The sequence below is a fragment of the Phodopus roborovskii genome, unplaced genomic scaffold (assembly GCF_943737965.1).
Source record: "Phodopus roborovskii unplaced genomic scaffold, PHOROB, whole genome shotgun sequence".
NCBI lineage: Eukaryota > Metazoa > Chordata > Mammalia > Rodentia > Cricetidae > Phodopus > Phodopus roborovskii.
This window is the reverse complement of record NW_026126436.1, coordinates 6,991,436-7,063,524: the sequence shown is the minus strand read 5'-3', so window position 1 is coordinate 7,063,524 and position 72,089 is coordinate 6,991,436.

Sequence of the window (72,089 nt, the reverse complement as noted above, 5' to 3'; positions counted from 1 at the left end):
TCTATATATCAGAATGTTTCTCAGATGGAGGAGTTTTCTGGTGAAGTCTTTAATGATCTTTTATGTATAGAATATTAACATCTTTAAGAAAGGGTGTTTTGGCTTCTTCCTTTTCTATTTGTGTCTCCTTTATTTCTGCCTCTCGTTTTATGGCTCTAGCTACAATTTCAAGCACTATATTTAACAGTGGTAGAGAGAATGGGAATCTTGATTTTCTCTGATTTGCATGATATTCACTGTGTCCTTGTGTATTACCTTTATTACATCAATATATGTCTTCTACAACCCTAGTGTTTCCAGGACTTTTATTATAATGGGATATTGGATTTTGTCAGTCCTTTTCTTTTTTTATATATATATTTATTTTATATAACCAAGTCCATTTAAATGAAAACAAACATTTATAGACAATATTTGGGAATTTGGGTGTCGTTCTTTCCAAACTACTTCCTGCTGGCAAGGGGCGCTGTCATGGGGGATTCTATGAAGATGCAGAAATCCTGGCTGTAGTCTGCAAGGCGGCTTTGTCCAGCTGTTTTGAATGTAGAATCACCTGGTACTCTGTTTCAGGTGGTCTGGCTTGATCAAACCACATTAGTCTGGAAGGAATCCACATCTTTTCATTTTCTGTGGAAACAAAAATAGAAATCCTTTTCCCCAGTAACTTGTCCTTGAACTTAAATTTTGGAGTCAAAGCATTTTTTTAATTTAATTTATTATCTTACATGTCGATCCCAGTTCCCTCTCCCTCCCTCCCTTCCTTGCTCTTTCCCTCCTTACCTCCCTTTTACCCTCTCTGCCCTCTCACCTGCACTCTAACCACCCTCCCCTCTCATCCCCCCACCCCTACTCCATATGTAGGGGAATGCCATCCAGTTGGGGTCATGTAGATCTTGTCAGTCCTTTTCTATAACAAGTGAGGTGATGATGAGAGCTCTGTCCTTGAGTCTATTTGAATAAATATGTATTATGTACACACAAACACACACACACATACACTTGTAGTGAAATATTCACTTTGTCCAAATCTGTGTCGCTGACCACGCCCATTGTGGGTGGAGCCAGCGGTGGAAGTGACCTGTGGAACTAGGTCTCAGGAGGATCCTGGGAGTGCTCTCTTGCTGACAGGACAGACAGGAGACAAGAGCATCCGGTGGAACCTGCTGGTGTTTACCTGTCTAGGTTGTAAGTTATTTCTCCCTGAATAAATATCTGTTCAGCCTATTTGTTTATCCTGATCCTTATTAATCCAGGATATCTGGTATCAGATATATGTATGTATGTATGTATGTATGTATGTATGTATGTATGTATGTATTTAACCCCCTTTCATTTCTGGGATAAAGCTTACTTGATCATGGTAAATGATCATTTTGATCTATTATCTATTCATCTATGATAATCTTGAATTTGATTTGAAACTAATAAGATGTTTTGTGTTTATGTTCATCATGAAGACTAGTTTATAATTCTTGTTATTGATAGCTCTTTATCCTAATGTCAGGGTAATGCTGACTTCATAAAAAGAACTTGGTTGTGTTCTTTCTTTTATGTTTTATGGAACATGTTTCTCATGTTCACATAGATAATCCTACACCAAAGAACAGGTGGATCTATTATATTAAAAAAGCAGACATTTAAAGGAATGTTGGAGAGGGTAATAAGAGGGACTTTAGAGATGAGAGTTTAAAATAGATTTGGTTAAAATATATTAAATGCATATATGCTGTTCTCAAATAAGAATGTAATTAAATATTAAAAATATTGCTGATATTAAATATGTGGCATTAGCTGCCATCTTCATAATCTATGGATGTTTTTGTTGAACACTTACTAATTAATGGACAGCACACATCCAGAAGGAGAGAAAGGGAAGCATTTATTATTTAATGGATTGTATTTTCACAGCAGTATATACAAAGTTTTCTAACTCACTCTCAATTTAAGTGTCATGGTTAAAATATGGTTTATTTATTGCTTCCTATAGACTCTGGTAAGCTATAGTGTAAGGATATACAGCCAAATTTATCTGAAATGTCTTGTAGTTCAAGTTCCTTAGTTCATAAATGAAAAAAATGAAATGTGAGACATATAGTAACATTTCTCAAATCAAAGAGAAATGGGCATTTTTGGGGTATTTTATTGGAGGGAATTAGATTGACCTGGGAAATATGTTTGAGTTGGTGAACTTGAACAAACACAGTCTTTCTAAAGGGCCTCAGGGGCTTGACTGTTTGACATCAGGCTTATGCACCATCCAGTGGCACTTTATGCATTACTTTCAGCAAACCTGATTACATTCTTGAAATGCATTCTATGTTTGAACCTTTCTGAAAAATAGATCTTGACTCTGGTATTTGGAAGTAATACAAATCTCATTTACTTTGGAACAGTGAAGTTGTAAGATGATGAACATGAACAATTCTTAATAGAGTTTTATAAACCCACCTTGCCTTTCTAAAAATAAAATTGTCCAAATGAAGTACAGATTATATAAACTTCACCTATTATAGATTGAGTTCTAGTTCTATGTTGTTTTTTTTTTTTTTTTTTTTTTTTAGTGAAGAGTAAGTATGTGATAGTGTTATCATTTCAATCATTACATACGTCTTCCCTTGATCTGAATGGGTTGGTTTGAGTACATTTTAGGCAATGTATGTAAAATGTAAAGTATACAAATAGTCCTTTGTACGTAAGTATATGTGACAAATGAAAGGCAGAAAGTGTCTTAATTATTGACACATTAGTGTATTCATGCCTCTTAAAAAATGCATCTCTGTTAGCCTGTCCATCAAGAAGCAGATCTTTCACTCTTTTTGGCTTATTTTGTTACAGAGAATGCTATTCTAAAGTGCACCATTTCTGACACAAGTTTCAAAATACCTGGCATGTTCTGTTCTTTTGAGTCCTGTATGCCCTAGTAAAGTATTCCTGAGCCATCTTAGAGAACATGCCCAAGGAGTCATATCCCAGCAGCTTAGTCTGTTCTCATCCATGAGATCTGGGAGTAAGCCAAATAAATCTTACTGATATAGATGAGATCAGGTCGTCTTCTCAGCTAGCTGTACAGTCTGCTTATGTTCCTGGGGAAAGAACACAAATATCATTTTCAACTATTCTATCTTAGTAAGGTTTGGTACATAAGAATAGCTGACTGACAGCATATATAACTAAATAAGATGACAAGGTGGTTATTATTGTCACTAGCATTTCTACATAAGTTATAAACTTTTTGAAAAATTACTATTATGTAATCTGACAATATATTTTCCTGGATAACATTATAATATGACTGTTTTCAAATTCAGAAAACCCATTGCCAGAACAAAAAAAAATCAATAGCTCAGGAAGTAACTAAAGGAATTCATGACATATAAATATAAAAATGAATGCACAAGACTTAAAGTAGTGGGTTTTTCCAGTAATTCAGTTAATCACCTAAATTGGGAGATTGTCCTCTCCCTGATAGACACATATGACCTGAGGCTGTTACATACTTTATACATCAACTTGGCTAATGATACTTGGAAACAGGAAAGTCCTATTTTTCCCTCCTAGTAGATTGTATATTTCATGTGCTTTAAAATATTTCCCTTAGCAGTCTCAGTAAAGACAACTAAAACTTTTATCATGACCTTGGGAACACATTGGAGGATACTGTAAGAGATGATTTTTAAAGTACTTTTCAATACTTTTGACACACAAAGCATTGTCTTCACTTCTTACTATGAATTTGTCAAATTGCTAGCACTGTGGGCCACTTGTTCCCAATTTGAACAACTCCTTAGACATGGAAATGATGCAGCACATTGTGCTCGTTCTACAGATTTGGTGTTTAAACAGTGTTTCCCTGAATGTATAGCACACTTAAGCTGTGGTGTTTATGTAGGAAGATATATCCTTGTCCAATTACTTTTTCCAACCCCGTTATTCATGTGGTGCTGCTTTAGATAAGAGCATGTTTCTTTGCTGCAATCTTCTTATTAAATTAACTTTATTTTCAAGAAGCTCTGAAGATGAAAGCACTCCAGATGTTAACTATCATTTAAATATTATATGAAGTGATTCTAGAGTGTTATATTGGTAGATGGTAAAGTGATAGGAGAAGGGAGAGAGACAGAGAGGAAGAGGGAGGGACTGAGGAATGGAGAGAGGGAAGGATAGAAAGAAGGATGAAGGGATGCAGGGATGGGCAAAGGCAGGGATGTATGGATGGAAGGGTGAAGAGAGGGAGAGATGCAAGAGGCAAATTTGGAGTGATGCAGGGATGCAAGAATGGAAGGATTCAGGAATGCAAATATGGAATGATGGGGGGATGCAGGAATGGAGGGATGCAGAGAGGAAGTAATGAAGGGATGAAGAGATAGAGTGGGAAAGGATGGGGAATTGTGGGAAGAGAAAGAGAAAGAAAGAAGGGGAAGACAGCCAGGTACTACATGGATGGAAGGCCGAGAATCAACTTAACAGTTTGGCAGCTGCTTTGGGTCAGATCACTAACATGTTTTTCTTCCTTCATCAGGGACTTAAAAACAGAAGCAACAACATTATATAATAAAAAAAAAATAGCCAATACCCAAAGATTAACAATATATCTTGGAAAATAAATGTTTGTTGACAGCCTGTTTTGTGTGTTCAGAACATCAGCTTACTAACAATCTGACATTTTGTAATCCTACTGTGTGTCTCTCCTTACTTAAGCAATGATTTAAACTCTGAGTCCTATGTCATACATAAGCCTAAGTCTACTCTCAACCTCATCCTCAACCTTACATTTGGAGAAACAGCAATAATGGAGTTGTAGTAGACAGTGATGCTATTAGCCTGTCAGGGTGGCCAGGAAAAGTCCATGCTGTCTCAGCAAGTAACCTCAGTTTTTCAAAGAAAGGATGTCCAGGGAGATTTAAGGGCATGCCTCATCATGTAGTTTTTCATACTGTCTGTTTTTCTTTCCTTTTCCTCCACTTAAGTTCAGAGGAGTATCTTTGGTAAAATATTCTCCTGGTTCTTCAAATTTCTTCAAATAAATTCTATTGTCCCTAGGTTGTGGAAACTTATGATAACCTTTCATTTTTTTTTCTATGGAAATAGAAAACTGATCTTTCTTGACATTGTGCTTCCTATTTTTATTATTTGCAAATTCACATACATTTTTTTCTTCATTCACTTTATTCCTCCTGTTATTATGGGTGTATTAATGGTTAGTTTTGCATTTTCCTTTGTTCTCATGTAAGGTTTTCTCCAACTTCTTTCATGTACCATTGCATCTACCCACCCTAAGTAGGTGTTACTTTCTGTTATTTTATATATGAATGGTTCTTGGCTGTATCTTTCCCTTGTTTGGATAACCTAGTGTTTTCAGAATATTCCTTTCTCTTACTTAATCTACTGTGAAGAAATTATTTTAACATGAATATGAAAATATGAATTTTATATTCTTAAGAATATGAAAATGTATAGACTGATGTTATTATTGACAAATAACACTTTAGTAACATCTATCAATGACTGGCTTGAAACTTGACAACAGAAGCTAAAATGATTTTGTTCAAGGACTGAAGGAAAAGATGGAGGAAGAACATACTGCAGGGGAAGATTTTATTTCTTCATTATTTTACTTGTTTAGTATACATATTACATAAACTAATAATCTTTTACTGACATATTTTCTACTCATTTGCCGAATTTGTCATAGGTAGATATCTACTCTGGTATGCCTTTCAGTTTGGAGAGAAAGAAAACTGGTAAGCTTGTGGTTTCTCATCTTCAGATTGTAGTCACATCTGTATACCTTTACACTTCTGGCCTACCATTTGTTGCAACTTTAAAATTTCTTTCCTTAATCCAGCACCTTAGACTGCTCGGCCACATTACCTTAACTTGCTCCTGTCAAAATGGCTAAAATACAAAACCCCGAGGATGGTTTATGCTGGAGAGGATGCTAGTGAGAGTACAAACTCATATAGCCACTTTGGAAATGGCAGTTCCTCAGGAAAATGGGGTCAGTCTACATCCAGATCTAGTAATTACACTATTACGCATATATCCAAAAGATGCAAATTCATACAATAAGGAGATCTGTTCAACTATGTTAATAGCAGCACTATTTGTAACAGCCAGAACTTGGAAGCATCCTAAATGTCCCTCTACTGAAAATTGGATGGAGAAAGAGTGGTGCATTTACACAGTTGAGTACTACTCAGAAGGGGAAAAAATGGAATTTTAAAATTTACAGGCAAATGGATAGAACTAGAAGAAACCATCCTGAGTGAGGTAACCCAGTCACAGAGAGACAAACACAAGCCTTTATCTAGCAGCTGTGCAAGCAGTAGACACCCACAGCTAAACACTGAGCCAAACTCCTAGAATCCAGTTGCAGAGAGGGAGGAGTGAGGAGTAAAGGAGTCAAGGCCAGGCAGGAGAAACCTGCAGAAACTGCTGACCTAAACAAGGGTGAGCTCGCGGACTCCAGTCTGATAGCTAGGAAACCAGCATAGGACCAACCCAGACCCCCTGAATGTGGGTGTTAGTTAGGAGGATTAGACAGTCTATGGGGCCTCTGGTAGTGGATCATTTTTTATCCCTAGTATACAAATGGAATTTGGGAGCCCATTCCACATAGAGGCATACTCTCTCAGCCTAGACACATGGGGGAGGGCCTGGGCCCTGATCAAAGTGATGTCCATGACAGACTTTGAAGACTTCCCATGGAGGCATCACCCTTCCAGGGGAGCAGAAAGGGGATGAGATGGGGAGGATGGGAGAGTGATGGAACTGGGATTGACATGTAAAACAAACTTATTTCAAATTTAAATACAAAAATATCAAACAAATTTCCTTCTCTAGTACTTACAGCACCCTAAGTCTGTGCTGGGATTGGTTGTTAATGCACCATGCACCTCTTGTATACATCCTGTCATCTCTGTACACTTTGCAAAAGAATTGTGAATCTACATATTCTTGGTAGCTATGTAGGCTGCTGTGTCTGAGTATACCCATAGATTTCATATGTTTTCTTTTCTAACTAATAGATTATTGGGAGAGAGATAACTGTGTATATTTTAAATTCAAAATCAGGTATGTAAATACTTTAGATTACCTAGAGACATGTAAATGGCATGGGCAATTTAAGTGCCATGACAGAAGAAATACTGTTAATGGCAAATGTACTTCATAGTGCTAATTCTCAACTACAAAGGAATTGTTCTCAATTTTCACTTTAACCGCATGAGATCAATATGTTGGTCCCATTTGAGAGATGAGCCTTTGAGAAGTCTTGTGAATTGTTCAAGGACACAGAGCCACTAACTAGTAGCAGAGTTGGTATTTGAATCACACCTTTCTAATTCCCAAACACTCTATCTTGGTGCTGCATGTATCATGCTTACGTTTAATGTAACCAGCATGCACTTTGCTCTGTGATTACTAGGTATTCTTTTCACTGATGCTGATGCTGCTTTTAAGAAGCCAACTCTACTCAGAATCACCACATAAAGGCCTCATAAAAAGTAGTCAAATGACTTGAACATTTTATAAGCAATACAAAACTTTTCTCTCTGAAAAATATTTTAAGCTATATTTTTTGTGTGTGTTAGCTTTCTTCGATTTCCTTCCTTGATGCTACTTTGTAGTCTTTGGTGTACTAATCAAAATCTGTCTGATACTTGTTCTAGTGGATCTACTCTACTTGTTTTCCTCTGGCAGTTATTTAGTAGAAAGTGCCCAGATATTTCCAAATACTCTCAGGAAACTCCAAACCCATTTAATCTAAAGGAACACTTTCTTTTATGAAGAAGGTATAAAATTGTAGAGATGTGTTATAGAAGCTTTCAGAAAGAAAGTGCATAACCACATAAGCAACTTGGGGAAGCGGGGCTCTTTAAATGTATGAAATTTGGTACTGGAGGGCAATTAAGAAAGAGTAAATGAGAAACTAATTGAACTTGCCTTATCTTTTGTCTGCTAAAGTAGGTTGAATTTTAGAATTATTAGTCCTGAGCTAATTGGTAACATACTGAAGCAAGGATACTGTATGTTAGAAATATGATAAGAAAGCATATATATGTTTTAAAATATATCATTGGAAAATTGCATTAGGTAATGGGCCCATAAATTAATAGATATATGTCTCTTATTTGTGATCATATTATTCCATAGGATTGCATAGAATTTAATGTAGGAGATGTTGCAAATCATTTGAATGTTTTCATTTGCTCTCGATCTTCATGTTTGTGGGGTGAAAGAGAGGAAAGAATATCTTTTCATTCATTAATTCTGAGATGGGTGAAAAAGTTTGCTCATGAGACTTTCCCCTTTCAGTAGCTTTTAAAATTCTTTATACTGCTTTTTACTTATCCACCTATTTTTTGATCATTTTGAATTTTTGTCTATTAAATTTTATAGAATATGTTTTTCAATTAGGTAGTTGAATTTCATTGCTTATTCTAACTATCATCTGATTGATATTCAAGTTTTGATTTTGAGAATAAACCATTTCAGAAATTCAAAAATGACATTGTAACAAGATGACTTGAAAATATAATGTGAGCTGTTGCCTAAGGCCCCCTTTATTCTATATTTCAGAATATTGTTTATTGTAATTTATTCCAGAAATATACCTCCAAAATTTGAAACAGTGAGAGCATATATAAATGTTCAGAAATAAATGTTCACAGTGGGAAAGAACTGAGCATTATACATAGCTCAAAGCAGTCTCAATGGGTTTCCCAGTTAAGTGAGAATAAAAGTGTTTTCTTAGGAATCAAGCCTACCTGGGAGTCTTGTTTTGCTCATAGGCTATCAATAAATTAAATCATGCTATGACAAATAGATATGCTATAGAGTATCACAGACTCATTGAAAGGAGACCTATGTGGGAATAATTTTAGGCTTAGAGTGTAAAGGAAATGCTTATCATGGCATTGTCAAGGAGGTAAAGATCAACAGATTTAGCAAGTTATCTGGCTCAAAGATTGGCACTTTCCTGTGTCTATTCACTCCCATTAGAATCTTATTCCTTTATTATGTCTAGAACTCTTGATAATTGCTTCTGATAGTTTGAATCACAGTGGGGATTAAATATGCCTTGTGATGTCAGGTATTTATCATTGCTCCTTCCTACAATATACAGTTATAAGGGCAGCAATTTCTTGAGCTCCCTTCATATTATCCTCTGGTCCATCTTTGTCGCAGTGAACTTCACTGATTTATCAAATTCACAAATGATGGATAGATATATAAATATTCAGTTTTCAGAACAAAAAAATATATGTATAGAGGTGGGCTGACAACAGAAAAATAATACAAACAGGAAGGAGACAAACAGAGGAGAAACAGTAGAAACCAGAGGGAGGTGTGAGGTGGCAAGACCTAATGAAAACTTGGAAATTACTTTTCTAAAGGTGCGGTTACAAGTTACTAAGCTTAGGAACAAAATTGGTTGTATGGTTTACCTTTGGAACATAAGCTCAGCTCAATAGCATCAAATTGACATTTGGAGTTTTGAACTGTTTTCAACATGGGGAATCTTACATACACATCACCATTCATATCGGGTGGTGATGAGATTACTTCTTTTCTTTTTTGCTCATTCATTTTTTGCTATAGATATTAAAAATGTTTTAAATTGTATTTTACATATGAACTGTGGTTGGTATATAACCTCTTTTCATACCCACATACAAAAGAGACTAAGTGCATATGAGACAACTTTAATTTGTGGAAGGGGAAGAAGAATTAGCATCACAAATCAGGGGAAAAAAAGAAAGAGCTAAAAATATAAATAATTATACAATACTAGTTTCATCACTAAAGGGAAAACCTAGGTTTTCTATGTCCCTGGAAATTATGTACTTTGGTGAGTTTCTTTAACAGTGCTTATATAAAATCAGATACAAGATGTCAGGTGGGACCAGACAAGGCAATGAGCTGAGGTTTGATTGTCTTTATAAAAACTCATATTTGCTTACCTACGTTATCTCTTGCTGTGGCAACTTGGGCAAAGTATATTTTATTTCTTTAAACTTTAATTTTCATCAAATGAGTTATAACATAATTGGATTTATAGTTGTAAGAGGATTGCTTTGCAACTAAATGCCATGGAATCAGTCATTCCTATTGTTGCTGTATTACTTTATGATCAAAATTATGTCTTTTCAAAAGACTAACTTACTAGTTAGTAACTCTTTGGAATTTATCCCAGTGAACTAAGAGTGCTTTTCACTAACCCTTATTTAATCTTGGCTGCCATGTTCATCAGCTGCTGACCATTTCTAATGGCTCTTCCATGTCCGGTGTGGCCCTCCTACAGCTGACTGCCCTGTGCTGAAAGTACTCTGCCTTTTTCTTGTTACTTAAAGAGTTTTGGAGATTGAAATTCCTAGTTGCCATTCAAGTGCAAGTTTTACCTTCAAGGAATGTGGTTATCGGATTATGTCCTTTCCTTACTGCTACTGGTTCTTGTCAGTCTGTCAGAGTGTATAAGAAAAATAATTATAATAAAAGTAAAAATGTTGCACTGGAGCTTGCAGGAATATCAGTTTCACTTATAGAATATCTGTCCCTTTAACTTGACATACGTCTGCATTTCCTAACAGTGTTCTTTGGCCACCGAAATTCTTAGAAAGGAATTGCTGCATTTTAACTTCTTTTCTTAATGTTAAGTTTCCTGCACAGAGTGTAACTAAACACCCATGAGTATAAATTTAAGGCCAGACATACAAATTAAACACAATTTGAATAATACACCCTTTATATATACTCATGTAGAGATACTGAAAAGTAGCTCAGTACTGTCAATCCTAGTCATGGAGTGAATGTGTGTATGTATGTTCAGGAATGGGGAATGTTATAGAGAGGATAAGCTGACAGAAAGGGGGAGGGAAAAGGCTCTCAAAGTGTGTCTTCTGTTTCTTGCCACCTTCACTCTTGGTCCCTTTGGGGTTTATTCTTGCAAAGGCCATTGTCTCAGACTATCAGAATGGCTCTGGTAGGAGGAGGAGGGGACAGTAAAAACGACAATAACAGAAGTGACATTTTAAAGGCAAGGTGCTATTCGATGAACTGTTTATCAGGCTACATTTTCTCTTCTGTAAAATAATAATCACCCCAGTTACCCATATGGACACTGTACATATTAAGTATGATAAAACATGAACATCCTGAAATTTCCCGGATATACACAATATTTTTCCCTCATAGAAACAATTTTCAGGTGGAACACATGCATATTGAGGACTGTGCACCAATCCTGGACCTTAGATGACTCCTCACAGTTCAGGGCTGCTGTCCGAGGCTTAGTTCCTTGTCTCTACACATGCCATAGGTACCTGTGGTGGTGGGGGTTTGCAAAAAGAAATAAATGGCATGTTAAATATGATACTGATAGAATATAAAAATAAACTTTTATTTAAGATTCTTCTTTCTGTATCCTCATATTTACTTTTTTAAAAGTTTCCCCAGTACTGGTGACATCAGGAACTTAGATATGAGTAGACCTTAACCATCTGAGATAGGTAGTAGCCTTAGAAATAACCTGGGACATTTGGGTGTCCCATGGACCTGTTTAATAAAGAACTCTATTATATGTAACCCAATCTCAACATTAGAAGTTTCATTGTGTGTTGAGAGAAGTACAGTACAATTGGGTCTCTTTCTTCCATGTTATTTGGTAAATTCATTTACATTGCTTTCATACATTTTAGGAAACTTCTACTATATTGTTTCCAAATTACCTCTGAAATAACCCCTAGTTTTAGCTGTCTCTCCTGTATTCTGTTGCTTACCCTGTCCTTCCCTCTTCTTCCATGTTTAACCATTCCATTCTAGTCTCCCCACCAACACACACACACTGTCCTTTCATAACTATTCTATTTCCCCCTACTACGGAGATCCTTTCCTCTACTCTTGTCCATTATTCTCTACTTAACCTCTGTAGTGATATGGATTGCTTATCAATGGCTTAACAGCTAACATCCTTATATATATGTATACATCCTATATTTTTCTTTCTGGGTCAGAGTTACCTCACTCAAGATGGTATTTTCAAGTTCCATCCATTTACCTGTGAATGTTATTATTTCATATATATCAATGTCTAATATTTCTTTTTGATCTACCAATCTTTCTCCATTCTTTGTTGATGGACATCTAGGTTGTTTCCCGTTTCTGACTTTTATACATAGCATGCTCAGCTTTTTAAATGGCATTGAAACTCATGCTCTTGTTCTGGTATAGCAAGTGCTCTTGCTCATGGATCCATTTCTGCAGCCCCATCTGCAAAGTGTCCGGTCATTAACATCCATACTATAAAGTGTGTTTTGAAGTGTAGTTATAATCTGCCACTCCACAGCCTTCCTTGGTCTTCACGTGCTCCTTTGTGACCAACATGTTTTGATTTCATCTAGTCACAGTCAGATACTATGCAACTTTTGTAGATTTTTAAGCTCATTCTTTTTAAAATTTATTTTTTTTTGTGAGTATAGATGTTGGTCTATGTATGGGTTGGCATAGATATGCGTTTACATCCCCCAGAAGCTAGGGAAGGGTTATCAGATGCTGTGGGGCGAGAGATAGCGATGGATGTTTCATATCTGACACAGGTGCAGGCAAGCAAACTTGGGTACCTTGAAATAGCAGTAAGTAAATCTAACTGTTAAGCCATGTCCTTAGCCCCCAAAATTTATTCATAATAAATAATAGATGGGGTTAGTTGCCTCAAAACATAAAAGATGTTCCATGTAACTGGACTTAAGATGATGTAGTTTTAAAAATTTAATTGAAGGACTGAATGGTCTTTTAAGAAATTGATTTGAACCTGGGAAACAGAAAGTAACAGGAATCACTATCTTTGAGTGATATATAAGTATATAACATGAAATGTTGAGAACAGGAAGACCCAGTTTATTTTACTCTGTTTGTTAGTTCAGGAGAAATTTAATTTGCCATTCTACAATATGGCTTTCATGAAGGAAACCATGTGGTATAAAACTTCTTCCTATTTATTATCTAGATGCCCTGAAGAGGATAAATGAGAAGTCCCAAGGTGGAAATGAAAACTATTCAATGTTATTTAAATGATGTAGAAATTCACAGAAAAACTGTGAAATCAGCCTATTTAATTTCAATGCTTGCACAAGACAAGGATAGTGTTATGAGTTGTTTTTTCCCCTGCTTGTTTGGTCCCACAGTCACACCAGCCCCAAATAACACACAGAGATGCTGTATTAGATATAGAGCTGTTGGCCAGTTACTAATTTCTTATTGGCTATATCTGTCTTAAATGTTAACCCATTTCTATTAATCTAAGTACTTCCACGTGGGCTTATCTTACTGGAGAGAGGGGCTGGTGTTCTCTCTCCCTTCTCCATCTTGAATCTCTTCCCTACTACTTCCTCTCTCCTCCTAGTCTCCTAGTCTCACCTATCTTGCTTTCCTATTCGCCCCAGTGCTTTATTCATTAGCCAATAAGAGAAACATATTTACAGAATGACATATCCCATCAGGATAGCGATTAGTTTCTCATATTTTATTGTAAGTATAATATTTCAAATGTGGTTTCCTTAAATGTTTGTTTATTTTGTGATAATGATATGGTATCAATTTGATGCTTTAGCCTTCATTTGATAAATCATTTATATATTCGTTTGCATGTTGGAAGTAGTCTTGTGGAGCTGCCTGCAATCCGAGCCAGCCTAGTGGCCCCAAGTCTGTACCTGAGTAGGGGAGTGTAGATGAAGGAAAGCCATTTGTCCCTGAATGGGGGAGTATGGATGAGGGAAAGGATAGCTATAGCCGATAAAGAAAAGACAGAGACACAGAATAAAAGTCAGGAGGGCAGATCAGTCAATACTGAAATGCCACGAGTTTATTTTTCACCACTCTTACATATCTTATCCAAAAGGGGGAACACAGTATCATGTATAGGGAACAAACCGACTTTTCTTCCTCACTTATTCTAAGGGTTCAGTAACCACACCTTAGCCCTAACTTCTTGTTCCCTATCCTTGAGAGTCAGGAGTAGGCTCACATCAGATTCAGGTCTGTTGTTATTTAGAATAAGATAGCCAAATATCCTATTGTAGCCACACCTTTGACCTTTAGGTCTTATGACTTGCTGAGAATAGTTTTCAACTCTCTGTCCATGCGTCTGCCAAGTTGGAGTGTTCCCATCTTTATGGCACCCGCATTTGCATTTCAAGATTCCTGGCACAATGTAATACACATGCAGAGACAGAACACAGTTTTGAAAGGTTAAAGGAAGTATTTACAAACATTTCAATGAAGCAAGAAAATGTACTAGAAATAGGTTACAAACTTATTACATTTTAAGATATTTTAATTTCCTTCATGTCCTAGATAGATAGTCTAATGAATTACACATGATAATTATATTTAATAGTTATTTTATGAATGTGTACTGAAACTTTCTTTTATATAGTCCAAAGATTTCCTTTGTGACTTTCATTTAAATCTCATTTTTTTCCATCAAGAAGTTAAATGTTATGTTAGAAATATGTATTTCAAATAGCTAATGTAGTGTAGTAGATTTAATCTCACAAGTGAATGTCTAATGGCAGATATCTGAGGTATTGCATGGGAAGACAAAGTAATAAGCTATTAACAACTATCAAAAAAGGATGGGATTTTATTTTTTCTGTATTCATATTTGATTTTCTTCTCCAATGACCCAAAAGAATAAAATTCCACAGAAACTAGAGCAATACAATATAAGGGAGTTTTTCTTGTAAAACAGTGGCATCGTAGTAAGATATAGACAAAGAAGAACATTTGCATTGAGGTCATTGCAATGCCTGATGCTATGCTCCCAGTTAGGAAGAAAGCATGTGTTCAGTTACTAATAAGTGAAACTGCAGTATACACAGTTGGAGAAGCCCTAAATTAATTATTGCTGCATTTAAAGTCAATTTTTCTTCACATTTTTCCAGATTATTGCTGTACACTCAATGAACCTTGGAATACTGAGCAGATGACAGTGTTCTAAGCTTGGTTAGGGGGTCTCCCTACCCATATGTTGCTTCTGTCTTTTAGGTGATGATATAGTGGTTGAATGCATATCATTGTGTATGTGAATGTTCATGTATGTGGGCATGCCTATGTAAGGCATGTTCTACCTTAAGTTACAGACTGATATTATGTATGTCACCAGTCAAACTCCTTTCCAAGTGTTTTGTTTTGTGTTTCCTATTTCCCCCAAATTTCCCACTTTTCCTTCCTTGGTTCTTCTGGTGTTCCTAACTTTTCTTTAATATTCTTTGTTTCTTTCAATAACACTTGATGAAATGAAGACATAATTATAACTGTAATAGTTGAAATATAATGATACTTTGTTCTCATTCCTTATCATTACAATTGTTTACTGGGGGTACATGATTTTTCTCCTATAGCCTGCTGATTGTTCTTTCTGCTTCAATCTCTCTCTCTCTCTCTCTCTCTATATATATATATATATATATATATATATATATGTGTGTGTGTGTGTGTGTGTGTGTGTGTGTGTGTGTGTATTTCAGTGATTATTAAATGTTTCACAAATATTTCCAAAATATCTTCTATGAAATTAAAAGCTACTTGATGCATCTCTATTTGTCTTAAAACAGAGCTGTAGTAATATCTTTATCTGACTAAATAATACTAACAAAAGAATGCAGTAATTTGAAATTACTTTGAGAATTGACTAGGTCCTGAATTGTAAGTAAGCTGAAAAGAATTTTCTTTGTGAATAATTAGATATTAATGAGATATCACTATGTGCCAAGATTCATTTTATAGCAAGTGAGTGGATTGAAATTATCATATCCCTTTCTATGGCTTTCACAATAAAAATATGTAACAATCAAATTTCTCTAATGACTATCATAATTCTGTCAAAATATATCAAGAATTTAATCTTAGGAGGTAGTTTATATTTAATTAGTTTGAACATAATCCATAGACAGGTTTCTTACTTTTGCTTTAGTCAACTATACACTGCTTTAATATTTGGCAAGAAAGCAATGGTGTCACTTTCCTTTTTTATAGTCTGTTCACTTTCAATAAAATACAAACTTTTAATTTTATGTTTTTATTGCACAAGAGCATATTTACATGCATTATAGGAGTTCAAGAAATATTTTAAGATTTTCACATATGTAACTCATAAAACTATAAATTGTTCATTATATGTAATTCTAGTATGTTCCTTTTATATCTGTAAGGTATATCATTTGCAAAGCAGTTTAAATGCCTTACTGTGAAAAATATTCTATAGTACTTTTGCTTTTCCTGCACATTAGTATACATGGGATATAATCCTTACAGAACACATTGTTCTAACATGTTATTTTAGCAATTGTTTATTATTAGTTAGCCATGATCTGAATTTGATCTATTATATTTTTGTGGTATATTTATTCTCAGGAAAGTTCTCTCTAAGGAGCACAAATATGGTCATAGGTTGACTTAGGCTTCTCTGGGCTGGGTGTATATCTTATTGAAAAATTGTTAACCTTCTGGGGGCACCATGAAAATTTCTGAGCAGGGCTTTATTCACAAACCCTGAAAATGAGAAGTAGCATGGATAACACATAATATGTGCTATATGGGAAAAAGATACCATTTTTTTTTTTGTTGAAAACGGCTAAAACAACATTATTAAAAGTTCCCATTTTAGACATATAAACAGATTATATTACTGAAACAGTTATCTCAGCTGCTACAGTAAGTGCTATACTTTAGGTCTGTCATGCAAACACTGCCATATCAAAATATGAAGTTAGACATATTAAAAAATCATATGTAATTTATTTTGTCTTTATCTATAATATATGTTTCCTTTTTACTTCCAAATACTTATGTACCATTGTGCTTTCACTGTGCACTTCATCTATTTTGTCTTACAATTGTTTTGATAAAATACTAAATATCCTGAAGAATATTCCTCTAGCTTCGAATATACCTATGTTCATTAGTCTATATCATAACTGTAATCATTATAAGGCAGTATTTTTCTAGGCATTCTGCTGTTACATGTTCTTCAGGGATTCTTGTATTCAAATAAATTTTTTTTTAAACTAGTTCCTATTATTATTTAAGTTAGAAAGTAAACTTCTATTTTGTATCTTTAGTAGTTGGAACATAAGTATAATGCATGATTCAGTAGATAAGAAGTAACTATGCATTTGATACTATGGGGCTAACATTTTATATAGAAAGGTAATCTACTCAGTTTACTAATCATATCTGTCAGTAAGAAAGTGTCATTTTTCTACCGTCTATGATTTGACTATTTCCTTCAAAATTCAAGTTGTAATTTAAAAGTTACATGAACAGTAATAAAAACTGGGTCATTTAGGTATCTGATTAGGCCATGTGGGCATGACCCTAATAATGGATTAATGCCATTTTATCAGGACTGGGCTTGTTATTTCAGGATTGAGGCTTTGTTGAGGGGAGAGAGAGCTCTCTTTCTAAGTGTGGCCATGACACAGGCTGATTCTTGGGCCCCCACTCTTTTATGGTGTGGCATGTACTCACTTGCCCTTCTATCATGCTGTGATGAAGCAAGACAGCTCTCACAGACACCTTCCCAGAAGGATTCCTCTGATGCTCTTGTATCAATTATTTTTCCACCTGTAGAGCCAGAACAGTACTACTAGTAAATATTTCTTAGAAAAAAAACTTAGAAAAAAAAAAAAGATCAGGTTTGAGCAAGTAGCAAGAGGCTATTAAGTCTAATGCATAAATAAAATCTGTTAAATTTACAAAGTTGTTTTCCGTGTATTAGTTTGGGTTTATCTGGCCTTTACTTTTTTTTCTTCTGTTTTTTGAGATCATAATATTGTTACATCATTTCCTCTTTCCTATTCTCCTTTCAGACTTTTCCTCTTTCAATGCTATGGCAACTTGTTTCCAATAATTGTTATAAAAGACATTATAAATATATATATATATATATATATATATATATATATATAAAACATATGTGTATGTCACCATCTTGCTCTATATAAGAGTAATCATATTATGTTTTCAGGGCTATTTGATAATGCTTATCCCTTAGAAAAACTATTTCTCCACTGAAGGCCTCATGGACTTTCTCCCTCCACTTTTGCATGTCTATCATTGTTGTCTTTATTCACCTTCTGTTTAGAAGTCATGTGGGTGAGACTTTATGTTTATATCTTCTGACATTCCTAGGAAAAACAGTCTCACAGAAAACTCCCTGTTCACCTGGGTATATGGCATGTTTGTTAGAACAGCTTTAACCTATTATTTCTTGTTGTTTTGTTTGCTTTTGTTTTCCAACTAGGAAGACAAGTTCTTGAAAATCAGTTGTTTTGTTTAACATGAAGTTGATAAGAGGCATGAGGTAGTTCAGTCAAGTTTGTATTTGATCATAGCCATTTCTTACACTCACTTGGCTTTCTGCTTTCATTTCACACCCTAGCAGTTCCCCAACTATTTCTCAATTAAAAGAAGATAGGTGTGAAAGTTGCATAGTAATGGAGTTGAGTGGTTTGGGGGAACTCATCAGTTAGCATGACACTTGCTGTATAAATAAGAGAATCCAAGACATGTGCTTGTCATTTCAGCACTGGGGATGTATTAACAGGTTGAGCTATCTGGCTTGCTAGCCATTCAGCATACAGTAAAAAAAAAAAATCATTATCCAGAGAGAGAGAGTGAAACCAATTCCTGAGAAACAGTACCAGTCATGGTTCTACAGCTTTCAAATATGTGCATATGCAACAATTTACAAAATGGTCTTACTACATTTGAATATTTTTCACTTTAAAGTTTAAATTCTTAATTTTCTACGTGTAAGAAATAAAGAAATCTAAAATACACATTTGAAGCAAATATTACTTACTTTTGAACAAATACAAACTATGTAGAAATGACTCGTTCTTACCATTTAAATATTAAGGAATAAGTCATAAAAGTCAAATATATTGTAACTTGACATCTGTGCAAACTGATGTTTCCAGTATGTGGGGTGTCATGTTGTCTGGCTTACATGATGATTTCTAGTTTTATCTATTTGCCTGTAAGTACAAGAAATGTGTTCTTTTTAAATATTGAACATATCTGTGTTATGTATATATCTTGTATTTAAACAATATCTTGTTATTTGTGTTCTATGTGTATGGGTATTTTGCCTATATGTATGCCTATGTACCATGTGTATACAGTGTCAATTGAGGCCAGAAGTGGTCACTTGCTTCAGGAATTAGAGTTATCAATGGTTGTTAGCCTCCATGGGAGCAGTTAGTGCTCTTAACTAATAATCTGTCCATCTGCTATACTGTATTTTCTAACCATTAATTCATTGGTGGGTACTAGGGTTGATTTCACTATTTGGCTATTGTAAACAAGCATTCTATTTCCTGGCTGTGATAACATGAGTGTCTATCTCTATAGTAAAATGATATTTGGGGGGGTGTTCACTCAGGAATGGGAGACCTCGATTAACGTAGTTCTATTTTAAAATTTCCAGGATCCTTTGTATTGGTATGTTAGAAAGAAAGAGAGAAAAAGTAAGGAACTTTTTGCCTAATGCCTCTTGCTCAAAGTTTGATGAAAGATTCTACTTTTAGCAAGTTATTTTGTGTGTGTGTGTGTGTGTGTGTGTGTGTGTGTGTGTGTGTGTGTGTGTGTGTGTTCAGGATGTTGACATCTTTATGAGTTTTGTTGTTTCATGGTTTTGTTGTTTGTAATCTCTCCTCCATAGTTACTCTTCTCATTTAAGTAATACTATCCATGTTTTTCCTGTTGTAAGAAATCATTTTAACATCACTCAACGTCCCACAGACAGCTAGTAAGACTTTAGTTTTATATTTCTGTCTTTCTTCTCTCTCTTTCTATATCTCCCTGCCTCTGTCTCTCCCTTCATTACATCTTCCTTGCCCCCACATTTCAAGTGGTGAAGTGACAATTCAGTGTTAGGATCATTATTATCTGAGGATCTGGGCTATTGACAATTTACCTGATTGAGATACACTTACATATGAAGGCAGAAGTTAGCTTCACTAGTAACATTCTATGTCCTAGAGGTATAAAATATGGTCTTTCCAGATCGGTATTATATTATGATCATTTGCTTTTATTCAGTGCATCCTTATGCAGGAGACACACTAACTTGTTCAAATGCAAATTTATAATCCCTTAGACTTTTATGATATATTATTGATTAACTAAATAAAAAAGAACTCCATTTTATATTTTTATAGAACATAAGCAGGTATGAGTTACAGTCTATTTTCTCATTTAATTTATTCCAATTAGAGATTTTAAAATTAGCTTTTCTGTGTGTTAAAATAATTATGAATTAAGAAGGTCTCTTTTGAAAAATCTTAAAAATAAAGGTACCTTTTTATCTGTGTGTCTGTCTCTAGTGGCCATGCTCATTGCCTTCGTGTATTCTTACCATTTTGTCTCTTTTGTGATGGATTCAAGGAGAATCCAGCATTATGAGGAAGTAAATGAATTCTGAGGTCTCTAATAAATTTAGAATTAATTTGTATGAATGAATTTTAAAAGTCTTAAGAAACTATCTGAAGTTACTTAAAGACTTTATCAGATATTTCAGTTATGTGTTCTTCAGACTAGTAAATATTTGTTACATTATAAATGTAATATATAATGTCAAAATATCCAATTATATATTATAGTTCTATGACATAAAATTTAGTTAATAGCCATGACACTCTTCATATGCCCTGTACTATTAAACATCTTCTTAGATTCTAGGATACTGTGTGTTAAATAATAGTCTGGGCAAACAAAGTCATAAAGTGAAATATCTATGCAGAGAAAGAATGACTTGAGATTGGGAGTACTCTTTGAACCAAGGGGTTGAGTTTATGTTTTGTATAGGTGGTATCAGCATCTTTTTCTCCCCTCTGCCTCCTGTCTTTATTTTTAATGGCCTAAGTATTCAAATAAAATGTTTTGGAATAACAGTAGCAAATCATTTTCTAAGATGCCACTTCTGAACTAAAGTGATAGGTGAAATAGTATCCATCTTTGTTGCTGCTTCCTTTTGCCTTTTCCAGACAGGGTTTCTCATAGCAAAGGAAGTAGTTGAGCTCCCTATGTAGTAGCCAAGACATGCCTCATCCTCCCAGTGTTGGGATTACAGGCATGTAACCATATCACCATTACAATTTATTTTTGGTAATCAGTCACATTCTGTAGCACAGGTTAGCCTGTAAGTCACTGTGCTATCAAACTTCCCTTAAACTTATATGCTGTTTCCTTAACTTTCAAAGAGCTAGGCCAATATGCATGAGACACCAAACACAGACAATTAACACTAGGAAAAGGATTTTTCTTACAGTGTTATAAAAGAAAAAAATTATTTATTCCGTGTTTACATTTGTTGGCCCCAAATTATTACTGTTATTTTAAAATCATCTAATTGTTTGTTTTGGTAATAAAGTTCACTAAGTATATGTATATAGTGTTAAACATATATAAAGATAAGTATGAACATATTGTATGTACACATATATTTTCAATTCATGAAGAATGATGATATAACTGGCATTGAATGGAGATAATATATAATTTTAAAGTAAAAATAATAGTCTGAAGAAAGCTCTTAGAAAGTCTAATTGAAGAGAAATCTGTTATTACCTGAATGGGCTGATTTTCCCAACTTCACTAACCCTGTCCATTGCTCATACCCTTAATATTTAAACTACACTATATCACAATCACTTACTCTTATGTTTTTGTAAATATTTAGACAGTAGGATAAAAGAATTGTCACATTTAACAATAGATTTTTTTGAATTGACATTTCTCCTCTAGTTTTTTGTCACTGTTAGTTATGAATCTTGAAAATCAGTCCCTCCTACAAAGTCCTATTAATGGAAAATCAATTAAAAATTATCTACCTAGGTTCATGATATACTATACAGTTATGGTGATGCTTCAAGATTCAGATTATGCCCATATTATTAAATTAGTCTCTGTATCATGTCTGCTGGATAATACCAATTCTGAATTCACAGTATTGATGGGCCTTTTAAATGAATCTACACTTGACTTCTAACTTTCTCTGTACTGCTGAATCTCTAGTATATTGAGCAGATACTCTCTTTAATGTTTAGAAAAGAATCAGGCATTTAATAAATGCTTAACAAATATATGTAAGCAATGAAATTAATTTTAAAAAATATATGATGATACCAATTATAGAACAATGTTCTCCTAGTAAGAAACATTACTAGCTTATTAGAAACATAATGGAAATTCAAAAATATTTCTTCAGAATTTCAAGCTATAAGATGACTATTTTTGTTTATTCCTTTTATTGAAAGTAGTTGGGTTTTTTCTCATATAATATATTTCAATCACTGTTCCTCTCCTCCAAGGTTCTCTTCCCCTCCTGCTCCCCTCACATTGGATCCACCCATTTTTGTATATCAGTGGAAAAACAACAGATTTCTAAGGGATAACAGTAAAATAAATAATACTGAGGTAAAAACCAAAGCTAACACATTGGAATAGGACAAAACAAACAAAAGACAAAGAGCCCAAGAAAAAGCACAAGAACATTATATAACTTGCGCACATATACACACAGACACACAAAAACACGTACACACACACATACATATAAATACACACATACACACACACACACACACACACACACACATATATATATATATATATATATATATGTATATTCACAGTACCACTTATCCACACTCTCAGGAATTGTATAAGAATTTTATAAGAAAAATAATCTGAAAGCCATAATATATACATTTAACAACTGTAGGGTAAAGAAAAAATGCATATATATACACCCACACACATACACACACACACACACACACACACACACACATATATATATATACATATATATATATATATATATATGCACACACACATAATGAAAACAGAAATTCATTGAAATTTTAAAGAACACAAAATCTCTGAAAACATTATGAGACAAGGAATGTCCAAAGATGTCATGTCTGTTTTGTGTCAGTTCCGTGCATTTTTTTAGTAGTATAACTCTGTAGGACAACTTGAAATTGGGTATGGTGATGCTTCCAGCTGTTCTGAAGTATTTACATCAAGGAATAGAGAGCTAACTGTCAGAGTTAGATGAAAAATGTAGTGTAAGGTGTAAGGTTTTTCCGTCTGCCTCCATCTGGTCTTGCCCCCCACGCCAGCCCCAAATAATACACAGAGACTCTGTATTTGATATTATGCTGTTGGCCAGGTACTACTTTCTTATCGGCTAGCTCTGTCTTAAGTATTAACCCATTTGTGCTAATCTATGTATTTCCATGTGGTCTTCTTACCCGGAGCCGGCTGCCAAGTACTGCTCCCTCCAGACTCTTCATTTTGACTCCTCCTTACTACTTCCTATTTCCCCCTTGTCTCTCCTATCTTCCTTTCCTATTGGCCAACAGTGCTTTATTATTACCCAGTATGAGAAACATATACAGAATGACATCTCCCATCATCATAGCTTGTAAATGTACTGAATACTTATAATCTTATTATAAGGTGAATTTGAAAACATTTGGGAAGTATATAAGAAATATCTGATATCAATGTTGGTTTTTAAGAAGATCATTGTCTTTTTCCATTATGCTTTTTTCTTTACTACCCAAAATGTAGCTTAGGTATGATATACATTTTACTAAGAGTCAGTTGGAAACATTTGTCTTCAAGATATTTTAATAGCTTACGACAGTTTAAGTAGTGACTCATGTGGTCAGAATTTCTCCTCCATGCAAAATGTAAAAAAAAAAAAAAGTACATAATGTTCCACTTCTTTGAGTATACTTTTCTCAAAAGAACAAATATTTTGTAATAGTCTTAGAATTGTTAGATCAGAAACATCAAATATTTTATTATTGCTGGTAGGCAATCTAATCCACAGTGTGATGATATTGTTGTTGAATACTGTTTATTAATCCATTTTGTTGTGTAGTTTCAGTAGATTATTTTCCCCTTGAACCACAGATTCATCTCTACACATTTTTATTTTATGTGTCAAAATGCTTTCACACCTGTTTGGATATGCAGCCTATGCTTACCTGGTGATAAAAAAGTTCAAATTGCTCATTGGATCCTCTGGTACTTCAGTTACAGAAACGTAGTTGAGAACTGCCAAATGGATGCCAAGAGGAGAAACCAAACCCAAAGCAATAGCAGATGTGCTCTTAACTCATGAACCACTTTTCCATCATGCTAAATTTTTATTCAACTGAGTACAAAACATGTGCATAATACTAGTTTTATAATTTTTTTGGTTGTTTTTAATGAATGTTCATCTTCTCACAAAATATCTGGTTTACCTTGTGTTGTATGTTATCATGCATTTCAAAGGATTGTGAAATTTGGCATTTTACTTAGGTTAGCATTCCATCCATTCACTCATTTATTAATTCTTATATTATACATTCATAGCAGCTTCATTGCTATTCCTTTAGCAAACATAATTTGTCCCTTTCCTGGTATATGAAGTTTAAAAAAAAGATTGTCCTTTCTCTGTTCTAACATGAATTCTTTATCTTACTTGATAATTTTCTCTCATAATAGTTTTATATTTACAAGGCCTTCTATTTGATATTCCCTTGTATTCCTTGTAAGATTTACATTATTGATAACCATTAATGCTATCAAAATTTCTTTTATGAGAAAGTAGAATGTTCTGCTTTAGGAAATGAATTGTGCAAGGTGAGGTTTTGCTATTATTCAAAACTGTTTACATGGTGTAAGTTCAAGAAAATAAACCTGTTGTAGTTTTAGCTATGAATACATAGTTGCTTGTTCCCATAGCCATGGTTGTTTTCAATTTTCACGATGCTTCCATATAAGGCAACAACTTAGATGCTTATTCAAGATTAGCAGAAATAAATTCACCTGGAAAATTGTTTGAATGTCAAAAATCCCAGCATTACTCATTGAGTGCCAAAAACCATGAGAGATGGCCCAGTAAATGCCATTCTTTCATCCTAACATCAGAAAGGTGCTGCTTAAAGAATAATCACTCATTCATATTTTATTTACATTCATTTAGATATCCTGAGATATCTACAACATATTAGTGATGCAGAAAAAAAGTAGCTTAAGGCTAAGGTGAGTGGCATTAGTTAGCAAGATTTTTCCTTGTATAACCTCTGAATTCATAATTCGTGTGTGCCCATTTGACATTTAGTATCAAGAAAAAAGAGTCTATTTACATCTATTCATGGCATACTTGGGTATGATGTTTTAAAAATTAAATATACTTCATTTCATATTATTTATCTCTGTAAGAGTGTTATAAAATGCTTGTTACCATTGTTATACTAGGCTCACATACAGGAGCTTTATCATTTTCTAAAATATTGTTGTCAAATAATATTATGTATGCTTTATGTGTGTTATCTTTACTTATATGATTTAATGATAACATTAATCCTGCTAACTTTAACTATGTAATCTCAATTAATTTACACAAATATTATGACATATAAACTAAAATCCTTGAATGACCAGCACACTAAATAGCAAAGAAATATGAAATTTGACATATCTATTTGGTAAAACCAGTATTCACACTTGAGTCCAGATTTCAAAACCTTCATTCTTAACTCGTTTTGCTTTAGTGCTATAGTGAAAATCATATTAGAACTAGTGTTGAGTTTATTTAAGTGTCTCTCAAGGCCAGGCTTTGGATGAGCCATATTTGCCTTATCTGGAATTATTTTTAAAATACGATTTGTTAGATTATCCTAGACTTCAGGAGAGGACATCGTAGTGAGGATGTCCAGCAAGCTATGTTTGAATCAACTTCTTTTGGAATGAAACTGCATTCCAAATTCATGTTTGTTATTCAATGAGAATTATGGACAAACCACTGAATGTTTGAATGAGAGGCTTTCAAAAAGGAGCTTCATAGTGTTTCTTGTATGTAAGATGATTGTGGAAATGCTGAGATAATACAGGAGTATGTTTTGTAATTAACAAAGTTCTCATATGGTACACCTGAAATTAATTTACTGTAGCAGACTTAAATTTCCTGGGATTTTCCAATAAGTATGTTTGCAATAGAATATTAATAAGTGGGAGAAATTTGTATGTTAGATTCTAAATCAACAACTCTTTTGATCAAAATTGATAAGTGTGTCATTAGTTGATGTCTGATGACTCCATGCTTTCATGTCTTAAAATAACAGCTCAAGTTGATAAGTGAGAAAGATTTACCCATAGTATATGCTGTGGAAATAAACTCAGTTAAAACTAGACAAAGGAGAAATGGCAAAGTACTTTCCTAGAGATTAGAAAAGATTAATAGACACATGCTTATTCAAGCTATTTTATTCTGGTTCTGTTCTTTCATCTTGTGTGTGTGGCTCATACAACCCCATCCTCCCTGTGAACCAGCACTGAAACTTGGGGCAGACACGAGGAAGTCCTGGACTGTTTAACATTTGTTTCAAGGAAAGTAGTTCTAGTAGAGATAGAATAGACCCATGTAATCTGAACTCTCAGAAAAATCAAAGGGTTTAAAGTTGAAGACTCCTTTCATAATCAGGGAAATTCTATTTGCAGCGTACAGTGTCCAAAGGAAGTGAATAGGGAATATAGACTAATCTCACCCTTGTATGTATGTGTGTTACAAATACACATATGTGCACTGTGCACACACATATATTCTTGAGTAAGAGTAACTAAATTATAACTTATTTGAAGACAGTGAATGATAATTGCTTATATTGCCTTTGACCTTAATTTAAAGTATATCATGCAATTTGAAGAAGAAATGGTATTTTAGATATAAGTTTTAATATTTAGATATAAAACATATTGTTATCTTAGATTTCTCTAAAAGAGAAATTGCACACATTATTCCCAGAAATACTTTATGCAGAAAAAGGAAAATGTGACCAAGTGAGTTATTTTTTATATTGAACTAAAAAGAAACATGGGAAGTTAATATCTGAAAAGCTATCCAAAAAGCCTGGGATTTTAAAATCTTTTACTATTGAAATGTTCCTTTCTGCAGAAACAAATAACTTTTTTATGTACTTTCAGTTTTAGCAGTCATCAGAAGAAATTTAATAGTGTACAAGCTATACTGGAATTTTAGATTTATTTATTGAAATTCCATTTATATGTGTAAATGAGATGTAATCATGTACCAAAGTACATTTGTCTGCTCTTTCATGACTAAGAATATGTAAGAAACCCAGCTACAAATGAAAACCATTTGTTTTATCTTCTTTTCTTGCCTAAAGCCACCAGTTGATTGACTGCTGGAATATGAAATTAGAGGTAACTAAAATACCAATATTGTTGAAACTACACCTATATGTAACTTGTCAGTTTTTACTGATGCACATAAATGCCACATATATTATCAGCTTCTTGGTGTATTGTGGAAAGCATGAACGGGCTTTTTTCCACTTTCCAATTTCTCTATGGCCTTAAAACCAGCATCTTAAGGGCCATGTTTCTGTTTTGTAATTAGCTTCAAAATAAGGCGTACACCCTGAGCTCTGCTGTGTTTGCTTCCTTGTGAACATTTCCTTACATGCATATTTAAAGAACATCATATGTGGAAGAACTTCTCAGATAGGACACAACTTTAATTTTAGTGTCTAAACACATGTAATTTTGTGAAATAATCACTACATCCTTATCAATGTCCCTCATCCCTTCCTTCCTGAGCTTATATTTGTCAGTGTATAAAATGCTAATTAAAATATCATGTATTTCACTGTTAAAGATGAAATTTATGTAAAACTGTATAAATGCAAATTATTTTACCCTTGAGATGCTGTTATGGATGGATTTTTTTTCTATATTCTTATAGCAACATGCAAATATTGCCTCTGTGTCAACCCTTAACTGGTTGATAAAATTCCATTTTGTCACTGATCTTTGCCCAGTTCTCTACCTGTGTTTTTGAAAACCCTAACATCATAAAATAGATATAACAATAACCTATCATGCTATAAATAGTTCTACTTAGTTTTAATTAAATAGCAATGAACTCATTGCAAATTGTGATTAATTAGCATTATAAATAATATGTAACTTCAGCTTGTAAAGCAAATTAAAATTAAATTTATTATTCTAATCTAATTATGGATAATTAGTAAAAAATGTATGGAGTATCATATTAAACATAAATGAAGACTACTTTATTCAAATACTTTATAAAGTAAAATTGCATGTACATAAGTATTTCACTTTTATATTGCATTTTAAAAAATTTATATATTTTTATTTTATGTTTATAAGTATGAGCATTTGTGCCTACATTTGTGCCTATTGTCCACAGAGTTCAGAATAGAGTTCCATATTTCATGGAATTGGAGGCGCAGTTCGTTGTGAGCTGCCATGTGGAAACCATTCCTTGGTCCTCTGATAGAACAACAGTTCTCTTAACTGCTGAATCAGTTCTCCGGTCCTTCATAATATTTTTTCTCTGAATATGACTATCACTATAAAGTCATATTCTTTGAAGATGATTACATGTGGGCAAAAATCTACTAGAAGAATAATGATAATTGTATGGAACTAAGATAAATAAATAAATTACAGTGATTTCCTTAATTAGGGTTACTATTGCTGTAATAAAACACCATGCCAAAAAGCAACTTAGGAAGTGAAATTTACATTTAGATTATTATTCCATATCACTGTCCATTATAAAAGGAAGTCTGTCTCCATCCCAATCTTATGGAGACAAATTCCAAATTGATGCCCCTTCTCTCAGATGACTGTAATTTGTGACAAAGTAGCATAAAAATAGCCAGCAAAAACATCATTTGCTGGATTCTGCAACTCTACTGTTAGGCAAGGTTCCCATCGACTTGTCCAGGAAGTCTCTTCTGAGACACTGGAGGCCTCATGGAGGATCATAGTGGCATGGTACCAAATCTTTTTTTTTTTTTAACTTACATAATATGTTTATTTCATTTAATTTTTTTATTTTATTATTTTATTTTATATAACAAAGTCCAATTAAATGGTAACAAACATTTATACACAATATTTGGGAATTTGGGCGTCGTTCTTTCCAAACTACTTCCTGCTGGTACGGGGCGCTGTCATGTGGGATTGGAAGAAGATTCAGAAATCCTGGCTGTAGTCTGTAAGGCTGCTTTGTCCAGCTGTTTTGAATGTAGGATCACCTTATACTCTGTTTCAGGCGGTCTGGAAGGAATCCACATCTTTTCATTTTCTGTGGAAACAAAAATAGAAATCCTTTTCCCCAGTAACTTGTCCTTGAACTTAAATTTTGGAGTCAAAGCATTTTTTTAAATTTAATTTATTATTTTACATGTCAATCCCAGTTCCCTCTCCTTCCCTCCCTCCCTCCCTCCCTCCATTCCTCCCTCTCTCCTTCTCTCCCTTTTACCTTCTCTGCCCTCTCACATGCACTCTAAACACCCTCCCCTCCCATCCCCCCACCCCAATTCCATATGTAGGGGAATGCCATCCAGTTGGGGTCATGTAGATCTGACAGGTCATGTGAAGTAGGGACTAGGGACTAGGACTTCTCTCCTGTCTCTAGATTAAGGCAGTTATCCCTCCATGGGGGATATGTTCCAAAGTCCTTTTGTGCACCAGGGATACATCCTGGCTCCACTGTCTGAGGTCTCTTAGACTGCTCAGTCCTTCTGGCTGAGACCCATATTCAGGGGGGCCTGAGTCAGTCCCATGCTGGATTCACAGCTATCAGTCTAGTGGCCATTAGCTCCTCCTTGATCAAACACCCATACATAAACACTGAGTGGAACTAGAACCCAGATGCAGATGGAGAGGACAAGACCATCTGGCAGAAACACATACAGGTACCAAATCTTGTAGAAGAAACATAACTAGGGTGAGACCAGAAGATAATAGAGTTCAGTAGAGCAAGTTTTAATATGCAATTATAGTATTCAAAACTCTAAAAAATGCAGCCTTGAGAAATATAGGTAACGTTCTAACTAACACTTTTTTTTTTTCGAGAAATTGTGCAGGTAAATAACTTCTTGTGTGCTATTTAATCAGTTATAATCAGTTCTCTCATCACCTAGGGTTTGGAATCTATAGGTTTAGCCAATATAGGAATTAAAAGGAACAGAAAACACATACAGATATTTCTCTTTTAATTATTCCTGAAATAATGCAGTATAAAAATTACTTACAAATAATTTCACTATAGTACATATTACAAATCAATAGAGGCAAAGAGTTAATTTAAATATGGAAGTATGTGGTCGTTAGGTATAACTACTATGCTTTTGTATAAAAGACTTAGGACTTGGGTAGATTCAGGTTTATTGGGAGAGGTCATCGTAGAAATGTTCCCTACCCAGACACAGAACATAACTGCATTCTGTGTGACATATTTGCCATTGTAATGTCCTAGCATAACTTTTGTTAAGATTACTAATTTTAAGAGTCAAAGATTTTCATCTCTGCTGAAAGTCAATAATTAAAGGATACTATTGAAGACAAGGAAACCTGTATAAACATATTAGAAGACATCTATAATCTGATTGCCAAAATAATATTACTTAAATCCAATTTGTAGTTGCATCTCTAATGCCAAATGCTTATGAGGCTGTAAAAGGAGAATCATAAATTCAAAACATGTCCAGACTGCAAACAAAGTTCAAGGGTATGTATAAATTAGATATAAAACTTCAGACTCACAAAGATAGGATAGATGACAGAGTATTTTCTTTAAATTTTCCAAATGTAAATGAATTAATATTATAACATCAATTCTTGCTTGATGTCTGTTTTGTTAAATATAATTTTACAATGTTAAAGTTAAAACATTCCTTTTTATTTATACAGAAAATGGCAGATGATGTGGGATGTCCTTCCCTATGCTGGAACTATGTATTGCTTTTATTAGTAGGTAAATGAAGCTGTTTTGCCCAGTGTACAGGCAGAATTTAGGTGAGAATTTAACCAATGGGACAGAGAAGGAAAACAGAATCAAGGAGATGCCACGCAGCTGCCAGGGAAATGAGAATTCAGGGCATCTGCAGTAGGCCACAACCACATGGTGATATAGAGATTAGCAGAAATGGGTTAATCTTTAAGATCCAGATAGCCAGTAATAAGCCTAAGCCATTGGCCAAACATTTTTAAATATATATTAAGTCTCTGAATAGTTATCTTATAGGAAGCTGCATGGACCTAGTAGGTGGAGAGAAATGATGAAAGTGGGACTAGTGAGAAGGAGAAGATTCTCCTTCTATACTAAATTACCCTTCTCTTTCCATTTCAAAGTAATTTTGACATAAGATGCTAAAGTGAGGTGAGCGATTAAGACAAAGTATGTTTTACAATATATTATTTTGCCCTATTCATTAGAATAAGCACTATGATGTTGAGCTGGTTAATTTTTTCCATCAACAGGGTTCACTATGGAAGGGTTCAGCAGGGTTCACTATGGAAGGGTTTCCTCAATTTACATTGGCCATGACTGTGATTGGTACTTGATGGATGTTGTGGTCAGCCCATTGTGGGAAGCACCAAACCTAGGCTGTTAGGCCTGATATGTGCAAAGCTAGGCGAGCATCAGCAAGAAAGCAAGCCAAGATAGATGTTTCTTTACAATCTCAAGTTCGTGCCATGACTTCCCTCAGTGACATGGAAGTATAAACTTAAAACAATCCTTTCCAATCTTAATTTGGATTGGATTAATTTGGTTGAAATGTTTATCCTAGCCCCCCCAAAAAAAGCCAAAACAATTTAGAAAAGACATACTTAAGTTCTGTTAACTTTAAAGTGATTTAATGAACTAAGACTCTTAGTAGCTGACTTCTCTTAGCATTAAACATAAAAGTATCTGGGAATTAGTACTCAAGTACTCTTATTCATAAGGATTAATAAAAAAAACATTAAAATCATAAGGGTGGGAGGAACCATATGTGTCATTGATAGATTTTTGTCAACTTTACACAAACCTTACTATACATGATACTTGGGACCCTTAATGAAGAATTAACTGCATCAGGTTGGCATGTGGGTATATAATAGGACATTTTCTTAATTATGAATTTATGTGGGTGGAATCTGCACACTGTGGCTAGAGCATCATTTAACATGTGGGCCTGCATTGTATAAGAATGATAGCTGAGCAAACCTGGGTAAGAAAGTCCATAAATCATCTTTCTCCATTCCTCCACTGTTCTGCTTCAGTTTCTGCCTCTTGGGTCCTGCCTTGAGTTTCTGTCTTAGCTTCCCTCTCCTCTTTTACTTGTGTTTGGTCAGAGTATAAAGAAGGAACAGGTAGCCAATTTCATTAATGTGGAAATAAGTTTACACACACCCCCTGGGGGAAAAGCATTTTCCTTGTTTAGAACAATTAGAACAATAGTAATAAACAATAGTAATATTGTAAACATTTGAGAAACAGCTGTACAGCTTTGCTTTTGACATGCGTTTAGACATGGGTCTTTTATTTCTTAATTCTTTTTTAATATTATTTTTTAATTTAATTTTGAAACAAGCTTGTTTTACATATCAATCACAATTCTCGCACTCTCCAGTCCTCCCTTATTTGCCCCACCAAACCCCATCCCATCCCCTTTCTCATCCCCAGGGCCATCCATGAATTCTTGTAGAGTTCCAGGATAATATCCCACATCTTTAAAATGGTATCCCCAATTACATTATAGTTTCTTCTAAAAGCTAGTAGCTCTGTCCCATAGAAGTAAACTGATAGAAATTATTTGTTATTTATTGTTTCTATAATTAACTATTTCTGTCCCTTTTAATTTTTCATCGAGCATGAAATGTCTAAATTAAGAATTAATGAAATTATTTTATGTAGAATGTTTCTAATTGCTCAGGATATGGTAGAGATAAAACATTTGGAATTTGAAGAATTGTTATGATGAAATATTTGTACTATGTTGAGATGACTTCATTTAGAGAGACTTTACAAAAGCATGAGCCTGGATGAGGCCACAGGGAAGAAATTATTAGGCCAAGAGGAGAAGCTCCAACCCTCTGGCATGCTTCTCGAGGTGAAATGAAGACTTATGTTATACAGGAAGAAACAACTAGCTGTATGAAATGGTAGTGTGATACATCTAATTAGAAATTAAAACGATTCCCAGAAAAATATTGGACTCAAGTAATATGTAATGCAGAAGATGTTTACATTAGAATGCATGGAGAAGCTACAGCAGTTCAAAGTTATTATTAGGCAGTATATTTATTATCCTCAATGCTCTTTTCATTATTATGTGAAATACATATTACCAAAAACATTGTTGTAAAAATAGATACTTGTCAGAAATAACACCAGGTGAGGAGTCTTTAAATATAAAATTTTTGTCACTACATGGAAAATTTAGAAATATTTATTGGAAAATAGCCAATGAATCACTAAAAACCTATAATCATCTTTACTAAATAGCTTATTTCATTTCCAGAAGAATCTAAACATTCACTTCAATTTCTGTTTTAAATTTGTGGTACTTTTAATAAAAACTGAGAATTTCCATTACACTACCTAGAATATCACAGTCTGTAGATTGTGAATCATCCATACAATTAATGTAGTATGGAAGTTTTAGTAATATAAATACCAAACATTAACTAAGCTAGTTCCTAGTATTGGGACTGTGTTTATGGCCATTATGGGTAGAGGTGGAAGACAATTGTTGATTCCAACCAGTCTGGGCTTTGGTGATTAAAAGATTGGAATTAATTGCAAAAAAGAGGTCATGAATTTGAAAGAGAGCAAGGAGGACATACAGGAGGCTTTAAAGTTAGAAAAGGGAAGGAAAATATATTTTAATTTTAGTCTCAATATAAAGGCTAAAATATCAAAACACTAACTAATTTAAAAAAGTATAGAGATGGATTGGGGATTCTGGACTACTTGAGAAAAATGCAGATAGACTGTGAGCGCTCACTGGTATGATACATGCTCTATGAAAATTGTGTAGAAATTCTGAAACTGAGTCCAAAAAAGAGACTGCATTGGCAATAATGTTGGGGAGATACATTTTTAATTAACACACACACACACAGAGACACATACACACAGACACACACACACATTGCAGGACAACGTGGTAACGGGGAAATTCTAGACATGGATGCTATAGCTTTACTATTTTCTAAAATGACAGTATTTGTATATTCTATACTATATAGTAAGATGTTTCTAAATAAAATTACACCTCATATTTTATAGGTTTAAATTGTTTGCACATTGAATCCCTGCTATTCTCTTACATTCACTTGAAAATGTCACCTATATTATTTACTTTTTAATGTCATTTCTAAAAATAGCAATATAAAACAAATTGGCAACCTGAGGAACTATTAATTTTATAGATAGAGTGAAAATCATACCCTTATATATTTAAAAAGTAAGTATGCTGTACACTTCTCATCACCAGTTTATTCAGGTGAATATCTGGGGTTGAGATTCTAAACACACAAATTCATAGATGAAATTTGGAAAGCCTAAAACTTATCCTGATTATTTAAGGATACAAAATATTTTCTTTATGTAGGTAAAAGATTGAAATAGTTGTTACTTTCTCAATGGACATTATATTCTGTAACTCTGTGTTGAGATACTTAATGCAATTATATAATAATTTTGGAGGGCATTTTAAATTATTATTTATCCAGTTAAAAATGACATTACTTTTATCATTAAAATAAAAATTATCCTGCTTTAGTGGTAATTATAAGGTAATAGCACTTTGAAAACTGAACTGAAGCATATATTCATAAAATTATAAGTAATTTTTTGTTTATTTTTAAAAATGATAATGCAGAAATATCCTTTTCGACATGTAGATATTAACTTCTATGTCTTGCTTTTACCATAATTTTTTTCCTTTTTTAATCATATTAAAATTAGAAACAATCTTATTTTACATAACAATCCCAGTTACCTGTCCCTCCCATGCTTCTATACCCTCCTCTACCCCCCGATCCCATCCCCATCCACTCCCCAGGAAGGGTGAGGCATTCCATGAAGAATCATCAAAATCTGTCAAGTCATTTGGGGTAGGGCCTAGGCCCTCCCTCCTGTATCTAGGCTAAGGGAGCATCCCTCCAAAGGAAATGGGCTCCCAAAGTGAAGTCAATTCCTGAACTAGGGATACATTCTGGTTCCATTGCCAGAGACCCCATAGACTGCCCAGTCCTCCTAGCTGACAACCACATTCAGGTGGCCTAGTTTGGTGCTGTGTTGGTTCCCTAGCTGTCAGACATGTGTCCATGAGTTCCCACTTTTTCAGGTCATCTGTTTCTGTAGGTATTTCCAGCATAGTCTTTTTCCCTTTGTTCCTCACTTGTCCTTCTTTGAAACAGGATTCCAGGAGTTTGGCTCAGTGCTTAGCTGTGGATCTCTGCTTCTGCTTCCATCAGCTATAGCTAGCTGTTCAACTATGTTTATAGCAGCATTATTTGTAATAGCTAGAAACTGGAAGTAACCAACCAAGATGCCCTACTTAAGAATGGATACAAAAAATGTGGTACACAGGGTACTACCCAGAGTAGAAACAAAACAATGGAATATTGAAATTTGCAAGCAAATGGATGGAACTAGAAGGAACTATCCTAAGTGAGGTAACCCAGTCACAGAAAGACAAACATGGTATATACCCACTCTTATACAGATATTAGACATAGAGCAAAGTTTTACCAGACCACAAGCCACAACTACAGAGAAGCTAGGAAATAAGGAGGACCATAAGAGAGATACACAGTTCCCCTGTGAAGGGGAAAGGGACAGGGGCCCTTGAATAAATTGGGAGCAGGGGTAGAGGGGAAGAGAGGGTAGGGAGGGAGGAGAAAGAAGAGCAGAGAAGAGCCAGGAGGAGAACATGAAGGAACAGGAAGATAGGGAGATGAATAGAGGAAGGCAAGAAAAGAGATATATCAAAAGAGGGAGCCATTATAGGTTTATAGAGAAATCTGGCACTAGGGACTTGTTCAGAGATCCACAAGATGACCCCAACTAGGAATCTAAGCAATATTGGAGAAGCTACCTTAAATGCACTTCCATAATAATCAGAATGATCACTAACTTCAATGCCTTTTATCCTGTACCATAGCAGTATTTTAAAATATTTGCAATATCTTATATAGTAACTTTAGGCTCTATTTATGTGTAGGAATACTTGAATGGATTCGTTTTATGTTAAAACATTAAATGCTAAATTCATGTTGATGCCAATTTATAAGAACACCAGAAGTCTGTATGTAGTCTAGGTTCATATCAGGTTATTCCTCTGCTACTGAAAGTGACAAATACAGCGCTTTATTCATTTATGCATGCTTTACCTTACCACTTTTAAACTTCTCTTTTTACTATTATGTTGGTAGAAGAACAAGCCCTAATATTCACCTTTTAGAAACCATCTGTCCTGACAAATGTGTTCTGATTTCTATATGTGGAATTAGAATTTTGTTGTTACGAGTGGCTATGTATTTCTTGCCATATGGACATTTGTTTATAAAGATGTTCACTATAATACAAAAGTTTTAAATATATTATTCTTTGTGATTGACACCAAGAAGCTTATTGTCCTATATGAAATTAGAAAAAAATCAAAACCAAGCAAAACTTGAACATGCATGATATTATATCATTTTTATATATGAGTTTTTGGTGAGTTAAATAAAAAAATGTGAAATATTTAAATTATTTCAACTTGCAAGAAGATGAATATATATATTTATTTATTTATTTATTTTATATAACCAAGTCCATTTAAATGCAAACAAACATTTATAGACAATATTTGGGAATTTGGGCGTTGTTCTTTCCAAACTACTTCCTTCTGGTAAGGGACACTGTCATGGGGGATTCGAAGAAGTTTCAGAAATCCTGGCTGTAGTCTGTAAGGTGGCTTTGTCCAGCTGTTTTGAATGTAGGATCACCTGGTACTCTGTTTCAGGTGGTCTGGCTTGATCAAACCACATTAGTCTGGAAGGAATCCACATCTTTTCATTTTCTGTGGAAACAAAAATAGAAATCCTTTTCCCCTGTAACTTGTCCCTGAACTTAAATTTTGGAGTCAAAGCATTTTTTTTATTTTAATTTATTATTTTACATGTCAATCCCAGTTTCCTTCCATTCCTCCCAACCTCCCTCACTCCCTCCATCCCAACCTCCCTCACTCCTTCCCTTCCTCCTTCCCTCCTTCCCTCCCTTTTACCCTCTCTGACCTCTCACATGCACTCTAACCACCCTCCCCTCCCATCCCCCCAACCCCAATTCCACAGGTACGGGAATGCCATCCAGTTGGGGTCATGTAGGTCTGACAGGTCATGTGAACTAGGGACTAGGGACTAGGACTTCTCTCCTATCTCTAGATTAAGGCAGTTATCCCTCCATGGGGGATATGTTCCAAAGTCCTTTTGTGCACCAGGGATATATCCTGGCTCCACTGTCTGAGGTCCCTTAGAATGCTCAGTCCTTCTAGCTGAGACCCATATTCAGGGGGGCCTGAGTCAGTCCCATGCTGGCTTCCCAGCTATCAGTATGGTGGCCCATTAGTTCCTCCTTGTTCAGGTAAGCTGTCTGTATGTGTTTCTGCCACCTGGTCTTGTCCTCTCCATCTGCATCTGAGTTCTATTTCGACTCAGTGTTTATGTATGGGTGTTTGCTCCTATTTCCAATAGGCATTAGTTGAGAGCTCCATGGATAAGTTAGTTGTTGATCTCACTCTCCAGGAAGGGTATTTATGGTAGCCTTTCCACAGAAGCTCAAATTGTTATTTGGCAGCAGTCTTGTAGTTCTATAGACCTTTCTTTGTGTTCAATTTTATCTTCAAACCAATATTGCCTCCCTCTTTTATGTTCTTTCTCTCTCTCTCTCTCTGTCTCTGTCTCTCTCTCGCTTTCCTGTCTTCTACTCCTAACCAGGCTCAATCTTCCTGGTCTCACATGTTTTCCTTTCCTTCCCCTCCTTTTCTCCTACTTCTCTCTCCATTTGCTGCCCCCTGCCTACTTCCCCTGAGCTCTGGGGGATTTGTCCCTTCCCAGGTCTGTGAGGGACTTTATATGAATCTCTTAGAATACACCTTGTATCCTAGTTCCTCTGGTGGTGTGAAATATAGGCTGGTGATCCTTTGATCTAGGTCTAAAATCCATATATGAGTGAGTACATACTGTATTCCTCTTTTCATGACTGGGTTACATCATTTAGGATGGTTTCTTCAAGTGCTATCCACTTGCCTGCGAATTTCAAGATACCATTATGATTTTCTGCAGAGTAGTATTCCATTGTGTATATGTGCCACATCTTCATTAACCATTCTTCAATTGAGGGACATCGAGGTTGCTTCCAGGTTCTTGCTATTACAAATAGTGCAGTAATTAACATATTTGAACAGATGTCTTTGTTGCATGGATGTGAATCCTTTGGGTATATGCCTAAGAGGAGGATTGCCGGGTCCTGTGGTAAACTAATTCCCATTTTCCTGAGGAACCCCCTACTGATCTCCAAAATGGCTGTATGAGTTTGCACTCCCACCAGCAGTGGAGGAGTGTTCCCTTTTCTCCAAATCCTCTCCAACATGAGTCATCATTGGTGTTTCTAATTTTAACCATTCTGGCAGGAGTAAGATGGTATCTCAAAGTTGTTTTGATTTGCATTTCCCTGATAGATAGGGATGTGGAGAATTTTCTTAAGTGTCTTTCAGCCTTTTTGATTTCCTCTATTGAGATGTCTTTCTTCAGTTCTATACCCCATTTTTTAATAGGGTTATTTGGTGTTTCGGTGACTAGTTTCTTGAGTTCTTTGTATATTTTGAGATCAGCCCTTTGTCATGTACAGGATTGGTGAAAACCTTTTCCCAGTCTGTGGGTTGCCGTTTGGACTTGTCCACTGTGTCCTTTGCCTTCCAGAAGCTTCTAAGTTTGAAGAGGTCCCATTTATTTATTGTTTCTTTCAGTGTCTGTGCCCCTGGAGTTATGTCCAGGAAGTGGTCTCCTATACCAATTTGTTCAAGGGTACCTCCTACTTTCTCTTCTAAGAGGTTCAATGTGGCTGGATTGATGTTGAAGTCTTTGATCCATTTGGACTTGAGTTTCGTGCATGGTGACAGACATGGGTCTATCTGCAGCCTTCTACACACCCTCATCTAATTGTGCCAGCACAATTTGTTGAAGAGGCTGTCCTTGCCCCATTGTATAATTTTAGCTGTTCTGTCGAAAATCAGGTGCTCATAGGTGTGTGTGTTAATATCAGGATTTTCAATTTGATTCCATTTGTCTACCTGTCTATTTTTATGCCAATACCAGGCTGTTTTGAGAACTACAACTCTGTAGTAGAGCTTAAAGTCAGGAATGGTGATGCCTCCTGAAGTTCTTTTATTATATAGGGTAGTTTTGGCTATCCTGGGTCTTCTGTTTTTCCATATAAAGTTGATTATTATCCTTTCAAGGTCGGTGAAGAATTGTGGTGGGATTTTAATGGGGATTACATTGAATCTGTAGATTGCTTTTTGGCAAATTGCCATTTTTACTATGTTTATCCTACCTATCCAAGAGCATGGGAGACTTTCCATTTTCTAGTATCTTCTTTAATTTCTTTCTTTAGAGCCACAAAGTTCTTGTTATATAGGTCTTTTACTTGTTTGGTAAGTGTTATACTAAGATACTTTATGTTGTTTGTGGATATTGTAAAGGGTGATATTTCTGTGATTTCTTTCTCTGTCTCTTAGTCGTCTGAAAAAAGTAGGGCTACTGATTTTTTGAGTTTATCTTGTATCCTCCTAGTTGGCTAAAGGTGTTTATCAGCTGTAGGAATTCCCTGGTAGAGTTTATTGGGTCACTTATGTAAACTATCATATCATCTGCAAATAGAGACAGTTTGAATTCTTCCTTTCCAATTTGGATCCCCTTCATCTCCTTTTGTTGTCTTATAGCATTAGCTAGAACTTCCAGTATGATATTGAAGAAATATGGAGATAGAGGGCAGTTCCTGATTTACAGGAATTGGCTTAAGTGTCTCTCCATTGAGTTTGATGTAGGCAGTTGGTTTGCTGTATTTTGCTCTTATTATGTTAAGTATATTCCTGTTATCCCTGACCTCTCCAAAACTGTTATCATGAAAGGGTGTTGAATTTTTCGAAGGCTTTTAATGCATCTAGGGAGATAATCATATGGGTTTTCCTTTTCTGTTTGTTTATATGGTAGATCACGTTGATAGATTTTTTTTTTGTTTTATTTTATTTAATTTTTAATTTTATATAACAAAGTCCAATTAAATGAAAACAAACATTTATACACAATATTTGGGAATTTGGGTGTCATTCTTTCCAAGCTACTTCCTGCTGGTAAGGGGCACTGTCTTGGGGGGATTCTAAGAAGATTTAGACATCCTGGCTGTAGTCTGTAGGGCTGTTTTGTCCAGCTGTTTTGAATGTAGGATTAGTTTGTACTCTGTTTCAGGGGGTCTGGCGTGATCAAACCACATTAGTCTGGAAGGAATCCACATCTTTTCATTTTCTGTGGAAATAAAAATAGAAATCCTTTTTCCCAGTAACTTTTACTTCAACTTAAATTTTGGAGTCAAAGCATTTTTTTAATTTAATTTGTTGTTTTACATGTCGATCCCAGTTCCCTCTCCCTCCCTCCCTCCATCCCCCCCAACCTTCCCTCCTTCCTTCCCTCCCTTTTACCCTCTCTGCCCTCTCACATGCACTCTAAACACCCTCCCCTCCCATCCCCCCACCCCAATTCCTTGTGTAGGGGAATGCCATCCAGTTGGGGTCATGTAGATCTGACAGGTCCTGTGAAGTAGGGACTAGGGCTTCTCTCCTGTCTCTAGATTAAGGCAGTTATCCCTCCATGGGGGATGTGTTCACAAAGTCCTTTTGTGCACCAGGGATACATCTTGGCTACACTGTCTGAGGTCTCTTAGACTGCTCAGTCCTTCTGGCTGAGACCCATATTCAGGGGGGGCTGAGTTAGTCCCATGCTGGCTTCCCAGCTATCAGTCTGGGAGCCCTTTAGCTCCTCCTTGTTCAGTTAAGCTGTCTCTATGTGCTTCTCCTGCTTGGTCTTGTCCTCTCCATCTGCTTCTGGGTTCTAGTTCGACTCAGCGTTTATGCATGGGTGTTTGCTCCTATTTTCAACAGGAATTATTTGAGGATTCCATGGAGAAGTTAGTTGTTGATCTCACTCTCCGGGAAGGGCATTTATGATAGCCTTTCCAAGGAAGCTCAAATTGTTAGTTGGGAGCAGTCTTGTAATTCTCTTGACCTTTCTTTGTGTTCAGTTTTATCTTCAAACCAATATTGGCTCCCTCTTTTATGTTCTCTCTCTCTGTCTCTGTCTCTCTCTCTCTCTCTCTCTCTCTTTCCTATCTTCTATTCCTAACGAGGCTCAATCTTCCAGGTTGTACAGGTTTGTTAAACTATCCCTGCATTCCAGCGATGAAGCCTACTTGGTCATGTTGGATGATTTCTCTGATGTATTACTGAATTCGGTTTGCCAGTATTTTATTGAGCATTTTTGTATCGATGTTCATCAGGGATATTGGTCTGTAGTTTTCTTTCTTAGTTGTGTCTTTGTGAGGCTTGGGTACCATGGTTATTGTGGCCTCATAAAAAGAGTTTGGCAATGAACCTTCTGTTTCTGTCTTGAGGAACAGTTTGAGGAGTATGGGTATTAGGTCTTCCTTGAATGTCTGGTAGAATTCTGAATTGAATATATCTGGCTCTAGACTTTTTTTTTGTTGGAAGGCTTTCAATGACTGGTTCTATTTTATTGCGGGTTATACGTTTATTAAAGTTGTTTGTCTGTTCGTGATTTAATTTTGGTAAGTGATAGTTATCCAGAAACTTGTCCATTTCTTTTGAATTTTCAATTTTTGTGGAATACAGATTTTCAAAGTATGACCTGAAAATTGTCTGGATTTCCTCTGTGTCTGTTGTTATGTTCCCCTTTTCGTTTCTGATTTTGTTAATTTGAATGTTCTCTCTCTGCTTTTTGTTAATTTGAATAAAGGTTTGTCTATCTTGTTGATTTTCTCAAAAAACCAACTCTTCGTTGCATTGATGTTTTTTTTTTTTTTATCATTTTCCTGGTTTTTATTTTGTAGATTTCAGCCCTCAAGTTGATTATTTCGTGGTGTCTACTCCTATGGGGTGAATTCGCTTCTCTCTGTTCTAAGGCTTTCAGTTGTGCTTTTAATTCTCTTATGTGACTAACCTCTGTTTTCTTCATATGGGCAGTTAGTGCAATGAACTTCCCTCATAGCACTGCTTTCTAAATGTCCCATAAGTTCGGATATGTTGTGTCCTCATTCTCGTTGAATATTAGAAAATCCTTAATTTCTTTCTTTATTTCTTCTTTGACCCAGGAGTGGTGCAATTGCACATTGTTCAGTTTCCGTGAGTTTGCAGGTTTTCTACTATTTGTGTTGTTGTTGAATTCCAATTTTAAAGCATGGTGGACCGATAAGATACAGGGGACTATTCCTATTCTCTTGTATCTGTTGAGGTTTGTTATGTCACCTAGTATGTGGTCGATTTTAGAGAAGGTTTCATGTGGAGCAGAGAAGAAGGTATATTCTTTTGTCTTTGGAAGGAATGTTCTATAGATGTCTGTTAACCCCAGTTGAGACATAACTTCTGTTAATTCTTTTGTTTTTTTGTTGAGTTTCTGATTTTTGATCCTGTCTAGTGTTGAGAGTGGTGTATTGAAGTCTCCCACTATAAGTTTGTGAGGTTTTATATGAGCTTTGACTTTTAGTAGTGTTTCTTTTACGAATGTGGGTGACTTTGTATTAGGGGCATAGATGTTCAGAAATGAGACTTTGTGTTGATGGATTTCTCCTATGATGAATATGAAATGACCGTCTTCATCACTTTTGACTAATTTTGGTTTGAAGTCTAACTTGTTAGATATTAGGATAGCTACGCCTGCTTGCTTCTTATTTCCATTTGATTGGAAAATCTTTTCCCAAACCTTTACCCTGAAGTAATGTCTATCTTTGAAGCTTGGATGTGTTTCTTGTATGTGGCAGAAGGATGGATTCTGTCTTTGTATCCATTCTGTTAGCCTGTGTCTTTTTATAGGTGAGTTAAGACCATTAATGTTGAGGGTAAGGACCATTGATTTTTTTATGCTTGTTTGATTTAGGTTTGTTGTTCGCATTGGTATTGTGAATATATTATTTCTGCTTTTCCCTTGGTTTCTGGTGTAGTTGGATTATCTGTTGCCTACATTTTTGTGGGCATAGTTACCTTCCTTGGGTTGGAGTTTTCCTTCCAGTACTTTCTGTTGGGCTGGATTTGTAGATACATATTGGGAAAATCTGGTATTTTCCCAATCTGGTAGATGTTTTCTCCATCTATCTTGATTCAGAGTTTTGCTGGATATATTAGCCTAGGCTGGCATCCGTGTTCTCTTAATATTTTTAGAACATCTATCCAGGACCTTCTGCCCTTGAGGTTTTCCATGGAGAAGTCAGGTGTAATTTTGATAAGTCTGCCTTTATATGTTACCTGTCCTTTTTCCTTCGCTGCTCTTAATATTCTTTCTTTATTCTGTATGCTAGGTGTTTTGATTATTAGGGGTCTTTTTTCTTTGGTCCAGTCTATTTGGGGTTTAGTATGCTTCTTGTACTTTCATGGGCATGTCCTTCTTCAGATTTGGAATGTTTTCCTCGATGATTTTGTTGAATATGTTTTCGGCACCTTTGAGCTGGACTTCCTCACCTTCCTCTATGCCTATTATTCTTAGGACACCTCTTCATGGTGTCCCACATTTCCTGAATGTTTTGTGTTAAGAATTTGTTAGATTTATGATTTTCTTTGGTGAATGAATCTATTTCTTCTAGTTTATCTTCCCCACCTGAGATTCTCTCTTCCATCTCTTGAATTCTGTTGGTTATGCTTGTGATTGGAGTTGTCATTCTGTATATGTTTCTCATACTGGTTAATGAATAAAGCACTGTTGGCCATTAGGAAAGGAAGATAGGAGGGACTAGGAGACAAGGAGGAAAGAGGTAGTAGGAAGGAGGAGTCAGTCAGCATGGAGAGTCCGGGGAGACCAGATGCTTGCCTCACTCTCAGGTAAGGAGACCACATGGAAAGAAGCAGAAATGGGTTAATACTTAAGACAGAGCTAGCTGATAAGAAACAAGTAACAGTGCCAACAGCATTGTATCAAATACAGAGTCTCTGTGTATTATTTGGGTCTAGCACAGTGGCATGAAAAACCATACTCGTTACAAATGGTGCCCACGTGGCAAATAAGAACTTACACTTAAAATTTAACAAAAGCATAAAAAAGGGTTTTAGAAACAAAAGAACACAGACAAACAAGGTTTCTTGGTAGCAGCATTTTTCTCAGTTGGAATCTGCTTTGCAAGAGACAAGCAGATATTCGTGCGGCTCCTTTAAGGAAAGATTCCTGACTCAGTATAAGCAGCAAAAAACCACATGGCTTTAAAAAAGTACTGCTAACAATTTATTGGTGTGGATCAGAGCTGGCAATGGCAGTGATCTCATCTCCAAGCCGGCAGCATGGGGCTGGATGGCAGTGCAGACCAAGGAAGTAAGCACAGCTCTCATTGCTGGCGGTAAAATAGCAGCAGCCATCTTTGGTAAACCAGGCAGGAACAACTATGACTTTCATTTTCACAATGTTGTTTATCTGATAAAAGACTCATGGCCAGAAAAAGATAAAGATTTACAGTAAAGACAGATTCACATTAAGTAAAAGCTAAAGGTTTTCAGTGTGTTTTAAAAAATACGTAGGCTTGGGAGAGAAAAAAAATATGGTTTTAAAAAGACAGAGAAAAACTGGGTGTGGTAGCACAATCCTTTAATCCCATACTCAGTAGACAGAGGCAAGCAGATCTCTGTGATATGCAAAGTAAACCTGGTATGCAGAGTAAATTCCAGGACAGATAAGAGTTACACAGAGAAACCCTGTCTCAAAAAATAAGAAGTAAAAGAAACAGAGTAATAATAAAGCCACGTAAAGATGAAAAGCTCAGAGAGAATCTGGTTACTGTATGGTGTTATATTGTCTTTGTTTTGTTTGACTGCTGAGGAAAAAACAACTGTTAAGACAAATGCTGCTGGATTAATTAAATTTATATATTTAAAAAATGCTTTGACTTCAAAATTTAAGTCTAAGGACAAGTTACTGGGGAAAAGGATTTCTATTTTTGTTTCCTCAGAAAATAAAAAGCTGTGGATTCCTTCCAAACTAATGTGGTTTGATCAAGCCATGTCCCCTGAAACAGAGTCGCTGGTGATCCAACATTCAACATTCAAAGCAGCCTTTAAGACTACAACCAGGATTTCTGCATCCTTTTAGGATCCCCATGACAGTGCCCCCTGTTAGCAGGAAGTAGTTTGGAAAGAATGTCGCCCAAATTCCCAAATATTGTTTATAAATGTTTGTTTTCATTTAAATGGGGTTGGTTATAAGTGGTTACTGATCACAACCAATATTCTTTTTAAAGGTAAAAAGGGGATTATGGTATAGCTATGAATACTTTGTTTTGGAATGGATTTTCATTTATTGATACAATTTAAGATCAATGTTGTTATATGTATATTTCTCTTCTTGTTTATGTATTGTGTTTATATAGCTCATTTAAAAATGTAATGTATAATTTAGTACAGATTGTAGATAGTTACCTATAATAGTCAAAACTTATAGCTAGGTGAGTTAGGTTTCCTAGATATGCAGAGATGTATTTGAGATAGATAGGCATTCTTCAAACCTTTCAAAGACCTACAGAATATGACATTTAAAAAGTTTTAGGGTTTTTCTTGACAGTGAGACATAAATGCTCCTGGCAACTCCACTGTGTCAGAAAGGAAGATGGACATTGAAGAAACTCGTTATGGAGTTTGCTTCCAATATGGCAAGACTAGCCATTTGGACAAGATACTGCTCTTGTCTAGACTGTTTGACTTTGTGACGTATAAACTGGACATGCAGGACGCATGTCTGCCTGGTGATACAAGATGGACATCGCTACAGAGTTTCTGCTTCATGGAACAGTCTGCCAGACAGTTTGCAGGACACAGAGAAAAGTGACTGACAAATTGCCAATACAAGAAGACAGTTTAAAGTTTCCTGCTTTGTTGAAGAGTCTGCTAGACACACTATGGCCTATGGGCTGAAGATGGAAGATTACAGAAGAACTTCAGGTGACTGAGAAGGCAAGATGTCTCTGTCATTTTTAGAGTTTATATAATATCCTTCTGTGGTCTTTGAATGAGTTGAAGACAGATAGTTATGGTTATAGTTTTCCTTAGTTAGGATTCAATGATAAGGTACATATTGGACTTTAGACTCACAAGATAAAATAGATGATGGAATATTTTATTCAAATCTTCCTAATTGTTAATGGACTAAATATTGTTAACTGTGATTCTTATTTCATAACTGTTGTGTTATATATTTTGCTATGTTAAGGTTAAAACCCTTCTTTTTATTTAGACAGAAAAGAGGAGATGATGGGAGATGTCATTCTGTATATGTTTCTCATACTGGTTAATGAATAAAGCACTGTTGGCCATTAGGAAAGGAAGATAGGTGGGACTAGGAGACAAGGAGGAAAGAGGAAGTAGGAAGGAGGAGTCAGTCAGCATGGAGAGACCGGGGAGACCAGACGCTTGCCTCACTCTCAGGTAAGGAGACCACATGGAAATAAGCAGAAATGGGTTAATACTTAAGACAGAGCTAGCTGATAAGAAACAAGTAACCGGGCCAACAGCATTGTATCAAATACAGAGTCTCTGTGTATTATTTGGGGCTAGCGTGGCAGCAGGAAAAACCATACTCGTTACATTCTTCCACTTTTTTATTTGTTTTTTCCTCCTTTTCTTTAAGGTATTTTCTCACATCTTCTTTGAGGGCCTCTATCATTTTTATGATGGTAATTTTTAAGTTGTTCCCTTCTGCTTCCTCTGATTTGTTGTTGTGTTCTGTTCTAGTTGGTGTAGATTCCCTAGATTCTGGTGGTGTAATGCTTGTCTTTCTGTTGTTAGGTGTTTTCTTGTATTGCCGTCTTCCCATAGCTTCTTCCAGTAGATGTTGGTGTGGTCTCCCTCTCTCTCTATGGTACTTCCCTGGTGAGCTTAAGTGGGTCTGAGATTCAATATCTGTAGCTCTGTGTGGTCCAAGCTCTCTAGGAGGTCTCTCCACAGACAGGGATCCAGGGATGGGGTCAGGGCTGAGTATCCAGTAGAAGATGCCAGCAGGAACTCACAGTGGTCCTGCAGAGATAGGCAGATCTCTGGGAGGGGCCTGGGACTCCAGCAGAGGACTGGAGGTGGGGTCAGAGACCAAGCAGGTGGAAATTAGGGGTGACCCTGAGTAGAGAGGCAGGTCTCCTTTGTTCAGAGTTGCTCCGAGAAGTCTCTGACGTAGGGTGGACCATTGGTTCCTCCCTCTGTCCCAGTGCTCAACCAGAGCGGCAGAACTGTGGGTAGGGTAGGGTATAGGGTGGGGGGGCAGGTTTACGGTGGGGATGGGTGGGGGTGTATCAGAGCTCCAAGGGTGCTCTTGATGGGGACAGGAGAGAGGAGCAGCAGGATCAGGGGCCAACCCAGGGATTTCTGGGGGGAGTAGAGTTTGTAGGGGACAAGGCAGCCCAGATTGGGCTCAGACTCATCTCTGGCCAATAGCTGGCAGAAGAGGACAAAGGCTGAGTTGAAACTTGGGAAGGTTTTGCATGATAGTTGGTTCTCACTGGAAACTGGAACTCTCCAGCTGAGGCCTCTTTCTTTAGCAGAAGCCTGGATTTGGGGGCCAAGGATCTTGCCCACAGGAACTCAGAGTGGACCTGCAGAGATAGGCGGATCTCTGGGAGGGGCCCGGGACTCCAGCAGAGGACTGGAAGTGGGGTCAGAGACCAAGCAGGTGGAAATTACAGGTGGTCCCTAGTGGATAGGCAGGTCTCCTTTGTTCAGAGTTGCTTGGAGAAGTCCTGAAGTAGGGTGGACTGTTGGCTCCACCCTCTGTCCCAGTGCTCAATCAGAGAAGGAGGTGAATATATATCTTTAAGCTTAAGCTTCACTCTATTTTTTCTGTATTGTAGCAAATTACATTAATACAATATTCATAAGCATTTTGCAAAATAGTGTAAAATAAGAATAGTTTGGATTTTATTTACTTGTATAACTATATTATTCATGAAAATAGTGCACTAAAATGACCAATATAAACTGCTTATTTTCATCTTTTTTACTTATAAAGAACTTTAAAATCTAGGGATTCTTGTATCTGTCTCAAGATATTTCATGTTCTGATATATTTAGAAAAATAAACAAACCACTTCTACTAGCAACAAAGATAACTGGCCAGATGGAATTGTGTTGCTGTGTCTGGATCACCAGAGTGCATGATTAGAACAATCAAACTTCATGACTGATGACATTTACACAATATGAAGTTATAATTATATGTATGGACTTCTTCACATCACTTATTACTCTAAGCAACTTTAACTGTACTTCACATAAGTACCCTAGAAATACATTTGGAATTAAAGAAATAATAATGAAATATTCTAACATGGGATACTTCTGACACACACACACACATGCACACACACATACACACACACACACACATGCCTGCACACACATGTCTGCACACACATAAACACCAATAATATTTCAAAGGAAATATCAAACATTTATCATCATTATTTTATTTTTTTCTCACAACTTGCAGAAACAACACAGATGTTGAAATGTCAGTATTGAAAACATGTAATTCTTGTTAGCAAGAAATGAAAAGTAAGGAAAACACACACAGCAAAACCATCAATCCTTAATGTTAGTCATACATGGATCTCTGTCCTTGCCCATTTATGACTTTCTGTTTTACTACTGTCTTGATGGTAATCCATTTCTCATATTTATCTTTTGGAAGCCCATTACCTCAGCCATCCTTTCTACCATACAAATGGTATTCTCAAAATAAATATTGCCAAACTGTTCAAATTCTTAGCTGGTGCCAAAAGAAAGGAGTTATCTCCTGTATTATGTAATGTTGATAGAGGCAATTATTTAGTGTGTGTGTGTTTAAATGGAGTTCTTAATAGGTATAAATAATAAAAACCTGGAATCAGACACAGAGAAAAATGCTGAGATATCAGGTAAAAGAATGATAAACCAAAGCCACCTTTACCTTACTAGCTTCCCAGCAGAAAAGAGATAAGAGTTCCTGTTTCTTCCCACTTATATCTTCTCTCTACTCAGCCATCACACTTTCTGCCCCTGCCTTGCCATCTCACTTTATGTCTGTCTGTACAGATCTCCAGATCAATGGATAGCTAGTGGCAGGCTCCATCCTCTGTTCTTCAGGCAAACAATATATCACCAAAAATGTTTGTGTTTGTGTGTGTATGTGTGTGTGTGTCTCTCTCTGTGTGTGTGTGTAAAAGACCTGACAAGTATTATGTCAAAAGAGTTCCCAGGATTTATTAAAGATATTAAAGGTCTGTTGTTCACATCCATGAAGGGTATTATTAACCATGGATGATGCTCTTTTTAAAGGGCACTATTTATTACTGACTATTGACCATGATATTTGTGACAGAGGATGCTAGTCTATTTCCATTCATTTATTGAAATTATTCCTGGCAAGCAGATGACACTTCTATCTTCTTTGAATGTCCTCTTATTATTACTATGCAATACAGAAATAAAACTTTTTTTTCAGTTTTCTGAACAAAACAGCAAACTGTTCTCAAATAAAAGCAAAAGCAAAGACAAACAAATAATGAAACAAAAAAAATGTTGTGTTCATTATTTGTTGGCCATCTCTTTCTGAAAAAGAGATTTGTACTGGAGTAGTGGATATACCAGTGTTATCCACTGTAAAAAGTGGATTGTTCCCTCCCTCTATCAATTGGCATAAATAACAGTTCAGTTGTTAACGTTTACCTTGATGGCAAGGTTTCATTCATTCATTTATAAAATATATGACAAAATAGAATATAATAAGAGAGACAAAAACTATCCCATTGAAGTTTGGCACCATGAACAAATAGGAGAAAAGAGCCCAAGAAAAGGCGCAAGAACCAAAGACCCACTTGTTCACATCCACAGGATTCCCATAGAAATACTGAACTGAAAGCTATAAAATATGAACACAGGACCTTCTGCAGATCTAGGCACAATCTGTGTATGCTGCCTCAGTCTTTGTGAGTTCATATAAGCTTTGCTCATTTTGATTTATAGGGTCAACATTACCTTTTGATAAGGCAGTTCAATCAATTTACATTTATCACTGGTGATAGGAAAGAACACACATCCCCTGGAATCTGCCAAAGTGCTTATTTGGATTTGTGTGGTATTCATATGCTGTGGTTACTGGCAGTTTTCATTGTGAAATCTCTTATGAAACATCCAACTTCACCATGGTTGATTGTAGGAGTCTAAGATATTTTATAATTATGTATTTTAAATTGATAAGTTCAACTAAAACCATTACTTTTATTCTTCTATATGCATACCCCCAGGTACTTTTTGGTTGGTAGCATAACATCTTTTTGCATTGAGTGCTTGTGATTTTTATGTTTTCATAGTTAAAATTTAAAGCCCATATTAAATTATTTATTATCCACCATTGTGGTATTAAAGGGTTGTGAATTTGTCTAAATATTTACTTTTACTAGCGATAACATGTAGTTTTTATTTTATCTTGAATTCCTCTTATCTTTTTCCTTTCATCAGAAAACAAACAGGATAATAATTAAAAATAAAAAGATAAATCTACATGAATACATTGGTACTGGACAGAACAAATAAACCAAAGGATAAGAGCCCGAGAGAGGACACAGGAAACAGGAACCTACTCATTTGTATACTTAGGAATCATATAAACACATTAAACTCAAAGCCATAATGCATATGCAGAAGACATCTGGCGTAAAAAAATGGAAGAAAAAATATATAAATAAAGCAAACATAAAAATGAAGATAAAATTAAACAAACAAGCAAAAATGAAGAAAGAGCTCTGTCATTAGGAGACAATGAACCTTCAAAAGTGCCATTGATTTCATTTTCTCTCGGTCATTTCCTGCCGGGAATGCAGCCTACCCTTAAGAGTAATTTGCTTTCCCAATGAGACTCTCTTGGAGGAAACTAAATTTTCATTTGCAAGTGGTTATCAGTTGTAAATAGCTTTTGGGTTAGGGATGAATGCATGTGTTCACTTCTTTCAACTCTAGGAACAACTCTGCTACAGACCTGTTGAGGCCCTGTACTTGTTACCCCAGTCTGTGAATTCTTATGTACATCAATTGTGTTGATTTAGAGAAGCTTGTTTTCTTGGGGTCCTTCATTGTCTCTGGTTTGGACACTCTGCTGCCTCTTCCACAGGTTTTCCTGAACCCTGAGTGGAGGGATTTGATAGAGATTTCCCCTTTAGGACTGAGTGTCCCAAGGTCTCTCACTCTTTGCATATTGTGTGGCTGTGAATATATTTGCTGGAGGAAGCTTCCCTGATAGCCAAGCAAGGCATTGAGCTATGAGTATAGCAGATGTCTTTAAGAATGATTTTATTAATAATTGTTTTTTAGTTTACAAGTATTGTTTTAATAGTAATATTTGGTTCCTGGGGTATTGGTCAAAGAAGCAACATTGAGAATATGTTCTATCTCAGGAAGTGGGCTTTAAGTCAAATCAGGTATTAATTGGATACTATCACAAATTATGTGCCTCTATTGCACTAGCATATCTTGAAGCCAGGACACCACTATAGATCACAAGTTTGTCGCTGGATATGTGTTTTCATTTCTCTTTTGGTAGAATGGAGAGTAGCTTCCTGTATCAAAGACAGATCATCGTAGAGAAGGCTCTATGTAGACACCTACATGACAACTTCACCATTGTTTAATGAGATAAATATGTGTTGCCTTCAGCTATGGGGTTTTACCATTAGCTTATGGAGCGCAACCTATGGGCTTGGCAACAGCCTGTCTGGTTTGGGGGTTGCTATGGCTCCCATTTGTCCAACAATTTCATTAGAAGTAACCTAATCCCAGTACTGAAATTTTCATTTGGTGACAAGGGATAATTAGTCAGGTTTGTATCTCCCCCCATTATTTGGCAAATTCTTTGGCTCATTTTATTATATGTATATATTCTAGAAAGCTTCTAAATTATTCGATTTCCATACTACTATCCCCCCCTCAAATGCTCCTTAATTTTAGCAGTCTCTCCTTGTATTCCCACCCTCATTTTGTACTCCCTTCTGTCCCCTCTTGACACCCATGTTCAAGCTCCCCTCAATCCATCTGTAACATTCTACTCTATTTCCTTTTCTTACAGAGATCTAACAGTAACCCCCAGTCCTTACTCTGTACCAAACCTCTGTGATTCTATGGATTGTAGCTTGGTTATAATTGAGTTAACAACTAATATCTACATATAAGTAAATACATGCCATGTTTGTCTCAGTCTGTGTGACCTCAAGATGATTTCCTCCTGGTGCTGTCCATTTAACAGTGAATTTTATAATTCCATTTTTAAAGGGCTAAGTAATATCCCAGTTATAAATATATTTAAACTTCTTCTTCCATTTAAGAAGAAAACATGGAAAACATATTACTTTTTTGAGATCTCATGCTCTACATCTCAGGGCAACGTCAAACTTTGATTGAATTTCTTATACTCCAATCATCACCTCTCAAGTACTTGGAGGTATTGAACTAAGAGACCTGTGTTTCCCTTTGGCTGCAGGTTGGAGTCAACTTCAGTCCTTTTCCTCATAGCATCTTCAAATCAAATACAGGTTATACAATAGCAACTGCAATTCTACAGTGAACAAGTATGAGAGTGAAATAAAATCATAGTACTTAGGAACCTTATCTCAGTAGTGATGTTCATCATTTTTGTCATGTTCTGTTAGTTAGTGGTAAATAATGATTTGTAATTTTGATACTCAGAGGGGGTCATTTCAGGTTGCTAAATGGGAGGGGTAGAATGATGTCTAATATAGAGAATATGTACTTACTTTGGGTTATCTAAAATTAAATAATAGAATGAGGTTAGTAGGGCTGTAAATAGTATAATCTCAAATTAATGATTTAGCCACTGCATATTAATCTATTTTACAAAAATGAAAGCAAAATATATCTACCTTTCAGTGAGTATAACAAAAATAAGCATTACAGTTATAAAATGCAGTGCACATTTTTCATCACTCAGCACAGGACTTATGGAGTGCATATGTATCAAACATAGAAACATAAAACATATTAAACTAGAATTTTTATAAATTAAAATATACTATTTATTCAAAAAACTCCATAGGACATCTTAGGATAGGTGAATACACTTACATATAGTTTTGTACACAAAATATAGAAAAATAGAGATGGTGCAGTAATAAGAATAAGCCATGGAATCACTGTTCTGAGAAAAACTGAGAGAGAAAAAAAATTTAAAGCCATTTAAGTAAGGAAGTAGATGTGTTTTTATCAACCACAGTATATTATTCTTTAAATATACTACTATATATTCACTCATATTGACATTAACTTCTAAATTTCAAGGATATTTATTAGTTCTCATTACTTTTTATTTGACATTGAAGCAGAGTGAGACTGTCTTTGTATCAGTATTATATTATATAATCCATAATTACCTTTATTGAGAAAACTATAGAAATAGAGCTTTTGTATAGAACCTCCCACCCAGTGCTACATAATGTTACACTAACCAAGAATATGTTATTTTATAGGATGTATTTTTAGATATTTACATATAATACTATCTTTGTTGTAGTATTAAAAGGTCTACTTTACTGTCTTGGGCACTGTATAGATAAAAAAACATAAATAAATTGAGAGCCATGTAGAATCAATTCTTTTCCACATCACGTGACAAGCTGATAAATCAAGGTGGAATCTGGCAGTTAGTGTGACTCCACAGTCTTCCTACTAAATACTTAATTGTTGTTGTTGGTTTAAATTGTCATTTTAGTGAAAATACTAAATTTACCTTTCTGGAGATCAGTTTATGCCTAAAACAAACTTCATTCATTGTGAGGTGAAACTTAGAAATGTTTTTATTAAAAATAAACTATAACTTCATTAACACATGGCTATTAGTAGGATCACTCATCTTCTATCCCTAGCACTTAATCACAATATCTCATGAAAAAACTGCTTGCTCTAATGATATCAATCGATCAGTAGTTGTCTGACTATTCTAATACAACAGTTTTGTTTAAAATACCAAATTTCTTTCCAAATATCAAACTGTCACTCCCTTATTAGGTAATCCGTTTAGCTGAATTAAAGATGATCAACTATCAATAACTTCTCTGAATGCAAACTCTCCTCTACTCTTCAGGAGTGTCCTACTTATAATGACATATTTGTAGGGAGTACATCATGTCATCTTGAAGGCCTTTTCCTGCTAATGAATGAAAGCCTCCCCTCCACCTGAGACAGTAAGAGCTGTTAAGATGTGTCAGGCTTCCCCTAATCAGAATCACTTTCTTCAGCAAAAGTCTTTTCAACTCAATGATTGAATTTTAATATTTAAATCAAAGTAATTGCCTTAAAGAGCATTTCAATAACTGGACTAGATTTAGGTTTCAAAAAATTAAAACTTGGTAAAAACATTAAATGACTAATGAGTCGCTGGCCAGCTTTTATATTGGAGCTGAATTTCACCATAATCAATTCATGATGCCTGCTTTTGCTAAAGACATACAAAAAAGAGCTAAAACCTTCATTTTTATCTCTTGTCAGTATCATAAAGTTATGAATGTTTAGAGTTTTGGGACTCCCCTTAGGGAGCTTGTAGGCCAAAGGGCTGAGAGCATCTTCTGAACCTGTGCCCTCAAGTATTTTATTAGTTTGTAAAATAAATGAGATGGAGATGAATCTGGGTACAACAACACATATATGAGAGCTAAAGGTTATCTAGGGCATTCCAAGATACATATGGCTGGTTAATACTGTATAATTGACTCTTTCCTGAGTAATCATATAATTTTACTTATGAACCTTTCTTCCATATGCTTGTCTACTTTATAATCTTCAATTTTAAGCACTAATCAATGTAGGTAAGAAAGTACAAGTGAAGTGCCTTGAATATTGTTAATTACTCATCAATATTCAAAAATTATAGGGACTAGAAGTACAATTAAGGTTCATTTAATTATTTATGTAAGATACTGATGATTAGACTAGAACTTGAAAAAGAGTTTCTAGTTAACGTTATTGTTTTATGGTCATCTCTTATGGGACATTTGAAACTAGTCATCGATGCTGTTTTAAAAATAGGAAGGAAGAGATGAATTTGTAAAACACATATAGTAAGATTCAAACAGTTGAAGAAAATTTTACTACTGTACAGAATATCTTAGTGTTGTATGTCTCAGTTCATGGTAAAAACTGGCTAAGAAAATAGAGAATATTAGTAAGATGAATCTTTTGAAGTTGGGCTGGGCATGGTGGCACATAGTTCTAGCCACAGATCTCTGGAGGCAAAGTCAGATAGTTATATCTCTATGAGTTCAAGGCAAACCTCATTTACAAAGCAAGTTCCAGGCCTTCATGAATTACACAGTAAGACATTGTCTCAAAAATACTCTTCAAAAAATTTAAATATTGACATTGGTGTGACAAGAGTGTTTATGTGCAAACATTAATTTAAATACTTATTTATTCACACAAGAGATTTTTGATATGTAGCATAGTACCTGGAGTTGAAGTGGGATTAGAACAGTAGTACAATATGATGACATAAAGTAAAATTTCTATCATAGGTCTAATTATGACATAATAATGGTTGGAATAAAGCAATATTGAAACCCTCTTTTTAGATTGTATCCTACATGGGTATGTGAGAATATTCCATTGGAACTGATACCTGGATAGGAGAAAGATTTGAAAATAAAGGCAAATCATATAGATCAGAGAAATTAGCAACCAGAATGCAGTACAGTGGTTTAGCTAAGAAATATTGTAAAATTTTTATGTGTCAGCAACCATGCTAAGTGCTCTCAGGAATTAGCCAATACAATGACTAAAAATAAATAATTTTATAACAAAAATATTTACCACTGTAGAGAAAGCAATATTTTGGGGAATGGAATACAACAAAGGAATACACAGGTGTTCAAGAAGTAGAGAGTTTTTTCAACAAAATATTTAGAAGTATTGTTAAGAAAACTAGATGTTGTCTACATTGGGAAATTTCTTGATAGAAACATTTTATTTTTAATTGTAAGTTTAGGAAATTTGTAAGATGTGATAATCCTACTGAGAATAAGTTGAGGAGTATTAAGATGTGAAAATGCAAACATGTCTGCCTTACTACCCCTATTTCCGTATTTTATTTATGAGGGATGTTGGTCTCTCCCATCTGCATGTGAGGTGCTTCCAAATACTGGCCATTATCTTGAATGGGTAGTGGATAGTGATAATCCCAATTGATGGAAAATGGGGGAGACTGGTTTCATTGTGAGCAGGGCATGCCAAATTATCCAATAGATGTTCAAATTTGAGTTGTCTACTTTTAAAAGCAAAGGGTTTCCAACACATTGCATAATGAGAATGAAATATGAGGACATTGTACCAAGTGGTATTGCATACTTACAAACAACAAATATCTAAAGTTTATAATTTAATCAACCTTGCACAGAGAGAAAGAATCATTGATATCATCATGCTATAGGGGACTAGGAATTTGGAGAAATTTAAGGGCTATATAGGGTTATGATTTTGTAAGATTAAAAATTCTAATGAGTGGTTGCACACTATAATTAAGGCCATTATTACTATTGATGTATATACTTGATACATGGCTATTTTTTTTTTCTAAATTTAAACATACTTTTTTAACGGGAGGCTCAAATGATTTAGGACACTTACTAAATTTTATAAAACCCTCAAATCCTACTACATTATAAAACCCATATTTTTCAATGGAGCTGACTACAAATTGTTTGGGGAAATATAGAGGTTCAGTTTTTGGGAGCTGCCAGCCCTGTGAGTTTTGCATCTCACTGCATCTCATTGATGCAGTGATGTCTGTGAACCACCTATGTAAATAATTTTAATAAAATCATTGTTTCAGAAAATTAGATTTGGGTAGAATAATTTCTTTAGTTTGTAACTACTGTTGAATCTGAGATGAATAGTTATTTGTTGACATCTATGCAGATAATCATGTAATAACACTTAAAATTGTTTACTAGACAATTATTATAATGCTGCAATTTTAAAAGGCATATTTCAAAGTAGTTATTTCTAGTAGTTTCAAACCCATAGCACTTAAATATTTATACTGTTAAGATATATGCATGTGTACCAATATGCCAGCGAACATGTGCCCTCAGGTACAACAGTGGTATAATAGTGGCAAATGCAACAACTGATGCTATTGTTGTGATAGTGTGTGTAATGACCTGTCACATTGCTATGTGAGCATTTATCTTTACTCTGGAAGTATCCTGTGGTTCTCAGTTTAGTCATAGACAGAGATGTCTTTTAGTAGACATTGAGTATTACAGAGATTCATAACCAGTGAAATTCTTGGAAATAAATGATTACATGAAAATATATCATTATCAACTAGTGATTTAATCATTGTCTCATTATGTGATTTACAATGGTCCATTGCCTGAAATTTCATAACACCTTAAGAAATATCTCCATTATATTTTTCTTCTCTTATTTTTCTTCTGTTTTGTTTCTTCTCCTTATTATTCATTGGATCTCTGTGCTATTTATATTTAGTCATTTGTTATCATTTATATGAAATGTAACAAATCAAATTATAATATCATTTTACTGTATGCAGTTTTAAAAATTTATATAATGGTAATGCATTTCTGTAAGTATGAGATATCTACTTTTTAAGAGTAAGTGAAGGATTGTTGATAATGGGTAGATGTAGTTCAGAGTTTCCTTTAGCCCCAAATATAGTTTGTGGACACATTCTTTGGGATAAGTAGGAATTTTATTTCAAGTAAGAATAATAATTGAAATATAAGAGGTATGCATAGTTTTGCTTTGCATAATGCTGTTTAATAAATCAAACAATAAAGCCATAGACATGAGTAATTTTATTTTCAAAGAATGATTCACCTCTAATTATTACTAAAGAAGTAATGGACTCACATCCTGTATTTTCTGACCTATATGGAAAGCTATTGAAGTAAACGTTGTTAACTATAGCATCTTTTATTACTAATGTCACTGGTAACAGATTTTCATCCGCTGAAGGATAGTCTATACTTTCAATAAGAGAAAGATGATACTGGATCCATACCATACCCAGTTAACAGCTGGTTGGACAATGAACTAAATACATCTCATTGTACAAAATGAAAGGAAGAGATCTAGGTAGGAGGCTTTCAAATAGATGTGCAAAATGCTAGGATTTAAATGTTTTTAAAACATGTACCAGAAGAAATAATTTAATATATGCTTTTTGACATTCCACTAGTCCGAAGAATGGATTAGTGCTAGTTCTCGCTATTCTGAAAGGTCATAAATAAAGAACAATAACCCCCTAGATTCCCAGTAGCTTTAAATTCAGCATGGTTTTGTAAGACTCAGCTGCCGGGTCCTGATTTTTCTCTGTCCCTATATTGTTCAAGTTGAATATTCATGACCATTTTAAGTAGTCTGACAACACAATGGAAGATTTAAAATGCATAAAGACCCATAAAATAAGTAGCATATATAAGGCCATTACTTAATATAGTGCCTAAAACTAGCCAACTTACATTTTCTTTTTAAATGGAGGACAGTATGTTATAAATATCTCTGGAGATAATTTCATGAGCTCAAAAGTTTATTTGCAATAATACTTCCTTTTCTTAGTTATATGTGTACCTCCTATGTAAGCTTCATTTATATCATATCATACATATTATTTATTAATGAGGAAACAAAAATCCACAAAAGCTAACTAACATTTTCAGGGTCATGCAGCTGGACAGTGAGAAAGATATAATGTAACCCAGAGGATCTCACCCTATATATAAGAATTATTTCTGTTATATATAGTCCATTGAGTATCCTTTATGCAAGAGCCTATGGAATTTAATTTTCTACTTTTTCTCTTCCTTCTTTGCTTCCTCTCTCCCCTTCTCTTCCTTTGTCCTCCTACCTCCTTCCCCCTTCTCTTCATTTGTTTCTGCAATACTTTTCTCTTCAGTAGTCAATAGCAATAAAATGGATAGGTGAAAGAAGGACAGACAGAATTCAAAGATGGAAACTTAATTTCAAAAGATATAAAATAGTTACAAAAATAATGATGTGCAACTAATCATTTCAATGAAGTGTAACATTCTATTTGGTTTTTAGTATTTCAGTCAGAACTCCCAGGTTTTAATTATCTGTCCAAAGTCTGGTGAGACAGACTTTTGCATTTCTATTTGATTGGTTGTAAATAAGGTGAATAATCACTACTATTCATACTTTCAGTCAAACATGTTAAAATAAACATTGGTGATAAGGTTATTAGTAAACAAACCATATAGTCAAAAGGTTTTAAGCATTATGTGTCCTACCCATACTTCATTAATTTTCCATTAATCCACATTCATTTATACTCTTTCACAGTTTAATTGCTTTGGAGGTTTTTTCCTCTAGTAAACATTAGCAATTTCACAGAATGTTAAAATGTCAGTAAGTGCTTTTTTTATTGGTTCTTCTCAGTATAACTGAATATCATCCCCCTAATAATTATCAAAAACCAATAAGACTTCTCAGTAAAAGATATTTAAATATATAAATATTTGCATTAATAATTTAGATTATGAATTTGTCAGTTTATCTAGGAATGAGTTATTTCAAATTATGTTCTTCTATAATTGGCACAAAATTATAATTCTAATTATCTTGTTAAGCTGTTTTGTGAAGTAGAAGTAGTTTTTTGAGTGTTTTACTTAATCAGTGTGTGGTTATATATTATGTATGATTTAAACAAGCTTGATTGAGGGTTCAGAATGCAAAGCTAGCCATAGGCTATAGAACTCAGGCAGTGGTGATACACACTTTTAATCCCAGAAGCCACAGAGTTAGGCGATGGTAGTACACACTTATAATCCCAGACTCAGGAAACAAACAGATAGATCTCTCTGAGTTCGAAGCTACCCTGGCTTACCACTGAAGAATAAATAGCTGAGCTCATGCCCTTTGTCCTAGCACTTGGTTTCATATGCCTTTAATACTAGTATTATGGAAGTGGAAATAGGAGAGCTATGGCTGTACAGAGAAAGAAATGTAAGGAAGAGTAGGCCAGAATGTAGAGCTTTTGTCTCTGAGGATTTGTAGAGATATCATTATCTCTGAAGATCATGAGGTAAAGAAAAGATGTAATGGCTGGCTTCTTTGCTTCTCTGATCTTCATCTTAAATCTTGAACCTCAATATCAGTCTCTGGGTCTTTAGTTTTCCATGCTACATCAATGATTATTACTACTTCATCAAGCACAGTAAGACTTTCTCTAATTCACATTTACTTTAAAAATAAACAATGAAATCTGTGGTTTTGATATCATGAATGAGTATAAAAGATGTGTATAACATTGAAGTAAGTTTAGTCCATTTATTTTGCTCTTTGTCTTTTACTATTGTATAAAAGGAAATTGGCATGAGTGTTTTATACTTTAAGGAAACAATAAATTAATATATCATATTTAGGTATTATATTGTTGTAGCTCAATAACAGAGTGCTTTCCTAGTATATGAAATGCCATGGATTTATAAGTCTCAAAACTATTAAAATGTAAAATACTTTATAATGTTGATATATCTAAAGAAATATTTATTTTAAAAATCTATCCTTAATACTTCAATAATGTATCTGTGATCATACCTTGGTCAGTTTTTTATTATTTAGACAATTTTATTTATGTTTTTCATATTGATTAGGATCTGAGAAGAAAGATTATCTAAAGTTAGAATATAATTTGTTGACTCCTCCTGGAAGGCATCACCCTCCCTGTGGGTGGGATGGGATGGGAGGGTGGTCGTGGGCATGGGAGGGTGGGAGAGAGGCAGAGGGAACTGGGATCTCTATGTAAAATAAGAAAAATAAATAAATAAAAAGAGAAACAAAAAAATATAATTCCCTAGCATATTTTTGTTGGCAGTGTATATTTGAAGTAATATTCATAATCTCCCTAAGTGTGGATTCTTCACTATATTTCACTAACTCCTACTCTGTAGCTACATTGTATAGCTTGTACCTTTTTTTCATTAATGTCCCCTGGGTACTGCTGGATGCTCATGAAATGCTTATTCAAATGAAGGTACTTCATATTGCAAGTTATTGCTAATTTTTTTTTTAACCATGCTCTCCTATAAAAACAAAAATTTCAATGTGAGATTTTCTGAACTCCCCCATGGTCCATTCAGTTATTTACTGAATTGTCTGTGAATTAAAGAGTATATACCCTGGTAAGAAATGATAAATTTGGTCTCCTATGGCTTTTGTCATATAGGGTGGAGTAACCCTGCATTGCTACTCTTATTGATCCAGTATGCTCTATAGAATACCAGTTTGACTCTTTGCTTTGAAATGTATTATATTTTATTTTTTTAATTCTTTTTTTTTCTTATTTTACATATTGATCCCAGTTCCCTCCCATCTCATCCCTCACACACACACACACACACACACTCCACAGGGAGGGTGATGCCTTCCAAGAGGGGTCATCAAAATCTGTCAAGTCATTTGGAGTAGGGATTAGGCCCTCCCTACTGCCTTAGGTAGTGTAAATGCAGACTTTCAGCTCTCCTATCAGCCACAGAACTGCTGAATGAAAACCTACATTCTAACAAGATTCTAGTTGACTCATAGGCACCTTAAAGTTTGAGACATAATGTGCTAAGAACTTAGCATGTTATGAAGGCTTGGTTGATTATTACTGGTTCTGCAGAACTTGATACAAAATTGGTACTGCATGCTTGTTGATTGAGTTGTATCATGCATTGTTGTACAGTGTCAATGCAAGCCCCTTCTGTTTTGTTTGGTCTTGTTATAATATAGCATAAAAAAGAGCAGTGTGTATGTATTCTTCTGTGCTTTCCTCTCACTGCTATCCTGTTACTTTTTGCCAAGAAGAGAAAGTCACCTTTATTTCTACAGGTGAATAAGAAAAATTATATTTTGAAAAGATCTGATGCTATTTGATCTTCATGCACACTAAATGAAAAGATTGTAATCCCATTTTCTGCACCTGATTGTATCTTAGTAAATGCTTAGAAAGGCATATTTGCTGAAATGTTATGCATTTTATTGGAGAGTGATACCATCTTATACATTTTGCCTTCTGCTTTATGAAACAATGAATCCTACATGAAGCAACATCAGGTTTAATTATGTGTTTTTATCAGAGCTTGAACCTTAACTGAAGTTATTATATGATTCTCTTGACTGAAAACAACATGGCTCACACAGTATGATTAGTATTTTATAATACAGTGTGACAAAGTATTATAGCTGCCATTTTGTAAAAGTGCTATTGAATTTATAAAATATCCCAAATGTATTTTGAGTAGGAACAGAAACTTTTATCCTTGAATTATATAAATTATCAAAGATATATATTTGGTGGATACTGCTTTAAAAATAATATTACTTATTGCAATAAATGAAATTTTCTTTGCATTTAAGTTCATGTTTTATGAAATTAGTATTTTTGTTAACTCTGCCTTAAAAAAGGAAACATTTTGCATACAAATACCTCCTATGCTCCAAATGTGAACATTTTTTTTTCTGGTACTTACATCACATTCCAAATAATATGTGTGGATATCTGTACACTGCAAATTGTCATCGCAACAATATTAGCAAAGACTTGTATTGAATCATATATCATAATAAATTTAAGGATATTAGAGGAAAAGAGATAATGAATGCTTCCATAAAGGAAAAAGTTACACACAAAAGCAAAGAATAGGAAGTCATTGTGCTTCTTACTTGCTAGAAGGGAAAACAGAACAAAGTCTCTCAAAATGTCATACTGGTATGTCTTTGACAGTACATTTTTATTTTGCTGAATATACGAACTTCTATTTGATGACTCATTCTTTCAATTTTTGGTAAATTGCATTATTGAATTATTCCATATCACCGCTTCCCTTTTATTTTATATTTATTATAAGATATTTTAGCATATTTGCTTATTTTTGTTTACTTGTATATGTATATAGATACCTTTGTTTATATGCACTAGTTTTGTACAGATGCCTGCAGAGGTCAGAGGGTATTGGATGCCCTACAGCAGAGTTACAAATGGTTGTGAGCCATTTGAATTGGGTGCTGGAACCAAAAACTGGGTCTAATTAAAAAATAGTTTGCCGCTTAACTACTGAGTGACCTTTCCAGTTTATCTCACTGGGGAAAGTGGTTATTGGATTTTCAGCATTGTTTTCAGTTACCTTCTATTCAATTTTGGTGAAAATTAAAAAAAAATAATCATTTCATCCAGATGAATATTTTTGCCTAATGAAAGTACTTGTGGGAATGCATTTAATGTCATGGAAACTCTTACCCGATTTCTTCTATATTTTCTGTTTCTTAGTTCTTTTTGTAATTGTTTACTTATTCTCTCTCTCTGTGTGTGTGGAGGTCAACATGGTTTCAAGGAATTTGGGATTTCTGAGAATTGTACTCAAGGCATTGGAAATTTTGTACAACTGCTAGCTATTTAACTGGAACTTACTCCTGTAATTTTCTCATACTGAAACTTACTGATGGCCTGCATGTGTTTGTCTTACTACACAGCTCAGAACCTTATAGTCTTTTTTTTTTTTAATACTTATACAAATACCTGAAAAAGCCTAGGATGCTACTACTCATATGCATAAGAAAATCAATAAAATACTAAATGTGTAACCATAATATATAAGCAAAAGACCAATTGTACAAAGACTTCCAAACAAAGAAATAAGAGACAAAATGTCTACACAAATACCATTAAGTCCATTTTGTGTGCCATGTACTACTGCACCCTGTCTGGCTTAAGTCCATGGGAACATTCTACTTGTCTTTATCAGTCAATATACAAATTTACCAACAGCATAAAATTTTAGATCTAATTTATTTTTATAAATTTATCATCTGGTATTAATGTCTCCACGATCTCAAAAAATTTCTGGAAAGAAAGACTTATAATCTTCAGTAGCACTATGGGGGAAACCTTGCCTGTTGACTTTTATTTTATTTTCCCATGTTAAGCACAGTGAATTATGTTTATTTTATTCAGACATCTCCATTTATTCTACCCAACAAAAGGAAACTTCAGATCTTTTTCTAGAGATATAGAATCAGTTAGTCTTCCAATGTTCAAACACACATAGAACATGTTTTAAAATACTCCCAGACCACTCCCATTTGTAAGTTTCACTTTCTATGTTTTAGACATTGTCCAACTCTATGCATTTCTAAAAGGTAAATTTACCTATTTTGTATAAGTACCCATTTAATAATACACATAAATGTAAGTAGATGAAAATAAAGTGTTGGGTTATATGCAAGTAAAGTTTATTACAAGCCTATCTACTTCAGAATAGGAATCACTGTTTAATTAAAAGCTGATAAGTATATTAATATGCTTCAATTACAGAGATACATTTGGATTATTTATTGTACTAATATACTTGTTATATATGAGTTAGCATTTCCATTATCCATTTTTATTATTGTGTCTTTTATCTGTGATTTTGGAGAGATTTCTAAAAAAATATATATGTGAAGCCAGATAGCAGTGTGTAAACAAAGCAGTTGAAAATCTAACTGAAGGATATATTGTTTCACAACAGCTGAAATGGCTATTTTTAATATACAAGTTTAATATACAAGCTGTGAAGTGTTAGTATTATTGAGTACCTAGAGAGATAGGAACACCTTAATCCTGTGAGTGGGACTGTAAATTGGTAGAGTCACTATGAGGGCAATATGAATCTCCCTTAAATGATTAAAAACAGTGATACATTACCATCAGTGCCATTTCAGGGAATAGAGTCTGGGATGGATTGCTGCCTATCTCAGAGAGTTTAAGTGAACATTAAATGAATCTTTAAATGGCATGATTATACTTTCTGCAGCAGCTTCTTATAAATAGCAACTCTTTATTATAAACCTCATATACAATATGACTTCTGTAACATAAGTAAATTGAAAAAAAATACTGCATTATATTCTTATGGGAACAGAAGTGTGGGAATGAGGGTTATTCATTAGGATAGGACTAGTCTTTTAAGATATGTTTTTGTCATTTGGTGCTTGAATGTCTTTTGATTTCTTGTAGGTTATGAATTTGTTCAAAATTCATCATATGTTGATTAATTTATCATACTACCTCTATGGAAAATAGCCAAAGCTACAGCTTTTGGAGAGTTGCCATAGGCCTCTGTTTGTAAGAGGATATCACCAAAAATCATAACAGCTACAGCCAGGAACAAGTTCTGCAGTTTCTTCTGTGTTCTTCCTTTGTTCTTCTAATGTGAAGTGGGGGTAGTTTTATAAGTACTTAGAAACTCTTGGAAGACTTATAAAAGTACTGATTTAAAGGCTTACTGCCCAGAATTTCTGATTCAGTAGTTTCTGGTGCAGCCCAGAATTTGGCCTTTTCTAGTAAGTCTTAATATAACGTCAATCCTGCTGGGTCACAAGTGAAGGACACACACACAACAATGGTGTTTGCTTCTTCAGATTGTTGAGAAAAAATGAGGATAATGCTTCAACATGATTTTATCTCATTAAATAAGGGGTATAATTCATTCTGACCTAGGGCTGAGGGATATGGTTTATTCCTGATTTTAGAAAATAAAAGATGAATAACAATTAAAATACAGTATCACTCATACTTTATACACACATTGATATGAAGCTGCTTTAATTACAAAAATTGTATTAAACTAAACAAATAACATTTTTTTAAAAACTCAAGTATACCTAGATAGATAGACAGACAAGTATATAAACACACAGACTGTTAGATCTGAAATAATAAATACGCAATACCCATAAGATTTTATATAAACAAAATGCTCAATTAAATTGTGTGCTACATTCCATTGTTTTTTCCTCACACTGAGTAATTACTTCATTTTATAAATGTACCAAATTTAATTTATCCATTCTTCATTTGAGGTGCATATAGGCTGCTTCCAAGGTCTGGCTATTACAAATAATGCTGCTATAACATAGTTGAACAGATGTCTTTGTTGTATGAATGTGCATCCTTTGGGTATATGCCTAAGAGTGGAATTGCTGGATCTTGAGGTAGATTGATTCCCATTTTCCTGAGGAAACCGCCATACTGATTTCCAAAGTGGCCTTACAAGTTTGCACTCACACCAGCAGTGGATGAGTGTTCCCATTTCTCCACATCCTCTCCAGCATAAACTGTTGTTGTTGGTTCTAATGTTATTAGCTCTCACAGGAGCAAGATGATATCTCAGAGTTGTTTTAATTTTCATTTCCCTGATAGTAAGTATGTTGAGCACTTTCTTAAATGTCATTCAGCTGTTTTTGTTTTCTATATTGAGAATTATATATTTATTTCTGTACCTCACATTTTAATTGGAATATTTGGAGGTTTGGTGACTATCTTCTTTAGTTCTTTGTATATTTTGGAGATCATCCCTCTGTCAGATGTGGGGTTGGTGAAGATCTTTCCCCATCTGTGGAGTGCCACTTTTTCTTGTTGACTGTGTACTTTGGCTTACAAAAACTCTAAGTTTCAGGAGGTTCTATCTATTAATTTTTGATTTCAGTGTCTGTCCTACTGGTGTTATGTTCAGGATATGGTCAGGTGACCACATTCATACAAGGGTACCACCTACTTTCTCTTCTAAGAGGTTGAGTGTGGCTGGAGTTATGTTGAGGTCTTTGATCCATTTGGTCTTAAGTTTTGTGCATGGATCTATCTGCAGTCTTCTACGAGGCAGCACCCAGTTATGCCAGCACCATTATTGATTCATGAAATTCATAGACAAATGGTTGGAACTAGATGAATACATCCTGAGTGAGGTAACCCAGTCATAAAAATACAAACATGGTATGTAGTCACTCATATAGGTATATTAGACATAGATAAAAGGATTAGCAGCCTACAATTTACACTACCAAAGAAGCTAGGAAACAAGGAGGACCCTAAGAGAGACATACATGGTCCTGAGCAAATTGGGAGCATGGGGTGGGGGGAGGGGACTGGAAATTAGGAGAAAGAGAAAGGGAGGAAGAGGGAGGAGGACAGGAGGGAGCAGGAAAATTGAATATAGGGCTCACAGAGAAGGGATGGGGGGAGAATAGAGGAGAGCAAGAGAAAAGATACCACAATAGAGGGATCTGGTTTAGATATAAAGAGAAATCTGGCACTAGGGAAATGTACTGAGATATACAAAAATGACCCCAACTAACAATATAAGTAATAGTGGAGATGATACATTAAATGCCTTTCCCCTATAATGATATTGATGCCTCCCTTATATGACATCCTAGAGCCTTCATCCAGTAGATGATGTAAACAGAAGCAGACACCAACAGCTAAACACTGAGCCAAACTCCTGGAATCCAGTTGTAGACAGGGAGGAGTGATGAGCAAAGAGGTCAAGACCAGGCTGGAGAAATCCATAGAAACAGCTGACTTGAACAACGGGGAGCTCATGGACACCAGTCTGACAGCTGAGAAACCAGCATAGGTCCCCTGAAACTGGGTGTTGATTAGGAGGACTGGGTAGTCTATGGGGCCTCTAGTAGTGGATCAGTATTCATCCCAGTGTACAAGTGGACTTTGAGAGGCCATTCCACATAGAGGGATACTCTCTCAGCTTAGACACAAGTGGGAGGGCCTAGGCAAGCCCCCATATAAATGTGACAAACTTTGATGATCCCCCAGGGAATGCCACTCCTGGGAAGCAGAAAGGAGACAGAATTGGGGGTAGATGGTGGGCATAGGAGGATTGAAGTGAGAAGGAACTGGAATTGGTATGTAAAATTAGATTTCCTATTTAAATTTTTAAAAATTAATAAAATGATAAAGAAAAATATTATGTGCTGGGAAGTGAATTTCCGAGAGACAAAAATTTATCCAGAATCTTTAGTGTTTATTTTTCTGTGTTATCAGTCCTCCCATTCTAGTTTATTAGTTAAACTTGATTCTGTTGGAGGGTAGAATTTAACACTAAAGTGACAGCTTGAATCAATGAGTGTTGACCTAGCATACTATTACTTTATATCAACCTTATTGGAAATTCTCCAGTATGAACACTCCAACAAATTAGTATCTCTAGAGGCAATGATTATGAGACCTACTAATCCCAATGTGGTGCATACATTTTTGCATTGACACTGTGCATTGCAAAGATAGCAAAATGAAAATTTGTTATGCAGTGAGAATGACAGACAACTGTCTAGTCTTCTCATGTTAGATGACTCACTCTCCTCTCAAGGTTCCCTTCACAATTTTTTCAACTGTCTTCAAGAATTCAGGAGTCTGTGGACTTTGGTGTGGCCACGAATTTTAAATGCATCACATAATAATATATTAACATCTTTCTGTAATTATGTACCTTCCTAAATTTTAAGAATAGGATTTAATAATTCAGTTTGGTTTAAGTTTTAGAAAGCCTGAGGGATTATTTTTTTTAACAAACACGTGCATGTAATATTTATCTTTCATTTTTTTATCCTTACTTAAAGTGGCAACAGCTGGAACACATGGAAAATGTTAGATTTATCATAATGCATTTTTTCCTATAATGGGTAGTAATTGAAACAGTCTACCTTCTAAAGAAGCAGAGACTACTGTGGGCTGTCAGCAGATGAAATATGTAATTAAACTTCTGAAATTATGCAGGTGGAAATAAATTGATTTAGTTAAGCACTTATGCAGTAGCTTTTTATTCACCAGACTTTAAAAAAACATAACTTACAAGCAAAATAAGTGGCAAAAGCTTATATGTAAACTCAGGATACACTAATGGCTCATGTATAAATATGTAGATTTCCATTCAATGTTATGCAGAAAATGAGAAGGAAAGAGAAAAATGCTATATACTTCAGCAAAAACAGTTTTTAACCTATTTTGCAAGTGAATTTTCTAACTCAAGGACAGAAAAGTAGTTAGAATAAGTGCATAGTACACTTAGCAGATAATTAGGCTGCACAATTCTGTTTCCTAAGCAGACTTTGCAATCATACATTTTGTCTTTTTGCATTTATTCATATTACCTGTTTTGTTTCCTGGCTAACCCCAAACATACAGTGTTGGTGCCTTCTTCCATAAATTATGAGAAATTCAAAAATCTTTCTGTAGCCAAAATCTTATAATTAACTCTTCGTATGTTTATGTTTTTGAGCTCTGAAATATTAGCTTTCCTCTGATACATACCTTTATAACCCCTTCCTTTTGGTAAGTGATGTTTGTCTAGGAATGCCAGTAAAATTTTAATATTTACTTAAGCAATGCATTCTTAGCAGAGTTCTGATATGTAATATAGAATATTCGTGGGTAAATGGAAATATGCTTTTATTTTGCAGCATCATTATCCCTTGCAATTAGTTTAAATTAGAGAATTTCTTAGGTCTTTTTAAATGATGATCTTGGATATTTGAAAAGTGTACTCTGTGATTTTGTGACTAACCATTTTTTAACCACTGTTAAATATTTTATTCCACATTGCCTTTTTATGAATCTTTATTAATATTCTTTTATAACTAACTAAATAGAAGCTTTCTAGCTTGTACTCACCTAATACTCTATTTAGTATTTGCTTGTTTCCTCATTTTCCCTCATTCCAAGGAGCCTCATCTTTATACAATTTCAAGATCATATTTACAGGCATGTTTTCTTCTAACTAAATTATGAAATAATGCACTTAATAAATAATGTCTGGCTGCTGTATGTTTATTGCAAGAGTGACTATTGTATTGCAGGATGAATTCTCTGTGTAATAAACACATTTAGCTTTGCAGTTCCTCCTATGAACCTTTATGGTATTCAGGTGCTATGTATTATCCATAAACACTCAGATGGTAATACTTGCAGCTGACAGTAGATTCCATTTTCAGGGAACTGTATATTTTCTATCAGGGACTACTTCTTAAGCATTCTTTAATTTAGTTTTTTGGTAGCTAGGGAGCAGGGCATACAAAAGAACAAGGGAAGGGGAATAAAGTTTACATATTACATTAGAAGGGTCACTGTGGGTCTGAATAAACAAAAGAAGAAAAATTTCAGTGCAGTAGAGTCACACTCTGCTGTGCTATACATCTGGGTATTTGTCACTATTGCCAAATTACCATTGTTCATAGAAAAAAAAAACAAATATGTTGCTTCAAGATCCCTATTCAGTTGGAGGATTATCATCTATCAATATAAAAAGTGATCACTAAGATTTTCAAACATTATTTTTTTCATGAAAAGAATAGACTAGACAGTTGCTTAGGGCATTTAAGTATTTACTAAAATGTGACAGTCTAGAGAGAGGATTTTGAAGTTAATCTTCAAGATGACTTCAAAACCTTCACTAAATCCAAAGCAAATTGAATTTTGAAAATTTGTACAATTCACAGTACCCAGAAAAGTTGTACATTCACAGTACCCCATGAAGCAAATGAGGAATTCAATTATGAAATGTAGAAATCATTTGCTACAAAAGTGATTTTAGAAATGTTGAAGTCTATATGCATTGTCCACTATTAGTGACAATTTTGTTTATATTTTTTGAAAACATACTCTCTTCTGGTTAGAACATAAATGTATTTCAGTAATGCTACTTGTGTGCACTAAATGTATGTTGATAAAGTTGGAATTGATAAAAGGACAATTTATAATGTCAAATTAATATGTCTAGCATGGATAAATCTGGTGATTATATTTTGTGTGTAAATTTTAAAGCTCATATTATAGTACCTTATTGAATTTTCTGATCTTACTGGAACTGTTTGCTACTCTTCTATACTGGAAGTTCCCTTAGCATAATAGTGCCATCTCATTAGAATAGACTAAGCAATAGACATAGGCACAGGAAGCCAAGAAGGACACTGAACCTAAAGCAGCAGTGCCCCCTACACCTGTGACCTGCCTGGGGAACATGTGTCCTAATTTATGTTGAGGTTGTACAGGGAAACTCATCTTTATGACATGAGGATACATACAGAAAACTCTAAGCAGTTCTTGCTTGCTCAAATTATGTAACTGTAATTGCTTTCTGTTTTTGTTTCTTATTATTAATTTATTTTTTACATTCCAATCCCAGTTACCCCTATCTTCTCTCCTCCTACTCCCCACTCTCCCCATCTCCCATCTGCTTCTCAGAAAGAATAAGGCCTCCTCTAGGAAGTCCACTAAGACTGTCCCATCATCTTGTTGAGGCAGGACCAAGGCACTTCTCTATCCCACACATCTGTGTACGTAGGTTGGGAAAGATATCTATTTATGTACAATGGGCTCCACTAAGTCAGTTTGTGCATTATAGTTAGTACTTGGATCCACTGCAAGTAGCCTCGTATATTGCCACAGTCACACCATTGTCACCTATATTAAGGGAGACTAGTTCAGTCTTATGTAGGTACCCCATTTATTACACTAGCTTGGGTCAGCTGTTTCTGTGGGTTTTCCCATCGTGGTCTTGACTCATTTGTTTATATTATTGCTTCTCTTTCATTTTGATTTCTTGGAGATTGGCCCATTGGTTAGATGTGGATTTCTGTATCTGCTTCCATCTGTTTCTGGATGAGGGTTCCAGCTACTCTGCGTTTGTGGATTGTAGGTTGGGTATCTTTTGCGTTATGTCTGGTATCCACTTATGAGTGAGTACATACTATATTTGTGTTTCTAGTTTTGGGTATGTCACTCAGGATGTATTTTTTTTTTAGTTCTGTCTATTTTCCTGTGAATTGTTTGTTTCTGCTAAGTAGTCCTCCATTCTATAAATATATCACATTTTCTTTATCAATTCTTCAGTTGAGTGGCAACTAGCTTGTTTCCAAGATCTGGATATTACAAATAATGTTGCTAAGAATATAGCTGAGCAAATGTCCTTGTGGTGTGGCTGTGCTTCCTTTGGGTATATGCCCAACAGTGGTATAGCAGGATCTTGAGGTAGGTTGATTCCTAATTTTCTGAAAAAT